At 39.5% G+C, this 72,089-nt stretch overlaps 1 protein-coding gene across 1 annotated transcript; it reads left to right on the forward strand.

The window, feature by feature from the left end:
- The first annotated feature begins 48,855 nt into the window (after window positions 1-48,855).
- Window positions 48,856-53,422, forward strand: LOC122009875 (chloroplast stem-loop binding protein of 41 kDa b, chloroplastic-like). Its single transcript, XM_042566182.1, has 10 exons — window positions 48,856-49,153; window positions 49,233-49,370; window positions 49,464-49,550; window positions 49,834-49,924; window positions 50,096-50,150; window positions 51,049-51,109; window positions 51,194-51,415; window positions 52,467-52,583; window positions 52,689-52,778; window positions 53,003-53,422. The coding sequence occupies exons 1-10, from the start codon at window positions 49,043-49,045 to the stop codon at window positions 53,180-53,182; spliced, it is 1,152 nt and encodes a 383-aa protein (XP_042422116.1). The 5' UTR covers window positions 48,856-49,042; the 3' UTR covers window positions 53,183-53,422.
- Window positions 53,423-72,089: the final 18,667 nt, after the last annotated feature.

Here is a 72,089-nt window from a genome sequence, read left to right on the forward strand (position 1 = left end):
TCTCCCTGTCTGGTTCTAGGCCTGGTAACTCCTCAGGGAAAACTGCTGGGTAGTCACATACAACTCGGACCTCTTCTAGCTTTTGGTCCTCGTCCTGACTGATATTAACTACATGTGCTAGGAATTCCGTACATCCTAAATCAAGTAGTTTCTGTGCTTTCAGAGCTAAGAGAAACTTCTTGGCCTTTCTCTTTGGTTCTCCTATGTACCCAAACTGCACTCCTGCTTCAGGTTGGAATATAACTTTCTGTTTACGACACTCTATGGCAGCACCGTACTTGATCAAAAAGTCCATTCCCAAGATGACATCATAGTCAGTCATATCTAGCACTATTAGATCACCAAAAAGCTCTCTGTCTGCTATAATGACTGGCACTGCTCGAAGCCAGTGCGTGGATGCCATGATTTCTCCTGAAGGTAGTGTTGTCAGAAACTGACCACTAAGTGCTTCTGGAGGTATTGCTAACTTTTCGGCAAATGTCCTGGATATATAAGAATGGGTTGCCCCAGTATCGAATAAGACAGTTGCACTTTGTTGTAAAATACTAATATGACTTGTAACAACTGTCGAGGCATTCACTACGTACTCTCTGGTTAGTGAGTAGATTCTTGCGTTCGTCGTGGTTGAGGGGGCTTCTAGTCTACCCTGGCTGATGCGTGGACCATCTAAAGAATCCTACATCTGGTGCAACTGTGCTAGTTTGCCTCCGTACTGAATCGGTTGTGGTGGGGGAAGACTGGTCTTGTTCGGGCATTGTTTAGCCATATGCCCTTCCTGGCCACATTCAAAGCATCCTCGTGTGCCCTTGCGACAAACTCCGGGGTGAAATTTCCCACAAGTAGAACACTTGGGATAGCTAGGCTGTTTACTAGCTGGTCCTTCTTTTGGGTAACTCCCTGGTTTACGTTTGTTACTGGAGTTCCCTTTCCAGTTAGAGTTGTGGCCCTGGTGTTTCTGAGTACCTGAGTCTCCTTGGCCCTTAGACTCTGAGAGGGCTTGCTTCTGCTGTTTGATGTTGTTCTGGTAATGCTCGGTGGTCAGAGCACTACTTACCAGTTCTTCTGTGGTTTGCGGCCTATGAACGTCGTTGGCCACATTCATTGTTATTTCCGGCCTTAGCATTTTGAGCATTAACCGGACTCGTTCTCTTTCAGTGCTGGCTAGTTCGGGGCATAGACGAGCCAGTCTGTTGAATTTCTTCATGGCCTCCTCAATTGAAAGGTTGCCCTGATGAAATTCAGTGAACTCGTCGTAGTGGCAGTTTGTGACCCGCATGTGAAAGAACTCCTCAAAGAATTCTCTCTCGAAGTCGGCCCATGTCATCTAGTTCACTGGGCACTTAGCTTTAATTCTCTCCCACCACATACGTGCGTCTCCTGTCAGGCAGAAAGAGGCGCATTTCACCTTTTCATGTTCTGGCCAGTCCAGAAGCTCCATCGTACTCTCCAGTATTTTGAACCAGGCTTGGGCATCCCATGGTTCACTGGTGCCTTAGAAATTCTCTGGCTTGATTTTCTGCCACTGGATCAGATAAGCTTCTCTCCTTGCCCCTGCTGCTGGGGCTACTGGTGCTGCAGGTTGGACTAGTGGAACCTCTATCACTACTGGGGTTGCTAAGTTAGGTTCTGGAGTGACAATGGGAGTGTTCTGCTGATTAGCCCTACTACTGTAAGGTCTGGGAGAGGCGCTGAACTGCCTGCCTCATGCTGGGGCTCAGTAGCTGGTGCCTTTCTAGCTGGGCGTCCTCGTACCATTTTCTAAGGAAATAAAGGACATACATAACTAATATAATCATGTTTACATAACTACTATTATCTTGTTAGATGCTATCATATAGGAACATGTTGTAGTTATTTATAAACATGAAAGCAAGAAACATAAATAAAGTGAGAGATAGTCTTACTTGGAAGATGCAGGTTCAATGCTGATGTGTGTGTAGAGGAAGTATGGAACCTGCTATGATACCACTCTGTAACGACCCGCCTTTTACTGACTAAGCTGTAAGGCCGGAGGTTACATTATGCTAAACTATTCTGTGCAGAAAACTGAACTAATTAATAATTCTACTATTTATTATAAAATCTGGAATTCTATGTTCAGAGTACACTCCTAAAGTTGTACTTATGCTAAGAAGGGAACCTAACCTTCCTACTTGATCAAAAACTGAAATTTGACACTTCTGGTTGAAATCAGATTTTCCAATCGATCGGATGATCGATTGGAGTGGTTTGATCGATCCACTGGTCGATCCCACATGCTACTATGCACGGAAGTCCCGTCTGGATCGATCAGCTGATCGATCCAGTCTAGCCAATCGATCCAGAGATCGATTCAGAAGCTCTCTGTTCGCAGGATTTAAATTCCCGATCGATCGGTTGATCGATCCATGGCCGATCGATCATACAATCAACTCATCAACTCTCTGTACGCAGCAGATCACTCCCCAATCGATTGACTGATCGATTGAGGGCTCCTCAATCGATCAGCTGATCGATTCCTTAGTGTTCTGTACGCGGGGACTTCTTCCAATCGATCGGTTGATCGATTGGGTTTCTGATTTCTGCAGAAGTTACACCCAACCTCATACAGGACTTCCAGAAATCAACAAAAACCACAACACTACTACTAGGCATGTCATTACTCATGGTTAGCTATCTATTATCCAAACAACAAGTAATTTAAGCATAACTTTCATAATTCAAGACGCTTAAACATCTAAAGGTGCGGAAAGTAACACTATAAGAAATAATAAGTCTTTAGACTTGCTAGTCTCCAAGGGTCATTATTCCAAGTTCCTTCTCACATACATCTGATCGCATTGCCCTCCAGTCTCCGCTAATCCATCTTCCCTTTGCCTTTATTTGCAGTATAAGGAAAATGAAACTATAAGCTTGGGAGCTTAGTAAGAACCATCTACCTCACAAAAATATGCATTTGAAAAAATCATGCTTTCAAGGATGCTATTTGAAATACATGCTGATGATCATGCTGAACATACTAAAAACATGGCATATGGGCATACAAGTCATAGCAATCAAAACTGAACATGAAGCTACTTGCTATATCAATAAGAATACTAAACTGAATCTGAGCTGTATTCACATATCTAGTTTGTGAAGTTTGAAAACTATTTATATAAATAGATAAACATAGTAATCATGCTGCTGATGGGCCCGGCAACAGTGCTTGCTATGCGCGCATCCCTAACTAGGCCTGAGGTAGCAAGTCCCGAATCTAGTAGGGTTACTAGGTTATCTAAACCTAGGGATAACTATGGGAGCCCAACCCAAGGACAACTGAGAGTCCAGTACAGTGTCACTGATAAAAGTAAAATACTGCTTATAACTTATTTATCTTATCTTGCTTTTAATAGGTTATCTAAACCTAGAGTTAGGTTATCTGAACCTAGAGGCGACTATGGGAGTTCACCCATTGGACCGTAGTCCCATATAAACTGAAGCAAGGCTATGTATGTTATTTAAAATGCATCTATGGCATTTAACTGGGTTATTAAAATGCCTATGGTAGCATATAACTGTACTAGGCATTCTATCGAGCACCTAGCGTGCTCTAATTCTGCATAAGGCTGCACTAAGGGTATAAAAGCGAACTGAGAACATAAAAGCATACAATTAACTACTTATACTACAGGTGAGGAGTTACTTACATCCTGCACTAAGTTTCCTTAAAATCCGATCGCTAATTTTCCGGAGAAGAAGATCTCTTCGACGATCTTCGTACATCTACGTGTTCTTCTCGCGGAGAGGAACGTCCTCGTGCCGGAGTTGTCGTCGGATGGTGCTCCTACGACCCTAGGGATGAAACCCTAGGTTTCCTTGGCCTTGGGCGCCGAGGGTGCGGGAGAGAGAGAGAGAGATCGGCGGGTGAGGGTGAGGGAAAAGTTGTCGTTTAGAAAATAATAACTCCTCTATTAATTCCCTATTTATATTAAGTGATTAATATACCCCAACTAAACCTTAAATATAATTGCTCTCCTTTCCTTTCAGCACACCCCTGCTGGGGCCCCTTGGTTACTAAAATCACCCTATAAGTCGTAGGGTCCATAGGTCTCGGGTTCAATTCCCGCTTAGGCTATTTTACGTTTTTATTTAATTTTGCTACTTCGGCTATTCTAAAAATTCCATAAAAATATCCTAAAATTCCAGAAAAGTAATAGAATATTTCTAAAATAAATTTGAGAATTTTCGGGTGTTATAGAAAAAAAGGTGATCGAGCACGAGAGGAGAAGAGGCTCAGCGCGAGGAGGTTAGGGCATGGGCACGGGTTCGATGGGGGAGAAAAGAAAAAGGAAAAGAAAAATCAAACTTTTCCTCGTTTAAATGGGGTAGCCTAAACAGGCTTTCCCGGGGCCCAATATTTGATCCCCTTAAACTTGTCATACGGGCTCCGGAAAATTCTCAGAAAATTTCTAAAAATTCTAAAAAATTCCCTTATGGTTTTTCGCCCTTTTCGGCATTTTACATTGATTGTGGTATTAGATATTATCAGAGCAACCTTGCGACCGTGAGTGTGCCTGTGGCAGGAGCACCGAGGCACCACCTAGCGAGGGAGATTCTGGGATTTGTCTGCGGCGTGATTCGTGGTTACACAATGAGGTTGTTGTGTTTTTAAGTGGAGGTGATTGTAATACCTCGGTTCTGAGATTCTGGTTAAGTATGGCTTAAAAGGTTAGATGGTACTACCCATATCACCGAGGTGCACCTTCCTTTTCGGAAACCGAAACTTAAGAACTCCAAAGTTAAGCGTGCTTGGCTTGGAGAAATCTGATGATGGGTAACCTCCTGGGAAGTTTTCTAGGGTGCATACGAGTGAGGACAAAGCACGCTTAAAGGACCTCTAGTGGTCTGTGGAGCTAGTCGTCAACCCGATGAACAATTATGGTGGCATTCCCGGTTTGGTCAGGTGGGGCTTGCCCAGTCCGGGGTGTTATAGTCGAGGGGTGTTACGAACCGCAAGTGCACGGATTCATCATCAATAATAAAGATTATCGATCCCACGAGTATTGGTTATAAGCACTAGTGATCGCTCACTTAGGATTAGCTAAACTACTTATGGTTGTAAGTTATCTAAAGAAAAGAGATTTGGAAAGAGGAAATGAGAGCTAGCAAAGAGGAAGTAATTGACTTGATTTATGAAGAGTTCTAGGAGTTCGGTTTCATTATGGTAGTATTGATGTATCACATTCTATCCTTTACTTATTGTCCTTCAGCATGCATTCACCGGAAGCTAAAGCAACTATCCTTAAGTACCAAATAGAGAATAACCTTATGAAATTCTGTTACGGTTAACCCCTGTCACTAGGGCCCCTCGGGAGTACGATCTAAGATGCTCTCTCTACGAGGTTAGCAATTCCTACACAATCAATTAATACGCAACAGACATGCATAATAGTTGAAACAAAGAAAGAAAAATCATTAAATGAATAGAGGCATAAATGTGATTCTTACATCAAAATCAATCCACAACTACTCCCTCATCCTAGAACAAAGAATTTACTCCATAGACGACGGAGAAAAACCTGAAGACATAATGTAATTAAACATATAATTCTCAAAACATGGAGAGAGAAAGAGAAAGGATGCTTATCCAATGACGACGAGTGATCTTTGGATCCAATCCTTTGCTTCTAGAGTCGATGTGGTGATATAGGATCGCTGGACGGATGTCCTGGACGGCGTGGAAAGGCACCAAGGTGATTCTCTCTTTGATGGCTCACTTCCCTCATGCCCCCCCTCCCCCCATGGAGAAGGGTTAAAAACCCTATTTATAGGCTATGGCTCGGCGCCGCGCTGCACGACCGTGCCAATATGGCACGGCCTTGTCTTCTTTTGTCTATGGTCGTGCTGTACGGCCATATGGATCTAGGACTCTGCTTCTGGGACACGGCCGTGCAAGATTGCACTGTCGTGCGTTGCTTGGTTGTTGTCATAGGGGGCACGGTCATGCAAGATTGCATCGCCATGCAAGGATTCATCTCTAGTTGGCCACACGATCGTGCAAGAGTTGCACGACCGTGCACTGCTCCTCTTCTGTTTGGCCACACGGTCGTGCGAGGTTGCACGGTCGTGTTCTCTGGCTCGTTCTAGTGCGTCGACAATCTATGTTTTTGCTCCGAAAGTTATCCCTGTCAACATAAAACCAAACAAAGAGCAGATATCCGAATAAAAGAGTATATATGATGAGTATATGATAAAAGAGACGATAATACAAAGAATATATACGTATAAAGCAAGTGAATGTGCGTTAAAACATGCATAAACGATCATAATATTTACGCACATCACACCCCCAGACTTGAACCTTTGCTTATCCTCAAGCAAAATGCTGCAGACTATGTTCATGAGCTCCTAGTAGTGTTTCATAATCCATGGTGCATTCGCCTAACTCTATCAACTGGTTTCATTGATAAGCACGATTGTAGAGTTACCTAAATATGGCCTAAGCATAAGTTCTTTGTGCTCGGTGCAATAAGTAGCTCAAACTCTTCAAGTTTCAATTCTCTGCCCTAGTTAAGTCGTCATACAATTGAGTTCCTAATATTCCCGGTGATAGGTACTTACCTGCCACACACTTGGTTCGTTTTCCTTAAATTACACAAGGTCTCAAAGGATACTACTCGGAATCAAGAGAAATATAACATTCATTTCCCCAGTAATCTAACTCGGTCTCAAAGGGGTGAATTGTTAGTTTCCACTCATGACAACTATTTTTTATCCCTTATTCAAATATTATATATATATATATATATAATATTTGAATAAGGGATAAAATATATATATATATATATATATGGTGTAGCACTAATTTGGGATTTAGATTTTTCCAAATGAGCTTTCATGATCCGAGGTCATCCAGTAACCAAAATGTAAATAAGAAATCACTATGGGAACAAAAGTACTAAACAATTTGAATGAATCATAACTATTCCAAAAATATTTCTACTATTCAAGCTTAAGTACTTAAGTGTAGTGAAAATAAGATCCTTAAGATTAGGCCAAGACTTATATCAAACTCCATACAATACTTAGCTTATTTCATGCTACTAAAGATAGAGAAAGAAGATATACAAAACATACTAACACTATCTTGACAACACATGAACTAAGAAAATGCTAGTCATTTTGCTATCAGACAAGTAGCAGAAAAAGTAGAAGGTTTGATGTTCTCAAATATGTCTCGAAACTATTTTTTTAAGTAATAAAGTGAAAATGAGATGCAAATAGAAATATGAAACTAATAAAATACGAATAAACAAAATAGACTAATAAGATGTGCAAACATAAAAATAAAATATGAAGAAAGAAAAGAAAACTCGACTCAAAAATATGCAGAAAGAAAAGAAAACTCGACTCGACTCAGGTTGTGCAGACACAACACCCCCCAGACTTACACTTTTTATTGTCCCGATGAAATCAAAATGGTCGATGAGGCTGAAGGTCGGGGAGATCTGGAAGCTCAAGATAAGTCTAACTACCCATCTCAGACCCCTCACTCGTTTATGATATGCAAACAAATCATCAATATCACTCTGAAAGTTCCTCATATACCACCTAAAATCTTCGTTCCAAACCATTCTCTTTCTATGAGCCTCTATAAATTCAAGCATTCATGTGCATAACTCTCTCTCACTCTTAAAACACTCCTGCAAACACTTAAATTGCTCATCCTTCATGCAAATGTTTCTAGCAAACAATCCATTATTTTATTCTAAGTCATGACGAAGAGAGTCAATGATAGGGTGAAATTCTTGGAAATCGAATCGTAAACTATCTCGACTAACCGAAGGCATGTTTCTAGGAAGGGAGGTTAGAGGTAGGTTAATCTGTTGCTTTGCTAAAGTCAAACGTCAATTTTCCTTAACATGGATCGTGGTCAAAGCCGGGTTGGGCAATCTAAGGGGAAAACTATCCTTAATCACAAGACTATACTCATATTCCTCCCGGCGAATCAAACGTTTGGTTACACAAAAAATTTAAATCCATTTGATAAACATCATCAATCATTTCAAGATCACTCAGATCATAACCTAGTATAACCGCAATATGAGTAGGAAATCCTCTTAAAATAATGGGGGCAGAGGAAGAAGTCCTTCCTAATGTTATCAAGTGCCTTAAAAAGAAATATTCATAATTAATAGGCACATTTTCTATCATTGCCCATAAACAATACAAGTCTGAATGTCTTACAATTCCTTCTTTACCACCCCTTCCAAATATCGTGTTCCTCATCATCATATGGACATAGCGAAAAATTGGGTTAATAATGCCACTACCATTAGAAACATGTGGATTAAAGCAAGACTGCCCACTAATTTGCTCCCATAAATTTGAATTTTCAAAAGCAGGTAAGATTATATAAGCTCCATCCCTAGGCAAATCATAGCATATATTAAAATCCTCAAGACTCCATTCATAGTCATCATTAAATAAATAAAATTTTAATTTTCCTCCTCCTTGAACATTATCAACAGTGATGGAGCTTAATATTTCCAAGACGATACGAGGATAAGATGGGTACTTCAGGGCCATCATACTAGTCCAACCTATTCTATCAAGCAACCAATCAATATCATTCCCAAACCCCAATACTTCAAAGGTTTCTCAATCTATAAACCTAGTGCTCAAAATGGAACGTTTAGATAAAGAATGATAATGATTCAATTGTTTGTCATTAGAGAAAATAATGTCGAAGTTGTTCGATATACCTTTGAAGCATGCATTCTCCCCATTTGAGACAACCAACAATTATTTTCCTTTCCTTCGACGAGAGCTCCATTCGACGGAGTTTGACATCACAGATGACAAGAAAGGTAGACTTGAGTGGAATGAATGTGGGGAAGGGGTGGTAGCGCCTTGGGAAGTTGGAGGAAGAAAGGAAAAGGAAGGAGGTATGAGGAAGGGGATGAAGGTGGCGGCACGGGCATGCAAGCCTCCGCACACCCGTGACCTAATATAGAGGGAGTTTGGGCTGGGCCGTGTAGGGTTACACACCCTCTTCTTGGTGATTCTGCACGGCCGTGCCAATTGACACGGCCAACTCTCTTCTCCCCTCGGCTAAAATCGCACGGTCGTGTAGGATTGAAAAGAATTTAGATATCTCCACAATTGCATGATATTGTCCACTTTGGGCCTAAGCCCTCATGGTTTTGCTCTTGGGCTCTCTCCAAAAGGCCTCATGCCAATGGAGATATCTTTTCTCTTATAAACCTATGATCTTTCCCATGTGTTTTCAATATGGGACTATGTTTACAACCTTGCAACCCCAACAATCCCCCCCCCTCAAACAAAGGACCATAGGCTTCCAACGTCTGATCCTCGATCCACCAGGTCTTCCTGCCCCTCGGTCCACCCGACCTACTAGGACTTCCTTGCCTAGTCGCAACTAGGACTTCCTGCCTGGTGTCTAGTCCTCTTGATCCGAACATAGGAGCCCCCACTTTCTTTGTTCGAGGTCAATATTGTACTCACATGGCTCAATCAGACCATAGCTCTTGTGCACAGTCAGCGGTTAAACCTTCTGGCAGTCCGAGCTCTGATACCAATTGTAGTATCGAAAAGAATTTAGATATCTCCACAATGGTATGATATTGTCCACTTTGGGTCTGGGCCCTCATGGTTCTACTCTTGGGCTCTACCTAAAAGGCCTCATGCTAATGGAGATATCTTTTCTCTTATAAACCTATGATCTTTCCCATGTGTTTTCAATATGAGACTATGTTTGCAACCTTGCAACCCCAACAGGTCGTGCCAATTGGCACGGTCGGTGTCTCTTTCTCCACTGGTCCCCTTGCACGGCCGTACCAATTGGCACGACCGGCGTCTTTCTCTTCTCTGCACGGGCCACACGGCCATGCGAGGTTGCACAGCCCGTGCCCCTTTGTCGTTCTGTCGGCTTCACACGGCAGTGTAGGGTCACACGACTGACTCCTTTAAGCGCACGATGACTTGCCTTTCGCCATTTTGGTTCCTCTGATGCCTCTACGCCCATGAAATGCTCACGACCAGCTCGTGGAGGTTCTGCACATCCTGAAAATAAATACCCAAAAATAAAGAAATAAGAAAAGTATTCGTCTTGAACTTACTAGAGAAATGAAACGATAAACGGAATGATGAACTAAAATGAAAAATCCTTGGGTTGCCTCCCAAGAAGCGCTTGTTTTAGGTCTTTAGCTTGACCCCATTTTAACTCATTCAGGTGGGTGTGGATCCGAGAAGTATATCAGCATATCTTCCTCTGCCGGCACATCGTGGAGGTATTTTTGTAAACGCTGCTCATTTACTTTAAATTCTCCATGCTCCTCGCTCCAAATGCCAACAGCTCCGAATGGGTAAACCTTTTTGACTTGGAATGGTCCTGTCCATCTCAATTTTAACTTTCTAAGAAAAAGTTTCAATCTTGAATTAAACAACAACACTGAGTCCCCTTTTTTGAATTATCTTCGCATGATATATTGATCATGCTATCTCTTTGTTCTCTCTCTATAGGATTTGGCATGTTCATAGGCATCCATCCTCAACTCATCAAGCTCATTTAACTAGAGTTTCCTTTTATCTCCTGCTAACTTCAGGTCCTTGTTAAGCTATTTTATCGCCCAGTAAGTCTTGTGTTCTAATTCTACTGGAAGATGACATGGCTTTCCGTACACAAGTCAAAATGGGGGCATACCGATTGGAGTCTTGAAAGCAGTACGGTATATCCATAAAGCATCATCCAATTTCAATGACCAGTTTTTGTGGGAATTGGACACTGTCTTTTCTAATATTGCTTTGATCTCCCGGTTGGAAATCTCAGCTTGTCCATTGGTCTGGGGATGGTAGGGTGTCGCTACTTTGTTGCTCACTCCGTATTTCTTTAGCAAATTTTCGAACTGTCTTTCAATGAAGTGTGAACCCCCCCCCCCCCCCCATCGCTAATAACTGCCCTAGGCACACCGAACCATGGAAAAATCACCTTTTTAAACAGTTTAATTACTGTTTCAGCGTCACTAGTAGGAGAAGCTATGACTTCTATCCATTTCGATACATAGCCCACTGCCACTAAAATATAATTGTTTCCACATGATGAAGGAATGGGCCCCATAAAGTCTACTCCCCATACATCGAACAATTCCACTTCGAGGATGCAATTTAGTGGCATCTCATTTCTCCTAGTGATGTTCCCGGTCTTTTGACATTGATCGTAGGACTGCACAAAATTTTTCGTGTCTTTAAATAGACTTGGCCAAAAAAATCCTGCTTGTAAAATCTTTGCAACTGTTTTTGACACTCCCAAATGTCCGCCGTAAGATGATGAGAGACAGTGAAATAAAACGTCCTTGATCTCGTCTTCCGGCACACACCTTCGATAGATTGTATCTCCACATTTCATAAAAAACAATGGTTCGTGCCATATGTAGTGTTTGACATCTAAGAAAAACATCTTCTTCTGCTGCCAGGTGATTTTTGGGGAAAGTACTCCACTTGCAAGATAGTTAAAAAAATCCGCATACCAATGAACTCTCTCAGAACTTACTACCAACAGATGCTCGTCAGGGAAAATATCATTTATGGGCGGATCAAAATCCAAATCTTTCTGCCCATTTGACCATACTCGGGATAGATGATCTGCCACAACATTTTCAGCCCCTTTCTTGTCTCTAATTTCTAGATTAAATTCTTGAAGAAGCAAGATCCACCTAATCAAATGAGGTTTGACATCTTTCTTATTAAGCAGATATCTTATGGCAACATGATCAGAATACATTATCACTCTTGAGCCCATTAGATAAGACTTGAACTTGTCGATTGCAAACACTATGGCCAATAATTCCTTTTCAATGGTAGAATAATTCATTCGGGTTGCATCTAATGTCTTGCTCGCATAGTGAATTGCATGCAATACTTTATCCTTTCTTTGTCCTAAAACAGCACCCACCGCAAAGTCACTGACATCGCACATGATTTCGAATGGGAGTTCCCAGTATGGAGCTTGAATTACAGGAGCAGAGTGAGAGCACTCTTGATTTTCTTAAACGCCTCATTGCAGTCATCATCAAAATAAAATTCAGCATCTTTGATCAATAGGTTAGTTAGTGGCTTGGAAATTTTTGAGAAATCCTTGATGAAATGCCTGTAAAATCCAGCATGCCCTAGAAAGTTCCTAACCCCTTTTACGTTAAGAGGTGGAGGTAGTTTCTCAATTGTCTCTATTTTGACTTTATCTACCTCAATTCCTCGTTCTGAAATCTTATATCCTAAAACAATTCCCTCTTTGACCATAAAGTGACATTTTCCCAGTTCAGAATTAAGTTTACATCTTCACATCTCTAGAGAAATTTAGAAAGATTCAGAAGACAGGAGTCGAAGTCATTCCCATAGACTAAGAAGTCATCCATGAATACCTCCATAATTTTTTCTGTAAAATCTGAAAATATTGCCATCATACTGTAGGATCGCTGGGCCGGCTAGAAGGGTTGGTAAATAACCTGTCAATTAAAAACAGACAACCCTTCCTCGAACGATTAAGCTAACACTTGTAAAATGAATTAAGCAGATAAATAAGAGCATAAAAGAAAAGACGAGGCACCAGATGTTTACTTGGTTACAACCGATGTGGTTGTTAATCCAAGGAAGATTAAGCTTAAAAACTCCTCAGGCGGAGAAGCCTCTTACAACGTTTAGGCACAGAAAACAGAAGCTTAACTACAACTAAAGCATACAAGTGTTTGGAAATAGAATGATCGTGATTGTTGAAAAGCTTATGGACCAAGGCTATATTTATAGCCTTGGTCGGGGCGCCTAGAAGGGTTTCGGGCGCCCTGGGGGGGATAAAATTTATCCCCCAACGGTTGGATCGAGTCAAAGCTTGATCCTGTGAAAAAGTCTCTTCCGGGCGCCCGAAAGGGTTCCGGGCGCCCCGGACAGCTCCGGGCACCTCGGACAGTTCCGGGCGCCCCGGAGCCAAAAGTCAACCCAGTTGACTTTTGGTCCGTGCTCTCTTCTCCGGTTCAGCTCGCCTTTGGTCCGGGTCTTTCTGCTCCGGCTCCGCTTGCTTGGGTGATCTCTGACATCCGGAATAGGGCTCACCCGAACCTATCTTTCGGTCTTCTCGAGCGTGCTTCCTTCCAGCTTCTCGTCCCTCAGAATTACCGTGTGTCCCTTCTCGTCCACCAGCGTACTCATCCGTAGACTTCGTCCCTCGGTCGCACCCCGTGCTGACCTTCGCGCTAGCTGCGTCTCTTGCTCCCCGAGCAATCTTCCGCTCCGGCTTTCGTACCTCGGAACCACCGCGTGCACTTCCTTCTCGTCCGCCGGTGTACTCTTCCGCAGCACCTCGTCCCTCGGACGCACAGCGTGTCGTCCTTCTCGCTAGTTGCATCTTCCGCTCAAGTACCTGTGCTCCTAAGCTCCTGCACACTTAGACACAAGGTTAGAAACAACGCAGGACCTAACTTAACTTGTTGATCACACCAAAACAACCTTGGGGTTCCAACAATCTCCCCCTTTTTGGTGTGATCAACCCAAGTTAAGCTAGGGTCAAAAATAGATATGAAATTAAACAATTTATTGCAATAATGTGCAACAAGATAGAAAAAATTAAATTTCGAAAATTTTTGATTTTCAATTTGTACCTCCCCCTAGACTTATACTTTCCTTCTCCCCCTTTGATCACAATAAAATGGGGTTTAAAATTCTAAGGGTTTAAAGACTTAGAAAATTTTAAAAAGTTATCTGTAAAAATATTTCTAAGTCAACAATAACTTTTTTTGAAAAGTTTCTAAGAAAAAAAAAACTTCCTAAGCCCAAAAAGACTTTTATGCAAGAAAATTTAAACATTAAAAAAATTTCTATGCATTTATTTATTTATTTAGTTCTCAATTCTATTTATCAGAAAGTTTTAAATTTCCATTTTAACTTATCATAATTTCTTAAATCAAACTTTTTCAGATTTAAAACCGCAAGTATTAAACATGTAAAAATTTGTATCATGTTAATTTCTATTTTTTGAATTTTTACTTCACAAAAATACTTGAATAACATAAATTTTAACTTGATAAAATTTTTGACAATATAAGAAGTTCTTTCGGAAATGTGCAAAATTCGTTCGAAAGACTATTTTGTGATTTGCAAGAATTTGACGACAAAAATTCTAACTTGCAAAAATCTTTTAATAGTCGATCTCTTAATCCGAAAAATTCTTTTGATAACATATTTGGAAATAAATCTTTTGATAAAGTACTTAATTCGCAAGAATCTAGTTTGCAAGATTTGTTATACAAAAGTTTTTCTGAACTGAAAATCTCTTTTGATGAATCAATTTCTAATTCGAAAAAATCTTTAGGCAGCTTTTCGATTGGTTTAACCAATTGATTAGAAGATGGAGACCATACCTGACTTACCTTTTTGGTCGTTGGTTCTCCCCCTGTTGAATTAATTTCTTCCGAAGATTCTCCCCCTTCATCGATCTCGGGATGTACTTCGGCTGTTGGGGTTGTCTTGGTAATTTCTTCCATCTCAGATTCTTCTGATGACGGCTCGATGTCTATTGAGGAAACGACTTCAACCGGTTCTTCATAGAGCATTAAGAACTTTTCCCAAAGTTCTTTCGCGCTTTTGTACTCTCCGACTCTGTCGAAATCTTTAGTTGGTATTGCGCTTAGAATGTGAAACTCTGCCCGAGCATTTGCCATGGACTCTTCACGTTGCTTCTCGTTCCAGAGGCGTTTGCTGATTTTCTCTCCGTTCGTGTCTTTCGGTGCTTCATAACCTGTTTTCACTATTAGAGAAATACCAATATCAGAGTTAAGAAATACCTTCATTTGTTGCTTCCATGAAGAAAGCTCCCCCTCGAATGCTGGTGGGTAGTCGCTAGCTCCGGCCATTGTTGCTTCATACGGCGGTTAGTCCTTCTGAGGCGTCTCGGCTCTGATACCACTTGTAGGACCGCTGGGCCGGATAGAAGGGTTGGTAAATAACCTGTCAATTAAAAACAAGCAACCCTTCCTCGAACGATTAAGCTAACACTTGTAAAATGAATTAAGCAGATAAATAAGAGCATAAAAGAAAAGACGAGGCACCAGTTGTTTACTTGGTTACAACCGATGTGGTTGTTAATCCAAGGAAGATTAAGCTCAAAAACTCCTTCAGGCGGAGAAGCCTCTTACAGCGTTTAGGCACAGAAAACAGAAGCTTAACTACAACTAAAGCATACAAGTGTTTGGAAATAGAATGATCGTGATTGTTGAAAAGCTTCTGGACCAAGGCTATATTTATAGCCTTGGTCGGGGCGCCTGGAAGGGTTCCGGGCGCCCTGGGGGGGATAAAATTTATCCCCCAATGGTTGGATCGAGTCAAAGCTCGATCCTGTGAAAAAGTCACTTCCGGGCGCCCGGAAGGGTTCCGGGCGCCCCGGACAGCTCCGGGCGCCCCGGACAGTTCCGGGCGCCCCGGAGCCAAAAGTCAACCCAGTTGACTTTTGGTCTGTGCTCTCTTCTCCGGTTCAGCTCGCCTCTGGTCCGGGTCTTTCTACTCTGGCTCCGCTTGCTTAGGTGATCTCTGACATCCGGAATAGGGCTCACCCGAACCCATCTTTCGGTCTTCTCGAGCGTGCTTCCTTCCGACTTCTCGTCCCTCGGAATTACCGCGTGTCCCTTCTCGTCCACCAGCGTACTCATCCGCAGACTTCGTCCCTCGATCTCACCCTGTGCCGACCTTCGCGCTAGCTGCATCTCTTGCTCCCCGAGCAATCTTCCGCTCCGGCTTTCGTACCTCGGAACCACCGTGCGCACTTCCTTCTCGTCCGCCGGTGTACTCTTCCGCAGCACCTCGTCCCTCGGACGCACAGCGTGTCATCCTTCTCACTAGCTGCGTCTTCCGCTCGAGTACCTGTGCTCCTAAGCTCCTGCACACTCAGACACAAGGTTAGAAACAACGCAGGACCTAACTTAACTTGTTGATCACACCAAAACAACCTTGGGGTTCCAACACATACATCGCTGAAATGTAGTCGGTGTGTTGCAGAGTCCAAACGTCATTCGTTGATAAGCATAAATGCCAAAAGGGCACGTGAAGGTGGTCTTTTCTTAATCTAGGGGATGTATTGGAATTTGAAAGAAGCCAGAGTATCCATCCAGATAGCAAAAATAGGAATGTTTTGCTAATCTTTCTAGCTTCTCATCAATGAATGGTAAAGGAAAATGATCTTTTCTAGTCTCCTTATTTAGCTTCCTATAATCAATACACATCCGTCATTCTGTGACTGTCCTTGTTGGAATCAATTCGTTGTTTTCATTTCTAACCACCGTCATTCCCCCTCTCTTGGGGACCACATGGACCGGACTTACCCACTCACTATCTGATATAGGATAAATGATTCCGGCATCAAGAAGTTTCAATACTTCTTTCTTCACAACCTCTTTCAAATTTGGATTTAATCTTCTTTGGTGCTCAATCGAATTTTTATATCCTTCTTCGAGCAGAATTCTGTGCATGCATATCGAAGGGCTGATCCCTTTTATGTCATTAATGGTGTATCCGATTGCTTTTCTGTGTGCTCTCAGCTCTTTGATCAATTTCTGTGTCTCCATCTCAGTCAAATTTGCATTAATTATTACTAGGAAGGTGGAATCTGGACCAAGGAATGCATATTTAAGGTTAGGAGGCAAAGGTTTTAACTCCACTTGAGGTGGCACAATCTCATGCAAGGCTGGTTCCTGTTCTAATAACCGTATTTTCTCGTTTACCATGACTTCTTCTGGCGCTCCCTCGATTTCTTGAGCCATTCTTTCAATATCATCATCATCATCCAAGTCCTCCTCCATAAATGATGCTGAGGTAGATATCAAACCTCCCGGCGATTTTAATAAGACCTCTCCACACCAAGGAAATATTTTTTGTTCATCCTTGCAACATACACTGATGGATTCTTCTAATTCTTCCTGGACCTCATTTCCTATGTGTCTTAACTTACTTTCATCCATCGGCACTCCCATATCCTCTCCTTCTTTGATTGGGTGTAGGGATAAGTTTAGCACATCTTGTCCTGACCACTCGTTGAGATTCGATACCACCGTATGAATTATTTCTTGTGCTTCATCCAACTTTCTTTTCATGAGTGCCCCCCTCCCCCCGTCGCTGCGTCCAGAAGGTTCTTGTTCTGAATCAAAAGTCCAATGTAAAATATGTAAAGAATCAGCCAACTCTCGATACCATGATGCGGGCACTGATATAGAATTGATAAGTACCTATCCCAAGCTTGATGCAATGCTTCTTCGTCACGTTGCTTGAAGTTCAGAATCTGATCCCTCAACTGAGCGCTCCTTTTTGGAGGAAAGTATCTATTTAAAAAAATTTCTCTAATTCGTCCCATGTCCTGATGCTTCTCGGTTGCAGAGTGTTGAACCAAACCTTCGTATTACTTCTGAGGCTGAATGGAAAAGCTATGAGTTGTATTGAATCATCCAGAACCCCCTCAACTCTCAATGTATTGCAATAACTGTGGAAATCTAGGAGATGCAAGTAAGGATTCTCTGAATTTAATCCCCCAAACTGATTTTCTTGAACTTTAGAGATGAATAAAGGTTTGAGCATAAAGTTCTTCGCTGGGATTTCTGGAAACACAATGGGCCCTAGTTCTTTAGCAGACCTCGAGGCTCTATAATCCTTTAATGGTCTTAACATCATGTCCTATCTGAATAGACCGGGAGTGTGAAATAGACAGACATGTAGGGTAGTTGAATCTCTTGCAAGGTTAACTCTTCGCATGCAAGAACAAGATATGGTATATTTCGTTTTAATAAAATTACAGAAAATAAAGAAAAACAAAACTAAAAACTATTTATCTCTAAAATACATAATATTAGAAAAAGGAAAGAAAAGGAAAAAAAACTAAGTCTAGTCTAATCTAATATGATTTTCGCTAATGTTATAGACGCAGTCACCGGAAACAGCGCTAAAAACTTGTTACGAACCACAAGTGCACGGATTCATCATTAGTAATAAAGATTATCAATCCCACGAGGACTGGTTATTGTTGGGATCTAGCGCACCCACAGACGCAGAAACACAGCGGAAAAATTACTAGATCCTCTTATCCTGCAGATCCATACGAAGGGAAGAAACATTTTCTTAAACAAAATCTATACTCGACTACATGATAGGATTATACCTTTGTTGTGTGCCCTTCACAATCCCGATAGTAACCTTTTCTTCTAGATCTAGATCTCAGCGCGTTCAAGCGTCCGCACCTCTATGGTATCCACACGAACAAGCCTTGTCTTTGCTTGTCTCACAAACAAAGCAAGATGGAGAAGAAAAACACACAAGGTTGTGCTAGCAACCTTGATGGTGTGTGATAACCATGATTTTACTGCATTATTTTGATTCATTTATGCATGATTTTGATGTTGATTTCATAGTTTAAATCATGGTTACATCACATTTTGTGCATAGTATGTATTTTTGGACTTAATTGCAAATTATATTATTTTTTGGTGTTATTTGATGCTAATATTTGATTCTTATTTTGTGGGCATCATTTGATCTTGGATTTGGATCTATTTGGACCGGAATTGGGCTCGAAACGGAGTTCAAACGAGAAGATCAAGCTTTGAAGTATTATGAGTCATTTATCAAGAATATGACAGATCTGGACCATCCGTTGAAGATCTGTCCGATCCAACCTAATGGGGAGTAGATCTAAGCCATTGATGAAGATCCGGAAGTTTTGATCCAGATCTGAGTTCATCCATCCATTGATCCAGTCGGATTAATCTGGGCCGTTCATTGAAGATCGGCAAATCTGGGCCATCCAGTGATGATCTGATCGATACGACCTACGGGAGGGTAGATCCAGACCCTAGATCAACATCAGTACCTTCAGATCGGAATTTGGATGACTTTTCACCGTTGATTTAGCCCGGAATCATCTCAGTCGTCCGATCAGATCCAGATCTGATTTAAATAGAAGCTACAGTAGCTACAACTTCTTCGTCGATCCCCTTCGCGCAGCTCAGTCCCGGCGCGCGTCTTCCAGCGGATTTCGGCCCCGATTCTTTCTCCAATCGATCTCTCAAGCTTCAACTTCATTGTAGAGCTTCACGGCAGCTCATCCCGATCATCTGGAGCCGCCGGCAGGTGTTCCTCCTAGCGCAATTCTCTTTTCTGTGATTTTCTGTTCCCGCCGAGATTTGGAGGTGGTCCTCCAAATCTACGGTATCTCCGTCCATCAGCAACACTCGGAGGTGGTCTGCCGATGTTCTTGAACTCCATCCGATGCTCATCCGCCATCCACAGCTCCACTCCAGATCCAGAGGTCCAGATTAGCATATTTCCAGCATTTTCGGCAATTCTGGGTTCCGGGATGTTCTTAGCTCGTCGGGGGTGGTCCGTCGGCGTTGTTGAACACTCCTAGAGCTGATAAGCACTGAGATGCTCCATTGAGGTCCATAGTTGGGTGGTCTCGACATTGGCACTCTTGTGTGACGGCAAGAGTGTGAAGCTTTGTTAGATTGGTTAAGGGATTGGATTGGTTAGGGTTTATTTCTTTTTCTTACTGTTTTATAGCTTAGCACAGATTACTTTTGTAACGACCACCCTTCTTACTACTACTACTACTCTCTAAGAGTGACCGTTACTTATCTACTAACTCTACTTAACCGGTTTATTAAAAATCTCTAGGAAAAACCCTACCGAAAAATTTCGGCAAAGTCTCCCCTGTACCGGTGACCATTTCCCATAATACAAACAAATAATAAACCATCAGCCACATGCGGCTGGTATAAATACTTCACAACCACGCAGTAATAATATCACAATAACTAAAAGGAAACTATTCTAGCAATAGTAAACAAATAGAACTCCAACGATAAGACATACCAAACTACAAGTGCGGAATAGACTCAATTACAATCTCAACTTCATCATAGCATTAAAAGAGAACTAAAATAACTAAACAGAAAAGTCTTGGCAATTTGCCAGCTCATTCTGGATCTCTCCATAGTCCAGCCATCACACACCTTCATCACCACCACCTTGTCGCCTTCCTTGCTAAATCTTTTCCTTTCCTTTATCTGCAGTAGGAGGAAGTGCAGTCTATAAGCTAAAATCTTAGTGAGCGCTATCCTACTCACAAAAACTCGATATGCATGTATATAAATAAAAACATGCTAAAACTGAATGCTAACATGTAAAGCTGCTCATGCTCATAAATAGCAAAGAAACTAACTGAAAAGCTAACATGTAAAGATAATCATGCTCATAAATAGCAAAGGAATCTAACTAACTGAAATACTAAACATGTATAGCAAATCATGCTCATAAACCAATAAAGGAATCATACTAACTAAAATACTAAACATGTATAGCTAATCATAGAACTATCATGTGTATCAATAAGAAACTGAATTGATACCTAAGCTAAACTAATTAAGGCTAACCTGAGTCTAACTTGTATTCACATAACTAATTTGTGAAGTTTTGAAAACTATTTACATAATAGATTAAAATAATAATCAACTTCTCTTGGGCCCGGCATTGTACCACTTTGCGCGCATTCTTAATAAGAATCGAGGTAGCTAATCCCGAAACTACTAAGATACTTCTAGGCCTTGTGCCTAGGGGTAACTTGGAGCCCATCCCTTGGACCTTGTGTCCGGTACATGCCCTTTAAAAGTAAAATACTTATTATCTTATTTACTTCTTCTTTAAATGCCTTGGCATTTTAATAAGCACCTCGTGTGCCAAAATCCTTAAAGTCTTGACTTTGGGATCTACTTAAGGCCTTGGCCTTTTTCTTTCCTTTCTTTATCTTTCTTATTCTTTTCTAATATTTCTAAAAGAATACTTCTTTAAAAGGAACTGAAATGTTTAAGCAAATTCTAACTTTGAAAGGCTTAAACCAAAAATCTGCCCACTATGCTAATAAAATTCTGCATATTAAGCTTACTAAAATCTGCACACTTAACAACAATCTGCATTCTATAAGCTTACAAAATCTGCACTTTATACTTATAAAATCTGCACTATACTAAGCTTAATAAAATCTGCACACTTATAAAATCTGCATACTTATAAAAACAATCTCATCCTATAATCATCTCTCACATGGTTCGGTCAGATCCAATGTTAAATGATGGACCACTAGTTAGCCATCCAATGCCAGTTACACTGTCTTCATCTCTATTAAAGAGTAGGCTCGAAAACTACAGCTCTAGCTACAGTCGACACCCCCACTCATTTCTCTATCCCTCTTAACTAATGGAGATAATTTCACTAATTCCTAGCACGTACTTTGAGCCATCTACTTTAGAACTTCTGAACACATATCTGATAACAACAATCCTTTATTTAGTATCACATCACCGGCATCTACTATCAGTGTCATGCTTGCAAGGGCCCTCTCGCACTCATAAAAGACATTGGGTAGGACCATATTGCTTCATCATTATCACTTTCCCCCTATAAACCTGAATTAAACAGTAAGCTCAAAAGATACAATTCGTGCCCCTTTCACAGCACATATCACGGCAAAGAAAGCCTAAACTCAAATACTATACATATATATGTATCAATTCTGCTCAACATAGTAACAAAGAACCTAAATCCCTTCAAGCTTCTGATTATTTAATCATGCTACTATAGATGAAGACTAGCAACTCAATCCTGCTCACAGCAGTAACATGGAACATGGAATCCAAAAATGGTATGCTAACTATAAGTTATATTCCTAGCAACTCAATTCTGTACCCTATGTTCCGATTCTGTGAACACAAATTCCACTTCAAGGAAACCATGAGAACATCAAGATCGAAACCTTTCATCCAATTCAAGAATTTCTCACGGCAGCAACTCAAGAAAAACAAACCACATGCTAAGCAAACAAAACTATCTCCTTTCTTTGAGATTCTCGGAAGCAACTTCAACAGAAGGCAAAACTTCGGGAACAAAGAAAGGAATCAAGGAATAAACCTCGGAGCTCCGGAATCAAAGAAGGAAACAAGAATCCGAAAGCAAAGCAAAGAAGAAAAACGAAATCGCGGAACTACTCCTACTGCAGGTGAGTAGCAACTCACCTCGCTGTTCTTGGACTTACAACCGAAAAGGAAGAAGAAAAGCCCTAGGGTTTCGGTCAACTCAAGTCTTCCGGTTCCTCTTCGTGCGCCTTCGTGTGTTCCTCGTCGAGAGGAGCTCGGCGGTGTGAAGACCGGCCGGAAAAAAAAAACCTTCGCCGGCGCCGGAGATCAAGCCCTAGGTCCTCCTTTGTTTCCGCCCGTGAGTCGGCGCCGTCGCGCACCAGAGAAGAGAAGGAGAAGATTTTGAGAGAAAATGTTGATTTTCCGAAAAGAAACCTAAATTCCTTTTCTTATACTAGGGTTTCAAATCGAACTATACCTTAAATCAATTTGTTCCCATATTTAATTAACAAATCGAGCGCAGCTCGGTTGGTTGGCTGGGTTTTAACCGAGTCCAGGGTCTCGGCTTCAATCCCTCAGCCGCGCACTTTTTCCCAATTTATTCCCTAATCATTAACTATGCTATAAACTTAGTTCTCACCATATAAGGTTAACAAAACCGTTTAGCTCAGCTGGTTGGGGCCGGTTTTGCTTGGGTCAGTGCAACCCGAGATCGTGGGTTCGAATCTCACCTTCAACATTTTTTTTAAAAACTTCTTTCTTTTTATAACCCTACTAAACGACCTCCAAAAATTACGTAAAAATACTCTAAAAATTCCTAAAAATCTCTAGAATATTTTAAAAGTATTTCCAAATATTTTTATGGACTTTTAGAACTTGAAATTGGAAAAATTGGGTCGTTACAATTCCCCATACCTTATAAAAAGTTCGTCCTCGAACTTATAACAATTCTGGATACTTCTGTCTCATACTGTCCTCACGCTCCCAAGTGATTTCCTCGTGCTTCTGGTTCTGCCAGACGACCTTCACTAGTGGCACTTCTTTGTTCCTTAGTCTCTTGACTGCTCTGTCCACTATCTGTATACTAAGATCCTCTTGGATCTGCACTGACTGAGGCTGAATCACTTGGCTCGGGTCGTGAAAACACTTCTTTAGCATGGAGACATGAAATACATCATGTATTGCTGACATGTCTTGTGGTAAGTCCAGCTTGTAAGCTACTTTCCCAATCCTTTCTGTGATCAGGTAAGGTCCTACATAACGAGGACTTAATTTGTCCTTCTTACCAAATCTCATCACTCCCTTCATAGGAGCGACCTTGAGAAAAACTGAATCCCCTACTTGAAATTCAAGTGGCCTACGACGTGTGTCAGCATAACTCTTCTGTCTACTCTGGGCAGTCTCAATCCTCTGTCTGATCTTCTGGATAGCCTGAGTAGTCTCATCTATCAGCTCTGTCTGAATGCCCAGTTCCACTTCCATCTCTCTTCTTTCACCTACTTCTTGCCAGCAAATGGGTGATCTGCACTTCCTGCCATACAATGCCTCATAAGGAGCCATCTTGATGGTGGCCTGATAGCTATTGTTGTAGGCAAACTCAGCTAAACACAGATACTTGCACCAACTGCCTTTAAAATCTAGTACACAAGCCCTGAGCATATCTTCTAGGATCTGATTTACTCGCTCTGTCTGTCCATCAGTCTGACGATGGGAGGCTGTGCTAAACTTAAGTTTGGTGCCTAGTGCATTCTGAACGCACTCCCAAAAGTGTGAAGTGAAGCGCCCATCTTTATCAGAAATAATAGTTTTAGGAACTCCGTGAAGTCTGATCACCTCTTTAACATACAGCTGTGCCAACTGCTCTATAGAGTGAGACACCCTGATGGCTAGAAAATGAGCAGACTTGGTCAATCAGTCCACTATCACCCATATCGCATCATATCCATTTATGGTTCTTGGGAGACCTACTATAAAGTCCATGGATATGTCTTCCCACTTCCACTCTGGTATCGAAAGAGGTTGTAGAACTCCTCCTGGTCTCTGGTGTTCTGCTTTGACCCTCTGACATATCAGGCAGGTACTGACATATTTAGCCACATCTCTTTTGAGTCCAGACCACCAGAACTTCTGCTTCACGTCTTGGTACATCTTGGTAGAACCAGGATGCATGGAGTATGGTGTACTATGGGCTTCTTCTAAAATTTTCTTTCTCAGCTCTTCATCATTTGGAACACAAAGGCGATTCCCCTGATAAAGAATTCCACTGTCTGATACTCGAAACTCCGAATTTCCTTCTTTCTGTATCCCTTGCTTGATCTTTTGGATATCAGGATCTTCACTTTGCTTCTTCTGTATATCCTCAAGCAGGGTTGACTCTTGAGTCAATACAGAGAGTTGCCCATAAATAATCTTCAAGTCCAAAATCTGACAACTCCTTCTACAGTGGCAGGGCTAATGATAACAAAGACATCAGGAATGCACTGGATTTTCTGCTTAGTGCATCTGCTACTTTATTAGCTTTGCTTGGAAGCATAAGCTATAATTTTTCCTTCTTGCATGAGTACAGCTCCTAGACTCATCTTGGAAGCATCACTGTAGATGTCAAAACTCTTGTCACTTTCTGGGACTGTCAGAATGGGAGCACTGGTCAGTCTCTTCTTAAGTTCTTGAAAACTCTGCTCACATTTGTCTGACCATTCAAACTTCTTGTTCTTCCTGGTGAGGGCTGTAAGTGGAGAGGCTATCCTGGAAAAATCTTCCACGAATTTCCTGTAATACCCAGCTAAACCAAGGAAGCTTCTGATCTCCCTGGCATTCTTGGGTCTCTTCCACTTGCTGACCGCTTCTACTTTGGCTGGATCCACTTGAATGCCTTCTCTAGAAACGATGTGACCTAGAAACGCCACCTGCTCTAACCAGAATTCGCACTTTGAGAATTTAGCATAAAGCTACTTTTGCTGAAGGGTTTGCAATACTATTCTCAAGTGCGTGTCATGCTCCTCTGGGGTTCTGGAATAGATTAGAATGTCGTCGATGAACACAATGACAAATTTGTCAAGATATTCTCTGAACACTCTGTTCATCAGGTCCATGAAAACTGCAGGTACATTAGTCACACCAAAAGGCATGACTACGAATTCGTAGTGTCCGTATCTGGTCCTGAAAGCCGTTCTGGGTATGTCTCTTTCTTTCACTTTTAGCTGATGGTACCCAAAGCGCAGGTCTATCTTGGAGAACACTGTTGCCCTTTTTAGCTGATCATATAGATCATCTATTCTGGAATGAGGGTACTTGTCCCTAACTGCTACTTTGCTCAGCGCTCTAAAATCTATGCACATTAGCATGGATCCGTCTTTCTTCTTAACGAACAACACAGGAGCTCCCCAAAGTGAATGACTAGGGCGGATGTTACCCTTGCCAAGTAGCTCCTGAAATTGTTCTTGTAACTCGTTTAGCTCTGCTTGAGAAATTCGGTACGGAGCTTTTGAAATTGGCTCCACTTCTCTGTTGGGAGATAGTCCAAGTAGCTCTTCTGGGAATACCTCTGGATACTCACAAACTACCCGAACATCTTCCTGCTTGGGTCTTTCTTGTTATCTTCATCCTTCAGTTCTGATTACTTGACTGGGGTCTCTATTTCCCCACTGTCTTGTCTTTGATCTTGACTGACTTGTGTTGCGTTTGTTGTGCCTTGATGCTGTTCAGATAGTGCTCACTAATGCCTTGCTGACCAGCTCTTCACCAATCTATGGTCGGTGAGTTTCACTACTCACAATAGGTGTTATTTCTGGTCTCAGCATTAGGAGCATCAGTCTGACTCGTTCTTTCACTGTACTTACTAACTCTAAGCAAAGGTGAGCTAGCCTGTTAAATCTTTTAACCGCTTCTTCTACTGGTAGGTCACCTTGTCTCGAAGTCAACCCAGCTCATCTGGTTGACTGCTCACTTACTCTTAACTCGCTCCCACTACATACAAGCATCTCCAGATAGGCAGAAAGAGGCACACTTAATGGTATCAACCTTCTCGACTTCTGGTCAGTCAAGAAGCTCCATTGTGCTCTCAAATGTCTTGAACCAAGCCTGGGCATCCCAGGGCTCAGTCGTTCCTGAGAAGCTTTCTGGTTTCAGCTTCAGCCACTGGATGAGATATGCTTCTTGTCTTCTAGGTGTTGTGGCGACTTCCAGGGCAACTGATAGGACTTCAGTCACCACTGGAGTCTCCACATTAATGGTTGGGGGAGTGGGAGGAGCTGGCTTCTGATTGGCCATTAGATTGACAATCACTTGCTGCTGCTCGCTACTTGTCTCTGAAGTTGAGTAACAACTTCAAAGAGAATAGGCCCAGGGATTCTGGGCTCTTCGTTCTCCTGAACTTGGTTCTCAGTATGAACAGTACGGGGATGTTCTCTTCTTGCCATCTAATTATGCAAAGAAAGAGACTTGTTATCTTCTCTATCCTTCCTAACCAAACTTAGGTATATGAATAAAAGAGAAACAAACTTCTATCTTACTTAAGCACTTAAAACAAATACTCTATACTGCAGTTAATAATAAGGAAAGCAGAATAAAGAAAGAATTTAAATACTTTCTTACTTGGAGACGGCAAGGATGATGCTGATGTGTGTGTGATGCTGGAGAATGGAACACTGCTCTGATACCAACTGTAACGACCACCCTTCTTACTACTACTACTACTCTCTAAGAGTGACCGTTACTTATCTACTAACTCTACTTAACCGGTTTATTAAAAATCTCTAAAAAAACCCTACCGAAAAATTTCGGCAGAATCTCCCCTGTACCGGTGACCATTTCCCATAATACAAACAAATAATAAACCATCAGCCACATGCGGCTGGTATAAATACTTCACAACCACGCAGTAATAATATCACAATAACTAAAAGGAAACTATTCTAGCAATAGTAAACAAATAGAACTCCAACGATAAGACATACCAAACTACAAGTGCGGAATAGACTCAATTACAATCTCAACTTCATCATAGCATTAAAAGAGAACTAAAATAACTAAACAGAAAAGTCTTGGCAATTTGCCAGCTCATTCTGGATCTCTCCATAGTCCAGCCATCACACACCTTCATCACCACCACCTTGTCGCCTTCCTTGCTAAATCTTTTCCTTTCCTTTATCTGCAGTAGGAGGAAGTGCAGTCTATAAGCTAAAAGCTTAGTGAGCGCTATCCTACTCACAAAAACTCGATATGCATGTATATAAATAAAAACATGCTAAAACTGAATGCTAACATGTAAAGCTGCTCATGCTCATAAATAGCAAAGAAACTAACTGAAAAGCTAACATGTAAAGATAATCATGCTCATAAATAGCAAAGGAATCTAACTAACTGAAATACTAAACATGTATAGCAAATCATGCTCATAAACCAATAAAGGAATCATACTAACTAAAATACTAAACATGTATAGCTAATCATAGAACTATCATGTATATCAATAAGAAACTGAATTGATACCTAAGCTAAACTAATTAAGGCTAACCTGAGTCTAACTTGTATTCACATAACTAATTTGTGAAGTTTTGAAAACTATTTACATAATAGATTAAAATAATAATCAACTTCTCTTGGGCCCGGCATTGTACCACTTTGCGCGCATTCTTAATAAGAATCGAGGTAGCTAATCCCGAAACTACTAAGATACTTCTAGGCCTTGTGCCTAGGGGTAACTTGGAGCCCATCCCTTGGACCTTGTGTCCGGTACATGCCCTTTAAAAGTAAAATACTTATTATCTTATTTACTTCTTCTTTAAATGCCTTGGCATTTTAATAAGCACCTCGTGTGCCAAAATCCTTAAAGTCTTGACTTTGGGATCTACTTAAGGCCTTGGCCTTTTTCTTTCCTTTCTTTATCTTTCTTATTCTTTTCTAATATTTCTAAAAGAATACTTCTTTAAAAGGAACTGAAATGTTTAAGCAAATTCTAACTTTGAAAGGCTTAAACCAAAAATCTGCCCACTATGCTAATAAAATTCTGCATATTAAGCTTACTAAAATCTGCACACTTAACAACAATCTGCATTCTATAAGCTTACAAAATCTGCACTTTATACTTATAAAATCTGCACTATACTAAGCTTAATAAAATCTGCACACTTATAAAATCTGCATACTTATAAAAACAATCTCATCCTATAATCATCTCTCACATGGTTCGGTCAGATCCAATGTTAAATGATGGACCACTAGTTAGCCATCCAATGCCAGTTACACTGTCTTCATCTCTATTAAAGAGTAGGCTCGAAAACTACAGCTCTAGCTACAGTCGACACCCCCACTCATTTCTCTATCCCTCTTAACTAATGGAGATAATTTCACTAATTCCTAGCACGTACTTTGAGCCATCTACTTTAGAACTTCTGAACACATATCTGATAACAACAATCCTTTATTTAGTATCACATCACCGGCATCTACTATCAGTGTCATGCTTGCAAGGGCCCTCTCGCACTCATAAAAGACATTGGGTAGGACCATATTGCTTCATCATTATCACTTTCCCCCTATAAACCTGAATTAAACAGTAAGCTCAAAAGATACAATTCGTGCCCCTTTCACAGCACATATCACGGCAAAGAAAGCCTAAACTCAAATACTATACATATATATGTATCAATTCTGCTCAACATAGTAACAAAGAACCTAAATCCCTTCAAGCTTCTGATTATTTAATCATGCTACTATAGATGAAGACTAGCAACTCAATCCTGCTCACAGCAGTAACATGGAACATGGAATCCAAAAATGGTATGCTAACTATAAGTTATATTCCTAGCAACTCAATTCTGTACCCTATGTTCCGATTCTGTGAACACAAATTCCACTTCAAGGAAACCATGAGAACATCAAGATCGAAACCTTTCATCCAATTCAAGAATTTCTCACGGCAGCAACTCAAGAAAAACAAACCACATGCTAAGCAAACAAAACTATCTCCTTTCTTTGAGATTCTCGGCAGCAACTTCAACAGAAGGCAAAACTTCGGGAACAAAGAAAGGAATCAAGGAATAAACCTCGGAGCTCCGGAATCAAAGAAGGAAACAAGAATCCGAAAGCAAAGCAAAGAAGAAAAACGAAATCACGGAACTACTCCTACTGCAGGTGAGTAGCAACTCACCTCGCTGTTCTTGGACTTACAACCGAAAAGGAAGAAGAAAAGCCCTAGGGTTTCGGTCAACTCAAGTCTTCCGGTTCCTCTTCGTGCGCCTTCGTGTGTTCCTCGTCGAGAGGAGCTCGGCGGTGTGAAGACCGGCCGGAAAAAAAACCCTTCGCCGGCGCCGGAGATCAAGCCCTAGGTCCTCCTTTGTTTCCGCCCGTGAGTCGGCGCCGTCGCGCACCAGAGAAGAGAAGGAGAAGATTTTGAGAGAAAATGTTGATTTTCCGAAAAGAAACCTAAATTCCTTTTCTTATACTAGGGTTTCAAATCGAACTATACCTTAAATCAATTTGTTCCCATATTTAATTAACAAATCGAGCGCAGCTCGGTTGGTTGGTTGGGTTTTAACCGAGTCCAGGGTCTCGGCTTCAATCCCTCAGCCGCGCACTTTTTCCCAATTTATTCCCTAATCATTAACTATGCTATAAACTTAGTTCTCACCATATAAGGTTAACAAAATCGTTTAGCTCAGCTGGTTGGGGCCGGTTTTGCTTGGGTCAGTGCAACCCGAGATCGTGGGTTCGAATCTCACCTTCAACATTTTTTTTAAAAACTTCTTTCTTTTTATAACCCTACTAAACGACCTCCAAAAATTACGTAAAAATACTCTAAAAATTCCTAAAAATCTCTAGAATATTTTAAAAGTATTTCCAAATATTTTTATGGACTTTTAGAACTTGAAATTGGAAAAATTGTGTCGTTACAACTTTTATGTTTTGTTATCTTTTTATGCAAGTAGTTAGCATTTCTTTCCTTGTTGAAGCTTAGTTTAATTTTAATTTGTTGCTTGGTTAAGTGTTTAGAGTTTAAATTCAAGCTAGGGTTTTAATTGGTGTTGAAGATCAGATTTATTTGCATCTTGTATTTCATTCCTTAGTTTAAGAGTGTGTCAATGATTTAATCTCAATGTAGGAGTGACAATGCGTTAAGGTGTGATTGTTGGCACATAGGTAGGTTTTAGTTATGCTTTAGATTAATTTCTTTACTGCTGTGTTTTCCTTTATAGATTTATATTCAAAGTTTTAAAACCCCCAACTCCATTTTTATATCGAGAACCCCAAAAATAGGAATAAAAAGACAATCCTAAATTACATTCTACCGTTGGTTCCTCGGATCGATCCTGGGCTCGTTACTACAACGTTATTGTGAAATTAAGGGGTTCAGTGAAATATTAAATTGTGAATTTGATAAGCTTGTTTGTGACATTTAATATAGATTCGCTTATCAAATTTTGGCGCTGTTGCCGGGGAAATTGTAATATGCAATGTTTAATAATTTTAGGATTGTTCTTTATTTTGAAAAACTTTAAAAATATTGTTGTTAGATTGCTTTCATGTCATATATCCATGTGTTGATTTTATTTGTTCCTGAGTCTTCTAATTTTATTTGCTAGTGCTTCAGTGTAAGAACAGGAAATTTATTTGACCATGGATCCATATCAGCATTTTGGAGATTGGAGGGAGAGCTATTATTATCAGCCTCAGTACTACCTACCTATGGAGCAACGGAATAGGTACGAGGATGTACAAGAAAAATTTACAGAGTCAGTTTGGAAATTCAATGAAGTTATGCATCAAATGAGTGTGCATCAAGAGCAACAATTTACAAGGATACAGAATATACAGAGTTAGTTAGATCAGATAGCATCATCTATTAATCAGTTACAAGCACAAAGAGCTAGTGAAGAGGTGGATTGTGGAGATCTTGTCAGGCCTGACACTACTTCTATTTCTTCACAATAATTTTCTAGTTTTATTTGTGATGATAATGTAGTTGTTAAAATTTCTGATTCTACTGATGTTGTTGCTTTAGATGATGTGAATGATGCAGGTATTGTTGCAGAAGATGATTTAAGTGTAGGGGAATGCTTACTGGAAGCATTACCTCAAGAATCACCAAGAGTTAAAGATGTAAGTGTAGGGACTTGTGCTATAGAGCCAAGCACCCAAGAATCACTGCATGAAGATGTACATACACCAGAATAAGAGTCTGAGCAATTACTTGATGAGAAAGAGATAACAAACACTACTCCAGGTACCTCTCAAGATAACAAGGTGAGTATTTTGTGTAATTTTTCAGAGAATTTCATAGAGGTACCAATTATTGATTTTATTAGATGTGATGCATTTCTTGATATATCTTTTACCCACACTAATATTCTCCTATTTTCTTTTTGCTCCACATGTGTGTGGGAGGTGTTTTCTTTGATTGATGTTGTAGGAGAACCTAAGCTTCCGGAGTGGGTGCTTAAACTGAACCGATTAAGACCTCCAGAAAGACTGGTGAAAGGAAAAAGGATTAATAAGAAGAATTTAAGTGGAACCATGATTACTCCACTTTCGGGGTGGATTCTTCTTCTAAACCTTCTCTAACCACCGAGAAATGAAAGGGGAGTTGGTTCTAATTTTACTTACTCTTGCATTTAAATTCATGCTTTGTGTTTAGTTTTTCTTTAATAAATTCTTTATATGTGTCTTTAGTTTTATACTTTGCACTTTGCATTTTACTTTCATACATTGCATTTAGTTTGGTATACATAGCATGTCATTTGAATAAAAGTCTCCATGAATTGTTTAGTGATATTTTTAAGATGGTAAAAGTTGTTTTAAATTTGATCATCAATTTTAGGTCATTTAACATAATTGGATGCTTTTCTTGCATTATATTGGTTAATTTAGTGGTGGATTCCATTTTGATTAATTAAGCTTGATTGTATAAAAAAATACCTAGAGAGGACCACTTTAAGCCTATACACGATTATATTCTTTTGTGTGGCATGCACTTACAACAATTGAACTCTAGAACTTGCTTAATTTCTTTTCAAAGTCACATTAGCATTTGTGTGCATGGAAATTGAGGATTTTGTCAATTTTGTTTCCCTTCATACTTTCCAATTTCTTCCTCCACAATTTTCTTGAAACATTCTTATCTAGCATTCTAAATCTTGATCATTTTTGCTTGTCATTCTTCTTTTGTTGAGAGTTTTGGATTAATTGCTTGATGAGTTAGATTGCTAAGATGGACAAGGTTTTATGTGTTGGGGGAGGGGTTTAATTGAAATTGAGTTCTTTTATGTTGGGAAGTGAGTGAATGCACTGAAAAGAGGAAGCATAGTGGATTTTATTGGCTGGTGTTTTTTGCTAATAAGTGATACATTTAATGTGTGAGTAGAAGTGTTATCAATAGCTTGGAATTCCGGAAGCTGTGGAAATCTGCAGAATTGAAGTACAGAGACTTTTACAAAGCTGGAAATTTAAGTGCAGAGCTGAAAAATGAGGTGCATTTTGTATCAGATTTGTATCAAGAATCAAGAGTAGCAATTTAATCAGAAAAAGGCCCAAGTGAAGCTCTTTTGGGTGCAGAAACAAATGGAATGAAAAGCTGAAGAAATTGCGGAAATAGAAAAGAAAACAAATGCAGCTAGTGTGGAAGTAATGGTGTATCAAGAATTCAGAAGCAGTATCAAGAAAAGAAGGCAAAATTCAGAAATGCAGAATTATACAGCATAAGTGATATTGCAGATTTGTGCCAAATTGGGACATGAATTGAAGTTATTTGGAGATGCTGATTCTGGATTCTGTAATTTTATTGAAGCTGATCCAGTGAAGATTTCTGACTTGCTGGGAGTTAATTGATGGGTGGACTAATTGAGATATACATATCAAAATTAAGATGAAGTTTGAAGTATAGATGGTATTAGAAATCTGTTTTATCTCTGGAATGAAGAAAGTCTGATTTTGTGAAGTTACTTATTACTGAATCAGAAATCTAATTCTGTATTTGTTGAACTGATATTAAGATGAGCTGAAATTCTTAGCTGCTGATTGATGTTAATATTCCCTGATTTCCAAAACTGAAGTTGTAGAAGTTACTGAATTCAGTTAATTGTCTAACGAGTTGTAGATGGCTGCATCAATCTCGACTCATACAATAGGAATGCATTACTTCCACATTTCTAAGTTGATTAGTAGGGGAAAGTGCAGGAATGCAATGGTGCAAGAAATCAGATTTCTGACACTTAACCTGGAAAACACCTTGCTGGAATCAAATTTCTGGAATTGTGTAATATCTGTGCAATGGTTCCTGAGATTACTAGTGTTGTTTCTAAATCTGAATTTGATTTTGGAATCTGGATTGGAGATTTAGGATACTTGAACTACTCTTATAGTCTCAAATCTGTTGGAATGCAGTAAAAGTGCATAAATAGGACAACTGCAGGATATGAGAAATTCTAAACTTCGTATCAAAGGTGTATCAAAAGATTAGGAGCAACATCTAAACAAGGAAGAAATCAGAGTTAAGTCCTGGATGATGCAGAACAAATGGTATTTCAGCCTTCTATGACCTCTACAAATTCAACTTCAGACTTCAATTCCAGAAACAATGCATTCACTGAATATTTAGCTTAAGTCCTAATTAGCTTCTAGTACTGCAATGGATAGAAACTTCAGATGGAAAAATTTGTTGATCATAAACTGTATTAAAATTTGGCACACAGTTGCTTCATCAATTCCGAATTCTGAAATCAGCAGCAGATTTCATAACAGAGTTTCAAAAACCCCTTCTGGAATTGCAGCACAAAAAGACTTGAGATGAAGAATTGCCAATTAAAGATCTAAAGACAGCTTCCTCCAGTAGATTTCTGAAATTAGAATCCTAGCAATTTCTAGCTTAAGTCATAGAAATTTGCAAATGCAGAAAAAAGAAATCTGCAGAATTCTGAAAAACTGCAGAAACATAGAAATGATGAGTTTAGTATCAACGTTGTGCCGGAAATCAGGAATAGCCTTAAAACCAATGTGAAACTCATGTTAAGTTCTGTTTTGTGCTGAAAGAAATGGTATTATACCTTCCATGGCATCAACAAAATAAAAAAAAATGGAAGCCAGAAATTTTTTCTGGACACAGAAATGCAGAAACAGGAGGTTTTTGTAGTTACTGAAATTTGACTTAAATGGACCATAATTCGGAATTCAATTGGTGGGTAACCTTTCATCAATGAAGCACTTAAGCATTGCATCCTTTACTCTGGAAAGTTGAAGTGATTTCAGTAAAGCTTGAAGTGATATATGCAATAGTGTGATTTCTGTTATTATTGAAATTGCTGAATCAATTTTGATTCTATTATTGAAGCTGTGATCTCAGGAGCTATATTAATAGCCAATCGGATGGTGTTATTATTATGTAGGAGTGATGAGTTAAATTGAATGATTAACAAAGTGTGATAATTGTTTGTGATATGGTTGCAGTTATGTAAAAGCTGTAGGAAGGAGAGCTGAATTCTTGTGCTATTGCAAGGGAAGTTTATACAGATTGCTGAAACTTGTGAAGACTCGATTTGAAGTCTTCATACTTCTAGTTCATGGAGTGCTATTTTAATTGTTAAGTCCTGTTAAGTCCTTAAATTGAAGTTACTTTCGGAACTTGATTCTGAAAATGAGAATTCAATTTACAAACAATTCTGAAAATGTTGTGTGGATGGTGAATTTTGTCCGGGAACCATAAAAAAATTTAGGAAGACCTTATTGATTGATTAACTCAGTAACATGAGAATTTCAGAAAAAAAAGTTTCAAAAGTGAAGAGTTTGCAATTTCTTTAAGCCTGTCACCTGAACCAGAATGTAATAACTGCTGATTTCTGGAAATGCCAGCTGCACTTCAGTGGAGTTCATTTGAATCAGAATAGCTGCTTATTTCCAATTTCTTTGTCCAGATTTCTGAAATGCTGAAAACACAGAATATAATATTTGAGCAGTTGAAATTCATATCAAGTTTGTGATTGGAACCTGAAGTGAATTCTATGAGCAAGATTTGCTGTGCTGATTGATTTCCGGAAGTGTAATTGGTGAAGATTTTCATAAGATCTCTCTGCTGGACACAAAAGGATTAAGAAAGATGTTTTGCTGGAAATAAATTATAAATGCTGAATCTAACTATTAGAGGGCAGTTGGAATTCATTGAAACTTCATTGATTCTGATTTCTGAATTGTTTAGAGGCAGAATTCTGTTGTGAAAACTAAATCTGCTCTTTGGAAATTTATTGGAACTGAAGTCTATTATTAGTTGGAGCAGTAATTCCTTAAGGTCTTTTGTAGTGCCAAGCTCATTTGCTGATTTTGAAGAACAGGAAGTGAAACTCAATTTTGTATGGGTACCCCTGCTGGAATTGGATTGCTGAAGTTGAATGCTAGATGTAAGGGCAGAAATGAAGGCTAACAATGATGCTAAAAAAATTCTGCATTTAAAGATCAGATAGAAGGGATATATCAGGGTTACAAGTGTGCCATTTTGTGAGTTGTTTGTGCCAAGTTTTCTAACAACCCTTAGGGCAGTTAGAGATCAAGTGAGCAGAATTCTGAAATTCTGAAATGTAATTGTATTCAGTGCCAAATCTGATTCTTCAAATCTGTTTTGTTTTCTAAACTAGATATGAAATTGATACCTGAAATTGTTGTGGAAAGAGTAGGCAGCTGTAGATGATCAATGAAGCTATTGTTTGGAAATCATGAATGTGTTTTATTGCCCGAGACGGACAAGATTTTAAGTGTGGGGGAGGGAGCTATTTTCCATTAGCTAATGTGAGTTTGTTTTTGTTTCAAAATGCTAGAATTGAAGTGGAAGAACAGTGATAAAAAAAACAGTGAAGAAGAGAAGAGAAAAATGGCACATCCAAAGAGTGTATCAAAAGAGTATCAAGATTCTTTGTTTGTCATCAAATTGAAGGGGAGGTTAGCTTGATATGTTGAATTGTTAAAAACAAATGGTATTCATCTCTTTTCACATCAAAATGGTCAACTCATCAAGTATATTCCTCCAATACTCTCATCTTCTAAATTTTTCATTAAATTCTTTTCCTTTGCCACTTCATTCACTTAAATTGTTCTTATTGATCCATTTTAAATTTTTGATGATAAAATCCTTTTGATTCATGTATGCTATGCTTATGGTGATGGAGAAGTAGAAAATAAGCAAGCTTATGGTAGTGAAATGTTGTGAGTTGCATTGAGTGAGTTCCACATATATGCAATTTTGAGTGTGAGAGCTAGAATAGGTAAAAACCTTGTGAGCTTGCAACTTGCTTAATTTTTCAATTGGATTGAAACTACCATACCTACTGATTATTGTTTGGATTGTATTCATGATTGTTTGTAATTTTTAGATGGTCTTAGTTAAACTCTTTTTACTATTTCTAGGTATTGCTAGGGAATTTTCTATGGAGATGATTTTTAGTTTTCTTTACTTGCATGGGACGTTCAAGACTAAGTGTGGGGGATTTGATAACCATAATTTTACTACATTATTTTGATTCATTTATGCATGGTTTTGATGTTGATTTCATAGTTTAAATCATAGTTACATCACATTTTGTGCATAGTATGTATTTTTGGACTTAATTACAAATTATATTATTTTTTGGTGTTATTTGATGCTAATATTTGATTCTTATTTTGTAGGCATCAAAGGATCTTGGATTTGGATCTATTTGGACCAGAATTGGGCTCGAAATGGAGTTCAAACGAGAAGATCAAGCTTTGAAGTATTATGAGTCATTTATCAAGAATAGGACAGATCTGGACCATCCGTTGAAGATCTGGCCGATCCAACCTAATGGGGAGCAGATCCAAGCCATTGATGAAGATCCGGAAGTTTTGATCCAGATCTGAGTTCATCCATCCATTGATCCAGTCGGATTAATCTGGGCCATTCATTGAAGATCGGCAGATCTGGGCCATCCAGTGATGATCTGATCGATCCGACCTACGGGAGGGTAGATCTAGACCCTAGATCAACATCAGTACCTTCAGATCAGAATTTGGATGAATTTTCACCATTGATTTAGCCCGGAATCATCTCAGTCGTCCGATCTGATCCAGATCTGATTTAAATAGAAGCTACAGTAGCTACAGCTTCTTCGTCGATCCCCTTCGCGCAGCTCAGTCCCGGCGCGCGTCTTCCAGCGGATTTCGGCCCCGATTCTTTCTCCAATCGATCTCTCAAGCTTCAACTTCATTGTAGAGCTTCACGGCAGCTCATCCCGATCATCTGGAGCCGCCGGCAGGTGTTCCTCCCAGCGCAATTCTCTTTTCTGTGATTTTCTGTTCCCGCCGAGATTTGGAGGTGGTCCTCCAAATCTACGGTATCTCCGTCCATCAGCAACACTCGGAGGTGGTCCGCAGGTGTTCCTGAACTCCATCCGATGCTCATCCGCCATCCACAGCTCCACTCCAGATCCAGAGGTCCAGATTAGCAGATTTCCAGCATTTTCGGCAATTCTGGGTTCCGGGATGTTCTTAGCTCATCGGGGGTGGTCCGTCGGCGTTGTTGAACACTCCTAGAGCTGATAAGCACTGAGATGCTCCATTGAGGTCCATAGTTGGGTGGTCTCGACATTGGCACTCTTGTGTGACGGCAAGAGTGTGAAGCTTTGTTAGATTGGTTAAGGGATTGGATTGGTTAGGGTTTATTTCTTTTTCTTACTGTTTTATAGCTTAGCACAGATTACTTTTATGTTTTGTTATCTTTTTATGCAAGTAGTTAGCATTTCTTGCCTTGTTGAAGCTTAGTTTAATTTTAATTTGTTGCTTGGTTAAGTGTTTAGAGTTTAAATTCAAGCTAGGGTTTTAATTGGTGTTGAAGATCAGATTTATTTGCATCTTGTATTTCATTCCTTAGTTTAAGAGTGTGTCAATGATTTAATCTCAATGTAGGAGTGACAATGCGTTAAGGTTTGATTGTTGGCACATAGGTAGGTTTTAGTTATGCTTTAGATTAATTTCTTTACTGCTGTGTTTTCCTTTATAGATTTATATTCAAAGCTTTAAAACCCCCAACTCCATTTTTATATCGAGAACCCCAAAAATAGGAATAAAAAGACAATCCTAAATTACATTCTACCGTTGGTTCCTCGGATCGATCCTGGGCTCGTTACTACAACGTTATTGTGAAATTAAGGGGTTCAGTGAAAAATATACATTTGTACAATTTGATTAGCGGATGTGACAGATTCGCACTACATCAGTGTGTTCGGCCAAGAAAAGAAAGGAGGAAGAAGAAGAATGCTAAGGGTCTCTTCACATTCACAACTAATGAAAATCACTTTCAAAATGATTTATATAACCATCCCATGGTATACCAAGAGTCTTCACCCTTTCATCTTCTAATCCAATAGCTCAAAATCAACCATTCAATCCAATGGTTGAATTTTGACCATTTAACTTCCTTTGTGAACTCAAGTTCACCCAATGAGTCTAACCCATTGATTCCCATGCAATTAAACTTAATCCAACAATTGGATCCCTTTGAGTCTAACTCAATGAGTCAAATTCAGATTACACTTAATCCAATGATTCATCACATGAACCTATCTCCATATCAACTTGTTCTTTGTGTGTGACCCTATAGGCTCTCGTAACATTGGTAATGTACCTAAATCAACATTTGCGATACATAAATAATGAGTGGCATCTAGCAAGGTATCATTGCTACCCAAGTGACGAGAAAATCGAGATCTGACCTAACCTGTCCGTGGCTATCATTATGTATGACTTGGTCCCTCTATCCTTGATATCTAGATTGATCAATGAGGCATAGACCGTGTCATCCTCTTATCAATCTTTGTGTTTCTTGATCTCCAAGTAGACACACTTAAACAAATGAACTCAATATCTCATATTGATTCATTTACGCATGGTCATGCTTTCTTGTGTCCTACTAATTAAGGGGCCCACAGATATCGCTTCCGTCATATGGAAGGGATAGATCTCATCTACATCACTCACATCCCTCCGCATAATTCATTGCATACCCAGTGATCGACTTTATAGTCCACCTTGTTACGGGTGACATTTGACGATACCAAAGTATACAACTCCTTATGTAGGGAACCGTAGTGACTTCAGGTCTAAGGACTATTCATACCAATAGTCACATGAGAATGTTTATGACACTCATACGACGATCCATGAAATATTCTCATGGCGGGTCATTCAGTATATATTCTCTAATATATACTCATGTGTCAACCTGATTTCTTATATCCATGACTTGTAAGATCAAGTCATCCGTTGACCTACATGCTAGTCTCAACGCATTAATATTGTCTTTGTATATTAATGCTCGACTAGGAATAGTTAAGAGTAGTGTTCTCTACAATATCTCACTATCAATTCAACCAATTAATATACTGTAGATAAGAACCTACTACCCAAGGACATTATCATATTTATTCAATTGGCACTAAACTGAAATAAATATAATAACCACCTTTTGCCTTTTATTAATAATGATATATGATACAATATGAGCCCTTTACAATCATCTCATAATTGGTACTAAGGCTAATACTAACAGTTATAAGCACTAGCGATGACTCACTTAGGATTAGCTAAACTACTGATGGTTGTAAGTTATCTAAAGAAAAGAGATTTAGAAAGCAGAAACGAGAGCTAGCAAAGAGGAAGTAATTGACTTGGTTTATGAAGAGTTCTAGGAGTTCGGTTTAATTGTGGTGGTATTGATGTATCACATTCTATCCTTTACTCATTGTCCTTCAGCATGCATTCACTGGAAGCTAAAGCAACTATCCTTAAGTATCAAATAGAGAAGATCCTTATGAAATCCTATTACGGTTAACCCCTGTCACTAGGGCGCCTCAGTATATCACAAGAACGCAACTCTAATTGGTGTCCTTAAGGATAGAAATAAGGAGCTTAGCTTGGTCTCTTACTTCCTTGTGGAGAAGTTGTCTCTCCTTTCAAGGAAGTACCCTAGATGTCCGTGAACGAGTTACCCTTGTCACTAGAGCCCCTCGGGAATACGATCTAAGATACTCTCTCTATGAGGTTAGCAATTCCTACACAATCAATTAATACGCAATAGACATACATAATAGTTGAAACAAAGCAAGCGAAATCATTCAATGAATAGAGGCATAATGTGATTCTTACATCAAAATCAATCCACAACTACTCCCTCATCCTAGAACAAGGAATATACTCCATAGACGCTGGAGAAAAACCCGAAGATATAATGTAATTAAACATACAATTCTCAAAACACAGAGAGAGAAAGAGAAATGATGCTTATCCAATGACGATGAGTGATCTTCGGATCCAATCCTCTAGAGTCGATGTGGTGATGAAGGATGTCCTGGATGGTGTGGAACGACACCAAGACGATTCTCTCTTTGATGGCTCACTTCTCTCACGGCCCCCCCTGGAGAAGGGTTTAAAACCCTATTTATAGGCTAGGGTTCAGCGTCGCATTACACGATCATGCCAATATGGCACGGCCGTGTCTTCTTTTATCTCTGGTCGTGCTTCACGACCGTGCCAATTGGCACAACCGTGTGGATCTGGGACTCAGCTTCTGGGACACGACCGTGCAGGATTGCACGATCATGCGTTGCTTGATTGCGGCCATGGGGGGCACGGCCGTGCAGGATATATTGCATGGCTATGCAAGCATTCGTCTCTAGTTGACCACACGACCGTGCAAGAGTTGCACGGTCGTGCACTACTCCTCTTCTGTTTGGCCACACGACCGTGCAAGGTTGCACGACCATGTTCTCTGGCTCATTCCGATGCATCGACAATCGATGTTTTTGCTTCGAAAGTTGCCCCTGTCAACACAAAACTAAACAAAGAGCAGATATCCAAACAAAATAGTATATATGATGAGTATATGATAAAAGAGAAGATCATGCAAAGAATATATACGTATAACGCAAGTGAATGTGCGTCAAAACATGCATAAACGATCATAATATTTACGCACATCAAGGGACGACTTTAAACCCTTGCCTTCATCAATGGTCGAGCAGTGACCTTAAACCCATGTCTTCATCAGCGGTCGAGCGGCGACCTTACGCCCATGTCTTCATCAGCGATCGAGCAATAACCTTAAACCTATGTCTTCATTAGTGATCGAGCGATAACCTTAAACCCATGTCTCCACCGACAGTCAAGCGACAACCTTAAACTCATGTCATCATCAGCGGTCGAGCAGCGACTGTAAACCCATGTCTTCATCAGCGGTCGAGCGGCGACCTTAAACTCTTGTCTTCATCAGCAATTGAGCGACGACCTTAAACCCATGTTTTCATCAATGGTCAAGTGGCGACCTTAAACCCATGTCTACATCATTAGACGGTCGAGCGACAACCTTAAATCCGAAAATGATCGGTCAGCTACACAGATGACTCGTTGTCGACCATATAGGCTACACTTGAGTTTGTGCGACAACACTTGAACTAAAATTTGAAAAAATTAAAATGCCCAACAGTGAGAAAACATATAAGGGTTAGCCAGATGGACAAGTCTTCATTAATACTTCAAAAAAATTTTACATAGGTGAAACTCTCAATAGGCTCACTCTAAATAATCCAAAACATCGTCGGGCAACGACTCGGTCAGCTTGTCCTAACTGATGACCTTGCTTGTCAAGGCAAAGAGGAGGTAGCCACCTTCTTTCAGTTGATCAAGCGTCCTGTCGATAGTCAGGTCGAATAGACGGAGTGCCCAATCGGTGACCTTATCATTAAAAGCATTAAAGCGAATGTAGGCTTGTTTCATAAGATCAAACCTGCTCGACTCGGTTCCCTGGTAAGTCTCTAAGGTCGTGTGGGAAGCCTTCAGCTCTTCCTTTAACTTGGCAAGCTCTTAATCTTTTGCCATGAGTTGGGTCTTCGCTGCGGTTTGGTCTGTCAATCACCCATCCCGCTCGGGCTTCAAAGTGGCCTCAGCCTCCTTCAGGTTCTAAGCCAACACACGAAACTCTTTGTTTTTTATCTTTAGATCTTCAATGGCTCGAAGTTTCCTAGTGTTGGCTGAGTGGATTTTGGACTCAAAGAAGGTGGCCTGTTTATTTTACCTCTTGCTCAGTGCTCTTGCCTTTCTCCGCTTCGAGCTGCTCAGAGCTTTTATTTATATCGACCCTTAACTAAGCCATCTCGACATTCATCTGCTCTACTTGTGCGTGAGAAGCAGGTGACTGGCCACTCGAAGCATGAAGCTGTTGGACTTCATGCTCCAAGTAACTAAGCTTATGGCATATGGCCAGGCTTTCCACCTAATACTACAAAGAACGTTAAGCATTATACAAACTGAGAGGACGAAAGAAAGGGGAAAGATATATATATACCCCAGTAGACATCTTGGTGTGGCTATTCGCCAGTTCCCCCAGAGCTACCACCGCCGCACGGGCTTGTGCATCAACCCATATCTATGTGAGCGACCCTTGTATTCTATTTGATGTTCATGGGTGAGGGATACTAGGTCATTCGGATGACGATACTCGTCAGTCAGCAAGTGGATGATTGTTGTTATCGATCTCTGGCCGCTCAAGCTAGAAGGTGCAGAAGTCGTCCAGCCGGTTGGCTGTGAGGAGACTGATCCGATGCGGGACACCTACGCCACCAGTAGAGATGGGGGCATGAAGGCGGTCGATGGTGTGCAAATCATCCCTTGAAGCAGCCCGAACAATGAAGGTGTCCAATTGGAGGACAGAGACATAGAGAATTCGCCAAGGCCCTACTCAGGAGGTGGAAGGGAAGTCTCACCCCGCTCGAATGGGGGTGGAAAAGAGGTCTCACCCCACTCGGATGGGGGTCGAGAGATGGTCACGGTGGGGGTCTGTAGGGCTGAAGTTGCAGTTCGGGAGGAACCTTTCGCTTGATGCATTTTACTATGTTACAGGGGCTCGTCGGAAGTTGTCGACTCCGAAGCGACATCTATCGGGACCATGGATGGTAGTTCAGGAAGAAGGTCCATTGTGGCAGCCGCCGCATCACTCACGGTTGTCCGACTTCCTCCAGTGCCGCTTCCCAACACTTGAGTTCCTTCTTGTTCACCGAGCGGATCCTCGTGTGAACCGACTGGCGACAAACCGCGACTCTCCAATTCCACCACAGCCATAGCATTGATTTCTGCGTCTGCGAGTTTGGCTTTACCGCCCAGACGTGCATGCAACATAACTTGGGCTGCAAAAGAAAAGGAGAAATCAGTTAGATTCAAAAGTTAGACCAAGAAGGAGTGTATCTAGGCTGGACGGAAGCCTTGTGCAGATCGGGCTCAGGCCAAACACGTAGAGGACACCCCCCAGCAGCAACTTGTGTATATGGTATTTCTGCCCGGCCAAGCTGGAAGATGCATGAAGATAGTCCGAGTAGCTCTTGTATTTCTTGAGCTCTAGAGAGTTCGACACCTCTAATTGCCATCTGGTTGGAAAGTCTAGTTACTCGAGAAAGTGAACGAAAAAGTAGTAGTCCCTCCAATACTTGTTGGAGGATGACATCTTATCAAAAAAGACTAGGCCCACTCGAGCTTGAAAGAAAAAAGTCCCTGACTCGGACAGTTTGGGATAATAGAAATAGTGAAAGAGCCGCGAAGTGAGGGGAATGTCGCGCATGTGAAACAGAACGACGACCCCGCATAGTAGTCGAAAGGAGTTCGACACTAGTTGATGAAGAGGAATACAAAAATATTTATAAACGGCAGAGAAGAAAGGGTGGATTGGGAACCACCGACCGGTGGTAAATTGGTCCCTAAAGAAGCATACAAATTCCATAGGCGGATAGTGTAGGATCGAAAAGAATTTAGATATCTTCACAATAGCATGATATTGTCCACTTTGTGCCTAGACCCTCATGGCTTTGCTCTTGGGCTCTCCCCAAAAGGCCTCATGCCAATGGAGATATCATTTTCTTATAAACCCATGATCTTTTCCATGTGTTTTCAATATAGGACTATGTTTGTAACCTTGCAACCCCAACAATCCCCCCCTCAAACAAAGGACCATGGGCTTCCCACGTCCGATCCTCGACCCACCAGGTCTTCCTGCCCCTCGGTCTACTCGACCTACTAGGACTTCCTGCCTCTCGGTCTACCCGACCTACTAGGACTTCCTTGCCTAGCCGCAACTAGGACTTCCTGCCCCTCGGTCCACCCGACCTACTAGGACTTCCTGCCTGGTGTCTGGTCCTCTTGATCCAAACATAGGAGCCCCCACTTTCTTTATTCGAGGTTAATATTGTACTCACATGGTTCAATCAGACCATAGCTCTTGTGCACAGTCGGCGGTTAAACCTTCTGGCAGTCTGGGCTCTGATACCAATTGTAGGATCGAAAAGAATTTAGATATCTCCACAATAGCATGATATTGTCCACTTTGGGCCTAGACCCTCATGGCTTTGCTCTTGGGCTCTCCCCAAAAGGCCTCATGCCAATGGAGATATCATTTTCTTATAAACCCATGATCTTTTCCATGTGTTTTCAATATGGGACTATGTTTGCAACCTTGCAACCCCAACAGATAGTTCGGGTGGTCAAAAGCCGAAGGAAGACCAATTTGATAATCGGATGGATTTTCAAAGGCAGCTCTCAAACTCTCAGCATTGTCTCCGTCGAACCTGGACTCAATGGAGGTATACCAGAGCCCAGGGACGGAGACAAGAGATTGAGAGGAGCTTGCCTTTGGAAATAAAAAATGACGGAAAACAACGAAGAAACTCAACTGAAAGAGAGGACACTAAGAAAGGACAAAAGACAGATTCGATTGAAAGGAGAAGAGAGCTTACTAGAGAAATCACTGAGATTGATGGAAACGGTGGAGGACGCAGTATCACTGAGATGCTCACCGACAAAGACGAAGACGCAAAAGTGAGGAAGATAGTGAAGCACGCGAGGCTTATAAACCTCACGGCCGATCGATCTCAGCCGTCCGATCCAAGTTTACGTAAACCTAAAAGTAGATCCAACCGTTGATTTTGAAAAGGTGCATATCTCATCACAAGCGAATGTTCGCCTATCACATCAAGTATGAGGCGGTAGTAAGGGACACGTGTCCTGTGGTCACCGGATAGCATTTAATGCACTTAATTAAAAAGGAATGTCCATATGTTCAACTATAATTAACAGGGATTTACACTGTCTTCAAGAAATATGAATGATGTCAGCCACAACCAGACTCGCCCTAGGACACACATAACAGAAAACAATTTATGAAGTGTTGTTGCTCATATTTCCGATCGATGCAAGGAATGAGCCACAGGACTGAATCCGACAACGGCGAAATAAAGCCGAGTGACGTCAGCTTGTGGTGCAACCAACGATTGCAGATCGAGCACAGTCCGATCGGACACTATAGCATTCGGGCTGAACGAGCTTCAATGTCACCAACGATATCTTGTCCAGTCAGTCAAACTTGCAACCTTCTTTGACTAGACTTGAAGGGGAGGCTTGTGATGCGGTGGTAAGGAAGAGCCTACCTGACATGAGTCAATTGTCACGGTATAGGCCAAATTCAAGGTGATCCACACCAATGAAGTGGATCATTGGCCGATCGGGGAGGCCCTTGTCCGATCGGCCATTTGAGTAAACAATTATAGTTAGTCCTGTCGGTAGGAGAACAAGCAATGCGGGCGGGGAGCCTGAGCCGAGCGGACCACTTGTATGGCTCGAAGAATGGCGTTGGCATTATACATTTAATGAAGCAATAAAATGGTAAAAGAGGAAAAGACAAATAATTAATAAAGAGAAATCAAAATAGAATACGTCATCTATCATTAAATGAGAAGAAGTCAAGACAAAGATATCCTCTGCCGATAATCATTATCATTAAATAGGGATGATGAAGGATCACCAAAAAAGGTATAAAAAGGGCACGCTAGGTATGAAGAAGGGAAGAAAAATCTTTATCCTTGGTACACACTTTTTTCTTCTCCTGTTTCTAACTTGAGCGTCGGAGGGCCAACGCCAGAGACCCCTTCCCTAGTTTTGATTTTATTTTGCAAAGAGCGACGTCTTCATCCAGTCAGCGGAACTACCACCTCCCTAGCTTTCTAGCTTCATGTCTTTAGACATGATCAGTTGACATGACAAGAAGAAGAAGGGACTTATGCATAGCTAACTCAAATCGAAATATATGATTCATGCACACTATTAAGAACAACATGAACCCAACTGACCGATCTCTACTTGTAAATATGTATGTGAAGCTATCATGATGGTAAGGTGGAAACTTGGTTATAAACCCCAAAAAATAGTGAATAAACTAATTTCTACTAATCTGAAATATACACATTATACAATAATTTGGAGCATAAGAAAATTTCTAACTTCTAGGGGGGAACAAGTAGACAACATGCGTACAATTGTAATGCAAGAACATGATGAATAAAAATCTCTAAAACAATGATTAAATCTACCCTTATAGAATCCGAAATTTGAAAGTTTTACAATACAGTTTGAGCATACGAAGTTCTCTAATTTCTAATGGAAAATAAATAGAAAACATGAAAAAGTTCTCTAATTTCTAATGGAAAATAAATAGAAAACATGAAGGAATTGTAGAGTAATCATCAACATGAATAACCTCTAAAATCAGTGATTATAACTAAGATGTATGCATTCCATAAACAAAATTTAGACTAAGATGTTTGTACTTAAGAGAACATAATTAAAACTATGATGATTGCACTTAAAAAAAACGGAATTAAAACTAAGATCCATGAAAAAAATGGATTTAAAACCACACCCTATAATATCCAAAATTTATATCAAATTATAAACCTAATTAAAAATGTAGATCCGTTACATTAACGACATCTTTACTGTCGGTCCCATGGATATAGAGGGAGGTACATGTAGGTACATAGGTGTCAGACGCATGGTGGGGTAAACCCTAGGTCGTCAGTTCCTGAAAATTGACCCCTGATTATTACGCGAAAAATATCATGCGCCCACAATCACAAGTAAATAACATGTCTTCCGAATTCTTGCTACCAATCTCCTTCCTCTCCTTCATTTAGAGCTTAATTAAAGCAATCACAAGTAGAGAACCTGTCTTCCGAATTCTTGCTACCGATCTCCTTCCTCTCCTCCTTCATTTAGAGCTTAGGACCGACGATGCTTTGAGGTGAGGGTCGAGGCTTAGGGCCAGCAGAATTTTTTTGAAAAGACGAGGGATTTGGAAGTTGACAATTTTATTGAGGTGGGATTTAAAGTTTGGTCTCTTTCAGCCCCAATCCTAACAATCAGGAGGCCCGGGGCGAAACAATCAAAATAGACCCTTAATTTTTTTTCATAAAGTAAAAATTATTTATAATGATTTCTTTTAGTTTTTCTAGATGCAAAATCATCTATAATATTATTAATTTCAAGATTTTCTAAAATATCTTTTTCAATAGATAAAATTATTAATCCATGCAATCTCTTTGTGATATTATTGATCTCATGTATATTCTTAACAATTTTAATTTCGAGAAACTCCTTTCAGTTGATCTTACGGTAACAGACATAGTTAACAATATTTTCTAAGCAATTGCAACATTTGGATAACAATCTATATTTTTCATAAAATTAAAAATATCAATTGCTGACATTATCTCATTTGGTAAAGTTACTTGTAATATTTTTAATTCCGTAAACAAATCATCTAATTCAACATCTAATAAATTTTCATGCGTAAAAGTGGATGTTAATACAATATTTTCTCAACTCATTATTATGTAATGATTTTAATATTTTCGAATCAAACAAAAAATCAAATATATTTTCAAATATTATCATTTCACCAAATGTTTTCATTACAATAATTGTAAAGCTATAATTTAAATAAACTGAATAAAACTATAATTTAAATCAATTTAAATAATTATATCTGGATGAAAAAGATGAGTAGATCTGTAGATGACAGTCTGCAACCGTCGCAACTCGCAAACCTCCGCACCGTAAGCTCAAAACCTCCAGGAGCAACATGTCGGAGGTGGTGATGCAGCTGTGTAAAGAAGTGGCAAAGTCACAGCTTCACTGTAATGCCGTCGCGGTCTCATGGAGTCGCTAGTAGAAAAGAGAGCAAACAAAAATAGACAACAGTTTACCAAACCTAATTCTTAAAACAATTAATATATATATAATCATTTAAAAGTTAAAAGTTGTGGGCCCTTCCAAGAAGTTGAGGTTGTGCGGCGCGAAAGACAAGGTGCAACAGTGAAAAGTTATAAAACTTAATTTTTAAAATAATTAATATATATATATATATATATTATATAAATATTTAATATTTGTGGGCCCTCCCAAAGTTGGGGCCCTGGGCAATCGCCCAGGATGGCCCTGCCTCTAGGCCGGGCCTGGTCTCTTTTTTATTTCCTCTCATCCATGAATCTCCTCCAGACGATTAATTACTAAAATATATAGCTTTGTATAATTTTTTTTAACAAGAATATTGTCCTAGCTTTTATGCTAGTATTTTCTATAAAAGGGACACAATTAGAATTTTTTTAAAAAAATCATCTAATATTTTTTACAAAGAAAATTTTGACTTAGTTCTTAAATTCGAATTATCTTAAGTAGCAATTACCCTCTCTTTCAATCTCAATTTAGACAATTTATTAACCATGATTTATCTCTTTTAAATATCTGTAGGGCCGGATCCAGGAAACTGTTAAGGTGACCGTTCCATTTTTTATAATTTAAATAATTTATTTAAATTAGATATTTTATCTTATTATAATCATATGTATAGAGTTAACGTGGGTGGATGTAGGACCGTTTAGAAGATATGAATCCTTTATCACTCTTTTCGACAGGGAGGCGGGATCTGTGTTCATCCTAGAGGTACCGCCGTTTTACTTTTACTGCTGCTAAAGGAGGGAAATGTACTACCCTTGGAGGAAAAAACGGAGACGTCCCTTCAATTAAAAAAAAAATGGAGACGTCAAGTAGCCCGCGTCTGAGCCTCGATCGACGAGGAGTCCGCACCTCTCGGTTGCGACGCACCCACCAGAATGGCGAAGCAAAACAAAGCCGTCTGGTCTGTGGATAGAATTTGAGGCGCTATCCTGCAATCAAATATGTGACGACGAAGAGGAGCTCGATCGAGCCCCTCTCCGACCTCTTTAACCACCCTTCCTCACTGCTCTTGCTCTCCACTAGCAGCAGCGGTCATGGCCAGATTGGTGGCGGCTCAACCGAAGCAGGCCTCCCCATGGGCTACCCCACTTGCCCCCTCTTCTCTTTCAGAGTTCCATGCAGCCGCTCTCGACCTCTCCAACATAGTAAGAATCACTCTTCCTTTTAAAGTTGGGATCTTGCGATGGCAGAGAATAGAGATGAGATGCTATTGGTGTCTCCTAGAGGAAGAAGAGAGTATGGCAGAAGAAGGGGGCGCTTCGGGTCGCTGCTGGCTTGAGTGCGAGGAAGATCCTCATCATGGGCGGCACCAGATTCATTGGGGTTTTCTTGTCGAGGATTCTTGTCAAGGACGGTCACCAGGTGTTTGTTCTATTTCCTCAATGGCGTTGACTCTTTGCTAATTAGTTGTATCGTGGTTGGCTATTGTGGAATCAATGTCGATTTGGTTTCCAGGTGACTTTGTTCACCAGGGGGAAGGCACCCATCACCCAGCAATTGCCAGGGGAGTCAGATCAGGACTATGCAGATTTCAAGTCCAAGGAAAGTTTCTAATTTGTCGGAGTCAGCATGGAACAAAAATATTTGGTTCTCGTTATTCTTGTATGCATTCGATGAATATGTCATAGAAAGCAGCCAAATGATCCTTTATACTGTTTCTTCCAACTAAATTAACAAAACTATGTTCTTGAAGTCAGCTATTTTCAACTTCTTGAAATGTCTAGTTAAGCTCATTTTTTGAATACTCAGAGTCAACTTATACACATGGTGTTTACATATGTAACTTACGTCATGATGTCTCAAGTTCTAACTCTGTTGCCTGCAGATATTGCATCTGAAGGGAGACAGAAAAGACTTTGAATTTGTCAAGACGAGCCTTGCTGCTGAGGGTTTTGATGTTGTTTATGATATCAATGGTGAAATGATCATTTGTTTTCTTGAATTTTTGGTTTATGATATTATAGATCATGACCTGATGAAAATTTATTGTATATTTCAGTCATTTATGTTTCTCGATTGTTATTGTATAAAGATTTTGTTTTGGCAAACAGATGAAAATATTCTTTCACCTTCAATTGTTCTTTCAGGTCGTGAAGCTGATGAGGTCAAGCCCATATTGGATGCATTGCCAAAACTAGAGCAGTAAGTTTCTTTTCCTTTTGGGGAAATTGAAACCCAAGATTCTTATTGAACTCTTAACATGGGTCTAAGATTAAATGACTATGCAACTTAACATACTATCTTCAGGCATTTTGGGGGGTTTATTCTAAGCCTCTAAATGCTGAAATTAAAATATTCATAATCCCAGAACAAAATATGATAATAACGTTGATATATAGATCTGGCTATTACTATGCTAGTGATGATGGATGGATTATATTTATGTACCCGGCCCCAAATTATTGAAATAAATATGGCGAGCTGTTGTCTTTGTCATTTTTGTTAATTGTATATCATCCATTATCATGAAGCAACTATATGTCCAACAAGCTTTATAATGTTCTTAGACCTCCACCAACTGTTCATTACAATATTAGGGCAACAGTGGGTAGGATCATGTTGGGTTTCAAAGAAAACCAAAAACCTGGGAGTATGTTCCGTAGTTGGTTTGAGTAGGTTCAAGTTCAAAGGCTTCTTTTCTAGAGTCATTTTTTTCCCTTCTGGAAGTATGTTTTTGATGATTTTTTTCTCTCTTTGCAGATGAAAGTTGGATTTGATGAGATTAGGTTGTGAATTTTTTGTAAAAAATGTTTATTGTTATATATAAAATTGAATATATAATATTCTTTCTCTTCATATATGAAATTGAATATATAGTATGCTTGAAGTGTTGGATTGGATTGTAATCTTAACTTAAAAACAAACCCTATCCATGACTAAAAATTGGATGGAAAAAAAAGAAAAGTCAACAAGTTATTAATATTATCTTAGTCAATTCAATCTTTAGTTATTATCTGGTGGATTTTGATTTTACTTCAAATCTGTATGTACTCTAACATAATCTTAGTCCATTCAGTCTTTGACATGGATTGTCTCACAGGTTTATCTACTGTTCATCCGCTGGAGTATACCTCAAATCTGAACTCTTGCCGCACTTTGAGGTGATTCTTTGAGATGATATATCTATAATTTATTTTGTTTTCTTGTTTTGTTTGTGTGCACTAATTTATTGAAGTTACTAACAGACAGATGCAGTTGACCCAAAGAGCAGACACAAAGGCAAGCTTGAAACTGAAAGTTCGCTAGATTCCCGAGGAGTAAACTGGACGTCTTTGCGGCCAGTCTATATATATGGGCCCTTGAACTACAATCCTGTTGAAGAATGGTTCTTCCATCGCTTGAAAGCTGGAAGGCCAATTCCAATTCCCAATTCTGGCATTCAAATCACCCAGCTTGGACATGTTAAGGTTGGTTTTCTATTATGACTATGTCTATGGGAAAAATTAGCCTAATAATTAGAACTTTGAAGGAAGTTGTTGTATCTTTTGTTGGAGGATCACCTAGGTGGAGGGGGTGAATAGCAAACGACACCTGCAAATTTGATTTTACACAAACTCTTGCTCTCGATAGCTAGATTACAAGCTCAATCATGCTAACACAAGGCTCTTTATATGGTTCTCAGTCCGCCATCGATTACTACACCTACGATCTGTTAGTAGATCACTCCCGGAAAGCCCACTAACTTTCTCCTCTTTGATTAGCTACTAGAGATGAAGAAACTTCTTACAATCACAAGGATTATAAAAGATTACAAGGAGAATTAGCTTCTAATGGTGTTTGACCAACTCAATTTTGTGAGCCTTCAAACCTCCAACCGAGCCTTCTTTTATAGCCTTTAAATCCTTTGCTATAAGTGTTGTCTGTCGCCTAGTAGTCGAATGGTCTGTCGCCATTAGTCAACTGCTCTATCATCATTAGGTGATTGGTTTGTTGCCATTAGTGGATTGGTATGTCACCATCAGTCACTGCTCCATTGTGATTCGACCTTTTGTCATGCAGAACAACTCCTGATTGTTTTCCACGTTGGCATCTTTCCAGCAGTCGACTCAACCACAAACAAAACCATTTTATTCACTAGCTTCTTGGATGCACTAGTCGACAGCTCCACCAATCAACTGAAAAACACATTCCAGCCGATTGGAAAACACATTCCAATCGATTGCTAAACCCTAGACTTGGAGTATTGAATTTCTCAGCCACCATTTGACTGTTAAACCTTTTGCTCCATGTGTCTTGCTGTAGTGCCTACACACTTAAAGATACACATCAAATACAACAAGCAAAGCCTAATTTGGTCCAAAATTTCAAAAGTCAAGGTCACACCGAATCACTTGGAGCACTATTGCACCATCATCTTTGACGTCAAGACAAAATAGCATGCATATAAATTAAGGAATATAGCCTCGAGGCTTCTTTCATTGTGGACATCCTTTTGATTAAATACTGTTTTCATTGTAGGATCTAGCACGGGCTTTTGTTACGGTTCTTGGTAATCCAAAAGCAAGCAAGCAAGTATACAATATCTCTGGATCCAAGTATGTGACCTTTGATGGATTAGCAAGGGCATGTGCCAAGGTAATATATCTGTAACTAAGAAAATATTATCAATGAACTTGTATACTTTGATTCACTTGTTGAAGGAATAAATCTACTTTTATTGGATTGTTTATACATTTACAGGCAGCTGGCTTTCCTGAACCAGAGATTGTTCACTATAATCCCAAGGAATTTGACTTTGGGAAGAAAAAAGCCTTCCCATTCAGAGACCAGGTATATTTGGATCATTGCGTCATAATGATCTAACTTCACTATTCAGATTACATTTAAGAACAAAGTGCTTTTTTCTCGAAGCAATCAGTCGCATAAAACTGATGAATATATGAGCAATTCTAGGTGCAACTTCTGATGAGGGCCTTTTTCTTTGCTTTGCAACTGAGTTGCATAAGCATATACTATATATCTTAGGAATGACAAACCTCTTTGCCATGTTGCAGCATTTCTTTGCGTCAATCGAAAAGGCACAGAGAGAGCTCGGTTGGACTCCAGAGTTTGGCTTGGTTGATGGCCTTGCTGATTCATACAACCTAGACTTTGGTCGGGGCACTTTCAGAAAAGCTGCAGACTTTTCAACTGATGACATAATTCTTGGCAAATCATTTGTCCTTCAAACCTGAAGTAACTTGAAAGTCAATGAACCAAACAACCTTAAAGAGAGTTCGACTGAAACCCAAGTTATTTCTTAAAACTGTGTAACTTCAAGTAAGATCCTTTGTTTCTCGTGCTTCCACTTGGGGCATTATATTACTTCATTATCCAACAGGAAGATGGATGGCTGCTAATATAGTCAAACCGCAAGTGCAAAATTTTATTAAGTAATAAAATATTGATCTATAAGAACTATTGATTAAGCATTACCTGAGTTTGCAATACAAGTTACCTAGATGATTAAGATTGTGTGGGGTCACAAGAACAAGAGAGGGAGTTGAGAGAGCAAGAGAGAGATTTGAGAGAGGGTTGAGAGCAGAGAAAGTGAAGGGAAGGCAAGCAATCAAACGAAGAAGTTGGATTGGGGGATGATTTTTAGATTTTGATTTTGTCACAATGATTGTAAGCACCTAATTTATGTTTGATTTTCTTTCCTCAATGGTTATTTTTAGAGGTAAATTATCCTATGATTTTCGTTGTGAATTTCTGGAACTACACTAGCGTATCCGTTCTAATTCGTCGTCTATTTTTAAAGTGATAGATATGAGAGATTGTTTTCTCAAGGAGATCATTTTCACATGATTCCACAATCCCCGGGTTACCTTCTCATACTGTGTGACGACGAATTGGAACTAATCCATTAAGATCTATATGATAGTCGATAGCTCCTTGTGGTATATCGATTTACTTTCGTAAACGACATTCTGCATCTCGAGTTTTTACTAGTCAGAGGATTGAATTCTCCTTTTGGTTTATCCCCGCACCTCATAAGATTGGAATATTGTGTTTTTTGTATCAAAATTGTGTATATATAGTAGGTCCGGACCATAAACACACATGTCATTGAATAAGAAACATGTAATTAAATAATTCAACAAATAGTGTTTACATATCAGAGAGGCTAATCTCTAACCCTATAATCTCGAGATATACTCCATGGAGAAGAAAATACAACCCAGAGATAAAGAAAATAACAATCTATAACTTAATACACAAGATAGAGAAAAGAGAATGATTATCATCAATACATTGCCGGTCTTCTCAGATGAAATCCTTACTTCAGAGGTGAATAAATCGTCGAGATGGATGAAGATGGTTGCTCTAGAGTTTCCCCAAGAGGGGAAAATCGTCTCCCAAGGAATCTGCCCTTGGTTGCTGCCCCCTATTCTCCCCTTCACATCAACTTTTATACTATTTTTTCAAGCGCCTGACACAACCTTGTGGCGACTGACACGAGCGGTCATGGCGAGCACTGTGACCTTCGTCGGGTGGCAACACGACCTTATTGGCGAGCATGATCGCCCATGTCTAGCATTGTGAATAATCTTGAAATCTCGGTATGGCCCGTGCAGACTGGCATAGCTACTTGTGGTAGAGATTGTGGTTCTGAAATTTGAGGCATAACCCCTCCAAATTAACCATGACCATGACCACGACCATGGCAGCTGGGATTGCCTCGGAAGTTGGTCTTTAAGCTCCGTCTTCACTTATTTTTGTGCCCTATCGAAAGAAATAAACGAGAATAGTTTTCCAAACTAGGAAAGTATCAAAATGAAGAATAAATAGATGAAACATGAAATATATGTATATAAAATGAGACAAGATGTGCGTCAAACTATGATGACAATCCTATATGAAATGGATACATCAAAAATTCTCTAAACTTAAACCTTTTCTTGTCTTCAAGCAAACCTACAATCTAAATTTATATGTGTAAATGGTGTATCATAATCCCTTGTGAATTAGTCTAATTATATTATGTAGTTTCATTGATGAGCATAATATAAAATTATTTGAGTGTGTCTTAAGTAGAAGTTCTCTGTGCTCAATGCAATGAGTAACCTAACTTTTTCAAATGTCAATCTCCAAGCTTAGTGAAGTCGTCATTTAACCATGTTCCTTATGCCTCCGGCGATGGGTACTTACCTGCCACACACATAGTTTATCTCTCTCAAGTTTACACAAGGTCTTAAAGAAATACTCAGTATCAAGAGAAATATAACAATTATTTTTCTAGTAACCTAACTTGATTTCAAAGGGGTAACTTGTAAGTTTCCATTCACGACAATTATTTTTTATCTCTTATTCTTTTTTTTTTTTGCTAAGTGATTGTAAAGTGTAACACTTGAACAAACTCTTTTCTGTTTCTCTCTCTCTTTTTCCTCTATGATTATGATTTTTTCTAATGAGTTGACGTTATTCGAGTTTATCCAGTAATCAAAACGTAGTTGAGATGTCACTAAGAAAACAAGAGTACTAATCCAGTTCTATGAATCATAACTATTTTCATAAATATCTATCATCAAAATCAAGTATAGTATGATAAGATCGTAAACTCAGTCAACACTCAAATTTCTCTTGTAAAAACAATGCTCACTTCATGCTGTAAGTACCCCGTGATAATTTTGATGTGATCAACCAAGTCAAGTTAGATTCTGTTATTGTTTAACCCCTATGTCTAAGTGTGCAGGAACTTAGGAGCACAGGAAATCGAGCGAAAAATGTAGCTAGTAAGAAGGACGGCATGAGAGAGAGTCTATGGGCTCGGTGCGTCCAAGGGATGAGGGGTTGCGCAAGAGTACACTGGCGGATGAGAAGAAAGCACACGAAATTTTCGAGGGACGAGAAGCTAGAGCGGAAGCTTGCTCGAAGAGAAAAGAAGTTGAACTGCCTTATGGAAGGCGCCTTTCATGGCGTGGAAGACGCCTTCTATGAACAGTGCGAGGCACTTTTAATGACTTGAAGGTGCCTTTAATGGCTTGAAGGTGCCTTTAATGGTTTGGAGGCGCCTTTAATGGCTTGAAGGTGTTGGATCGAGACACGTTAGAGGGGGGGGGGGGGTGAATAGCGCTCACGGCTATTTCGTTCAATTCGTAAAACACTCGAGTAAAAATGCAGCGGAATAAAGATAACAAGCACACAGAGACAGGAGGATTTACTTCATTCGGAGCCTTGATCGACTCCTACTCAAAGGCCCGCGATCCTTGATCGCTTTCCGTGGGCAACAACTATAAGCTCGTAAAAACTATTACAAACTAATTACAATTCAAAGCAGTAAAAAGATTATACCAACAACAAAAGACTAAATCTGAAGCTCCGGGTTGTCGGGGTGTCGTTGCAGCACTTCGGGATCGTCTCGTAGGCAGCTTGTAGCAGAAAGTTCGCTTGGAATAACTTGTTATGAGCTGCTGGTCGAGATCCCTTATAAAGGGTGTTCAAGGCGCCTTCTACTGTTCACCAAGGCGCCTTGAACGAGCCGAGTCAGCCGCGGAGATAAATTCTGAACTGGTCGAACCTTATCAGGTTCAAGGCGCCTTCAGTCTTTCCAAGGTGCCTTCATCAAGCTGTCCAAGGCGCCTTGGCTTCCTTCAAGGCGCCTCCAAGCTTGCTTCGTAGCCAGCTCAGGTTTTGCACCCGAGGCGCCTCCAAGCTCCATGGAGGCGCCTCGGTACTGTTCATCCGAGGCCAATTTTGTACTTTGGTCCCTGCAAGATATGTTAAACACAAAAATACCCTGCAGCACAAAGTTAACTCATAACACATAAGTGATAGTATAAAAGTGAAAGTTTGACAGTCTCCAGACTGTCCGAGTCTGACTTCGGGTTTCCTACCGGAAACCCTAGGTCGACCCGACGCCAACTGTTCCCTCTGCGGGGAACGCGCCCTCACCTACTCCACTCAGGAGATTTACCTACTGCTAGTGCGATCCTCCAGATCGGCTGGACTTTTGCTCAGCACTTGAAGCTTCTGAACTTTCTGCTAGACATCCGCTTCCCGACTAGTCCAGTCTTTCACCTGGTTCGCGACACCAGGACTTTCCACCTAGGGTTACCACCCCCTAGGACTTTTGCCTGAAGCCTTCGACCTGCCAAAACTTTCCGCATAGGGTTACCACCCCCTAGGGTTTTTACCTTGCCTAACCACAGTTAGGTCTTTTCCTGAAACGCTCAACAGATTTGTTAGATCACTAAACATCTTAACTTTGAATCCTTTGCCATTATCAAAATATGAGTTCGATCGTCGGATGCTTCCCGCACCAACAGAAGGTGCCTTTATTGGCTTGAAGACACCTTTAATGGCTTGAAGGCGCCTTCCATGAACAGAGTGAAGACTTCTTCAATGGCCTGAAGGCGCCTTCCCAGTGATCGTTGGCGAAGATAAAACTTTATCTTTGCATGGATAAAATTGCCACATCGGAGGCACCTTCCACCCTATGGAAGGCGCCTTTCAACCTCAGATAGAATTTTTCAGGAGATATAAAAAGTATTAGTTAGAGCCCTAGATCCAATCATATGATGATTGTTGTATGGATTCATTGTATCATATTCCTATGTATATAAAGGTATTTTGTTTTGGTTATTATACTTACTTGTATTGGTGTCAAATAACTAAGTATAATAGCGTTCTTGAGTAGAAGGTTCTTATCTATATCAATCGATTGGTTGAATCGATATTGAGATGATATAGAGAACACTACTCTTAATCATTCCTAGTCAAGTATTAATATTCAGGGACAATGTTAATGCGACGAGACTAGCATGTAGGTCAACTCGATGACCTGATCTCACAAGTCATGGATATAGAGATATCAAGTTGACACATGGATATGCATTGAAGAATGTATACTGAATGACTCGCCATGAGAAAGTATCATGGATCGTTATATGAGTGTCATATACTTTCTCATGTGGCTATTAGTATGACTATTAGTCCTTGGACCTGAAGTCACCATGGTTCCCTACATAAGGAGTTGCATACTTTAGCTTCGTCAAACATCACCCATAACTGGGTGGACTATAAAGACGATTACTGGGTATGTAACAAATTATGCGGAGGGATGTGAGTGATGTAGATGAGATCTATCTCTCCTATATAACGGGAATGACATCATTATTCTTGATAGAGTGAGATCACTAAGTACATGGCCATTCCCAAATGAGTCAATATGAGATATTGAGCTCATTCGATTATAGTGAGTCTACTTGGAGTTTTAGATTTAGATTGATCAGAGGATGACACCGTCTATGCCTCAAATTGATCAACGTAGATGTCAAGGATAGAAGGATACTTGTTAGATATTGTGAAAAGTCACAATTGGTAGTCACAAGGTGATGTTGGATCTCAACATTCTTGTAACTTGGGAAATAATGATGTATTGCTAGATGCCGCTCATTGTTTATGTTTCTAAATAAGATTTAAAAATATTGCCAACGTTACAAGAACCTATTGGGTTACACACAAAGAACAAGTGGATGGAGATTAGGTTCATATGATGAACCAATTGGATTAGGTTTATGTGATGAATCAAAATTGGATTAAGAGTAATCCAAAATAAACTTATTGAGTTAGACTCAATTAGATTCAATTGTTGAATGAGTCTAATTTAAAGTTGATTCATTGAGTCAATTTATATTAATGAATTGAGATTCATTAAATTGAAATTGACTTGAATCAAAGGTTGAATTTAACTCACCTAAGAAGAAAAGTGGTCAAGTTTGACTTGACCAAAATAGGAAGTTGAAACATCAAGTTTGACTTGACCAAATGTCACATCATGAAGGTTGACTCTTCCTACATGGCATGATTAGCCTTGCCACATCATCTCCACATCATCAAAGGAGATCAAGAGGCATGGAATGCCAAGAGTCAAAGACCCTTGGCATTCCATGTGTGGCCGACCACATAAAGAAATATGAGTTTCATTTGTGGCATGGATTTGGTGATTGAATGCTTCTTCCTCCTTAGCTCTCATCTTGCTCCTTCTCCTCTCTTGGCCGAGAGCTCCAAGCAAGGCAAGAAGGTTAGTGAGTTTTAGTTCCAAGAAGAAAGATAGAGTGATAGTCACATATAAGAATAAGAAGAGTGTTTGAGATTCATTCTATCTTTTTCTTTTCTCTATCTTCTTCTTCCAATCCCATCCGAGAGCCCTAGGAGTGCTTGCACACTTGTGGTGTTCTCTTCTCCATCTAGAGTGGTTTGAGAATCACTTCTTGTTTGTGTGGATACTACTAGAGGTGTGTACATTTCAACACACTCGAGATCCGACAACACTTGGACGAGCGGAATTCGCGAAGGGCTTTGCTACAAGGATAATCTCTTAACCATGTAGATCTAATGTAGATCTAGGGTAGAAAAACTTGTACATGTAAAATTTTATCTTCGCACGGATCCGGTGGCATGGGATTTTGGGGTTTCTGCAACGCAAAAAGCGATTTTTGCGGCTCGAAAATCCCAACAGTGGTATCAGAGCCACGTGCGAACATGTACAAGTTTTTATTTTAATTTTTATGAAAAATTAAAGTTCTGTAAGTTTCTGTGATTTTATGATTTTTATGGTTTTTATGAGTATTTTTCTCGTAGAAGCGAAGCAACGAGTGCTAGGACACTTGTAATCTTCCGCTACCGAGAAAAATTTTCTGAAACGGCAAGTTCTTGCCCAAAATGTTTTGGGACAGTGACTTAGGGCATTGTAAGATCGTCGTAGGACACTCATGAGATTCATTTCACGAGAAGGGGTGCTGTCCCTAACCCCGCAAGGGGCATTTTCCCGCGATCGCGCCCGAAAATCGCTAAACGGGATCATCGAGAAATTGTTACTCATAAAACTGTAAAAATAGCTGTAAAATCACAGAAATTTATATAAAATACATAATTTAGAATTATGTATGATATTGTGATGGTCATGGCCCAAAGAACCCAATTTGATTGGAAATATGTGTTATAATTCATAATATGGCCTGCGTGCCATTTTTGTGTGATTGCGCGTGTTGTATATGATCGCGACCTGCGCGTCGTGCCTTTCTTTATTTTATATTCTTGTTGTAAATAGTTTAGGCTCGAATGTAACTTGAGTTTCAAATTTGTAATGTACAAAATTGGAGCGGTGGAAGGTCCACTCGAGGAGGAGTTACGAGGAGGGTGCGAGCAACACATGACAGTCAAAGGAAGAAGCTTGGAGAAGCTGTTGACCCTAGGTTGACCATCCGATCTTCTCATTGTCTTGAGAAGATCGTAGTAGGGCCATGACTAATCACAATTTAATTAATTACTTGTGTGTGTGTATGTGATGCATGCTAGAGTAGAGTAATTAATTAGTGCTTTAACGATTAGATTAGATCTAAATTGCGTATATGATGCACCACGATTAGATTAGATCTAAATCGAGTATATGATACACATCAACAATTAGATTAGATCTAAATCGTGTCAACTCAAAATGCCTACCGTGTCGTGATACCCATCACTACCTCGATCACATGTTTTTGTTGAATCTGCCAAAGCAGAGAAACGTATATTATCTTGGTAGGGTGCGGAGGGACAATCTGGAGCCTATTAACGCATGGATGAGTACAAACTCAATTAGATTGAGTAAAACTAGTTAAACTCAATTGGATCGGGTTTAACTATAGACATTTTCCAATGGTTGGTAAATAGGTCAAAATCACATTTATATTAACTCTTGGGTGATTTAGCCAAAGCTAACTCAAGTTTTAATATACATGAGGATTTTGCTCCTATAAACCAGAGTTACATAGAGATGTAATTGATAATTAGTTACCTACCGATCATACTAAGTCTTAGGCGATTTAGCCAAAGCTAACTCAAGGCATAGTATGATGTGGATCTTGTCCCGCAAGAATTATAGCTAGTTGGTTAGAATCTAGTAGGTGTGGTTTGACCACATCCATGACTTGATTCTATAAAATTTCTATAATTCAGTGGGAGCATCATTTAGTTAAAGGCCTAATTAAATGATTAGTGGAATATGATTATTTATTTTCTGCATTTTCTGTTGTAGATTATCATGTCGTCAAACACGAACACCTTCTCCCTGCGTTCTGTCCTTGATAAAGACAAGCTCAATGGAGCTAATTTCCTAGACTGGTACAGGAATCTGAGAATAGTTCTCACTCAAGAAAGAAAACTGTACGTCCTGGAGCAGCTCATTCCTGAGGCACCTCCTGCCACTGCCACGCGAGCTGATAGAGATGCTTATAAGAAGCATCAAGATGACGCATTAGATATATCATGCCTCATGCTCGTAACCATGAACTCTGAGCTTCAGAAGCAACACGAGTTGATGACTGCTTATGATATGGTTGAATATCATCGTCAACTATATCAAGGACAAGCAGGGCGCTGGAAGAGGAATTGCAAAGGATACCTGGAAGATCTTAAGAGGGAAATAAGATTTCTACTTCAGGTATACATGTTATAGAAGTCAATCTCTCTATTTCTTCATCGTGGGTATTAGATATCGGATGTGCTTCTCACATTTGTACCAATGCACAGGCGCTGAGAAATAGCAGGGCATTAACGAAGGGCGAGATAGACCTACGAGTAGGCAATGGAGCACGGGTTGTTGCTGTTGCTGTAGGAACTTACTTTCTATCTCTGCCCTCTGGGCTTGTACTAGAATTAGATGAATGTTGTTATGTGCCTGCTCTTACTAAGAACATAATTTCAGTTTCTTGTTTGGACAAGAAAGGTTTTTCATTTATAATAAAGAACAAATGTTATTCAGTTTATTTAAATGATATATTCTATTGTATCACACCTCTGATGAACGGACTCTACATTCTAGACTTAGAGAACCCCATCTATAACATAAATACCAAGAGGTTCAAATCAAATGAAATGAACCAAACCTATCTTTGGCACTGTCGCTTAGGTTATATAAATGACAAATGCTTATCCCAGCTCCATAAAGATGGTTTGCTGGACTCATTTGATTTTGAATCATATGAGACATGCGAGTCATGCCTACTGGGCAAGATGACCAAGACTTCCTTTAGTGGACACAGCGAGAGAGCGACTGACTTGTTAGGACTTATATATAGTGATGTATGTGGACCTTTCAATGTCGCTGCTAGAGGTGGTTATAGGTATTTCATTACATTTACTGATGACTTCAGTAGATATAGTTATGTGTATTTGATGACACATAAGTCAGAATCCTTTTAAAAGTTCAAAGAATTCAAGAATGAAGTACAAAACCAGCTTGGCAAGAGTATTAAGATACTTCGATCAGATCGAGGTGGAGAATACCTTAGCCATGAGTTTCGTGACTATCTAGCTAAGTGTGAGATTCTATCCCAGCTCACTCCTCCTGGAACACCACAGTGGAATGGTGTATCCGAAAGGAGGAATCGTACTCTATTAGATATGGTACGGTCTATAATGAGTCATCTCTTTGGGGTTATGCTTTGGACACAGCAGCCTTCATACTCAACCGTGTTCCATCCAAGGCTGTAATAAAGACACCATATAGGATATGAACTGGGAGAGATGCCTAGGTGTCTTTTATGAGGATTTGGAGTTGTGAGGCTTACGTTCGACGTCAAGTCTCAGATAAATTGGGACCCAAATCCGATAAGTGCTATTTTACAGGATATCCAAAGGAAACGAAAGGATATTACTTCTATATTCCCAGTCAACACAAAGTAGTTGTAGCTAAGACTGAGGTTTTCTAGAAAGGGACTTTGTTTCTAGAAAAACTAGTGGGAGTACGTTCAATCTTGAAGAAGTTCAAGATATGGACCATAGCACTGAAGCCTTGATGGAAGTTGAACTGGAACCACAAAGTGTTGTGGATGATGAGATTGTTCCACAAGGAGTTGAGGAACAACAACCAATTCAAGTAGACATACCTCTTCGCAGGTCTGATAGGGTATGTTGTCAGCTTGAGAGATACTCATTTCTCTTGTCTGACCATGATGATGCTATGCTCATTGAGAATGAGCCTACCTCTTATCAGGAAGCTGTGATGAGACCAGATTCTAAGAAATAGCTAGAGGCCATGAGATCCGAAATGGAATCTATGTACACCAACCAAGTATGGACTTTGATTGATCCACCTGAAGGGGTTAAACTCATTGGGTGTAAGTGGGTCTTTAAGAGAAAGACTGACATGGATGGACTTATATATAAGGGTCGTCTGGTAGCTAAAGGTTACAAGCAAATTCGTATTGACTATGATGAAACCTTTTCTCCAGTAGCGATGTTTAAGTCCATTCGGATCATGCTTGCTATTGCAGCATACCACGATTATGAGATCTGGCAGATGGATGTCAAAACCGCGTTTCTGAATGGAAACCTCCTCAAGGATGTGTACATGACACAACCTGAGGGTTTTGTAGATCCACATCATACTGGTAGAGTATGCAAGCTGCATAAGTCCATTTATGGACTAAAGAAAGCTTCTCGGAGCTGGAATCTTCGATTCGATGATGCAATCAAACAGTTTGGTTTCATTAAGAATGAAGATGAACCCTGTGTCTACAAGAAGGTTGTAGGGAACACAGTTGTCTTCCTTGTATTATATGTGGATGACATACTACTCATTGGGAATGACATCCCTTTGCTGCAGTCTGTAAAGACTTGACTAGAGAATTGTTTCTCAATGAAGGACTTAGGTGAAGCAATCCGTATTCTAGGAATACAGATCTATAGAGATAGATCTAAGAGATTGCTTGCCTAAGTCAGAGTACATATATTGACAAGGTATTACTACGGTTTGCCATGCAGAACTCCAAGAAGGGATTTCTGCCGATGTCACATGGTGTGAGTCTTTCGAAGACTCAAAGTCCCTCTTCTAGAGAGGAGAGAGACCGCATGTCTCAGATCTCTTATGCTTCAGCCATAGGATCTATCATGTACGCCATGCTATGTACTCGTCCTGATGTCTCGTATGCTTTGAGCATGACAAGCAGATACCAGTCAGATCCAGGTGAAAGTCACTGGATAGCAGTCAAGAATATTCTTAAGTACTTGAGAAGGACTCAAGAATATTTCTTGATATATGGAGGCGTTGACGAGCTAGCTGTAAAGGGTTACAGTGATGCCAGCTTCCAAACTGACCAGGATGATTATAGATCGCAGTCTGGGTTCGTGTTTTGTTTGAATGGTGGTGCTGTGAGCCGTAAGAGTTCATAGAAGCTAACGTCGCTGATCCCTTGACCAAGGCTTTGGCATAGAGAAAGCATGATGGTCACACTAGGTCATTGGGCCTTAGAGCCTACACTGATTGGCACTAGTGCTTAGTCAGAGCTCTAGAGCCAATCATATGATGATTGTTGTATGGACTCATTGTATCATATTCCTATGTATATAAAGGCCTTTTGTTTTGGTTATTATACTTATTTGTATCAAAAATTTCTAACTTTCTTAAAAAATTCTAAGTTAGAGAATTTACAAAAACTATTTTTGAAAAAAAAAAATTCTAACCAAAAAATTTTTTTGAAACAATTTATAATTTTCAGAAGAATTTTTTAACTTAGGCAAAAAATATTCTAAGTTAAATAATTTCTAAGTAAAATTTTTTAGGTAAGAAAAGTTTCTAAGAAAAAAAATTTCTAAGTAAAGCTTTAAGTAAGAGAATTTTAAAAAATTCTTACTTAAAAAATTTTTGAAAATTTTTCTTAGTAAAGATTTTAAGCAGAAATTTTAGAAAAAGCTTTTAACTTTTATTTAAAAGTTTTATGCAAAAAAAAAAATTCTAAGTAAAAAAAATTTGAAAATAAAAAAAATATAAAAAAAATATAAAAAAAACTTTTTAACACATTATTAAATTTCCACCTTAATGCTTTTATCAGAAAGTTAATTAAACATTTTATTTCAATATTTTGGCTTCCAGGTCGTGGCGAGGCACTAGGCCTTCTTGGTTATTGGAGCAACAACCACTTCCTTAGACAAAGCCTCATAAAGAAATTTTAATGTCTAATTTTCTCGCTGAAAGTTCTAAATCTGATTAATTCAAGTTCAAGTCAGACAGGACTTTGGAACCCAATATAGGTTCCAGCCTACTGGATTGACTAAAAATTTCTTAGGGACATATTTCTTTGAAATATTTCTAATATGTCCCTTATGATATCGAAAATACCAATTTAAATTATTAAATCTTCTAAAATTTGTTTAGATAGCATGCACGATTTTTCAAGTAATCTACTTGAATTTTCATATTTTCATTTTCTGATTTTAATTTTTCATTTTCTAATTTTGATTTGTCTAAATCTTCTAGAGGGCAAGATTTAGCTAGTATTATTTTTAAACTTTTTTTTTCTAATTTGTAGTAATCTTTTGTTAACAATTTAACAAATTTAAAGAGTTTATCGGGAGGAAGAGATCGTACCTGACTTACCTTGTCGATCTCGTTGTCCGTGTCTCCCCTGAAGTGCTGCTTTCTTTTGACGTAGCTCCCCCTTCATTGATGCTCTCGATACTCATTTCAGAAGAGCTTGAATCACAGTCATCGTCTTGATGACTCGCCATTAGTGCAAGCCCAGAGAACGCTTCGACTTCTGATTCGGATGACGCATCGTCCAACGTTGCCTTTAGGGCCTTGCGCTTTTGGACATGCTTCTTACCTTTATCCTTGTCCTTGTTCTTTAGCTTGGGGTAGTTGTCCTTGACGTTCCTGTTGGAATGTATACTGAAAGCCTAAGCTTTGTAAACATTTATTATGAATAAAGAATCACATTTGGTCTAATTGTCTACATTTGTTTGTAGTTGTTCATTTAATTTATATTGTAGATAACATAGTATGTGGTGTCACATACAGAAGATGATGTTATCAGTACCTTATAAATTATAAACAGTAGCTCACGACCAAAATGGAAAAGGAACAAACCATTAGAAGGTCGTAGTGTAATTAGATATTAGTTTATCTTGACTATATAATTACACTAGTACACTCCGAGTATATTGAGTAGGACCATTTGAGGTCGTTTCTTTTATACTGACTTTATAAAGGAACAAAGACCTCAGTTATTATGGAAGTGTGTGCTCTTAATCCTAATATAATAACAAGCACATATATTTGATATTTATTTCTTTAATTTATCAATGGGTGAGATTTAGTTCGTTGAATCAATAAACCCGATAAGTTGGGAAATGGTATTACTTATAGTGTGTTGTTGATTATAGAAGGAAACTGTGTCCTAGAGATACTAGGTTGATAATGTCCTCAAGAGGAGCTCATAAAGATTGTCATGTTAAACCCTGCAGGTGGACTTAGTCCGACATGACAATAAGGTTGAGTGGTACTACTCTTGGACTTAGATATTAATTAAATGAGTTGTCAGTAACTCACTTAATTAGTGGACATTCGATATCTTAAACACAGGGAGACTAACACACTCAAAATAAGAAGGAGCCCAAAAATGTAATTTGGGATTGGTGCGGTAGTTCAATGATAGTTCTCTAGTGGAATGAATTATCATTGATAAAATTAAGTTGTGTGTTCGGGGCGAACACGTAATTTTATCGGAGACCAAACCAATTCCTCCTCTCGGTCCCTATCGTAGCCTCTTATTTATAGAGTTCTATACCCACCTATACCCACCTTCTATACCCACCAATAAGGGACCGGCCAAGCTAGCTTGGGAACCAAGCTAGGGCCGGCCTAGGTATATTATTGGGTGGCCGGCCCTAGCTTGAACCCAAGCTAGTAGGGCCGGCCAAATAAAATTAAAAAGAAATTTAATTTTAATTTTTATTATTATGTGGAAGATATATTTTAAAGAGAATTAAAATTAAAATATCTCTCTTGTAAAAGATCTACAAAAGATTAAAGAAAGAGATTAGATCTCTTTCCTTATTTGTAGATTGGAGAGATGTTTTATTTTTTCTTTAAAAATTATTCACATGTTGATAAAATTAAAATTATAGAAATTTCCTTTTATCAACCATGAAGAGATTTTAAAGAGAAATTTTATTTTTTAAAATTTCCGGAAACAAATTAGGAAGTTTTAATTGTTGATTAAAACTTGTCCTCTTTTGTTTCCAATGATGTGGCCGGCCATCTCAAGTTAATTGGGAAATTTTGTTTTATTTTTCTCAATTAATTCATGTCAAGAAAAATTAAGGAAATTTTATTGTAATTAAATTTCCTAATTTGCCTAGGCCAAGGAATATAAAAGAAGGGGTAGGGGTGCCTTCATGAGATACAACCTCTATTGTTTTCTCTCCCTTTTTCCTTGGTGTTGTGGCCGGCCATTACCCTCTCCCTCTCTTCCTCTTGTGGTGGCCGAATACTCCATCTCTCTTGGAGTTCTTGTGGTGGCCGGATACTACTTGGAGAAGAAGAAGAAGAAGGAGAGAAAGCTAGCATCTCTTGGAGCTTGGTTAGTATTTTGATTTTCTTCTTTGGTAAAGTTCTTCCTTTGTGGCGAACCTTGCTTGGAGGAGAAGAAGGTGGTTGGTGGTTTCTCATCTCGGTGGACCGCTGCCCACACAACGTCCGAGGTTAGAAGAGGAATACGGTAGAAGATCAAGAGGTTTTTCTACAAGGTATAACTAGTAATTTCTATTTCCGCATCATGCTAGTTATTTATGGAAATAATACCAAATACAAGAGGCTTACGTTCTAGAATTTCGAATATGTTTTTTCGAAGTTGTGTTCTTTTGTTTTTTCTTTTCCTTGTGATTTGATTGTTCTCTTTGGTTAACCTAAAGTTATTTTAGGAAATTAAATATTAGCTTTCTATTAAAGGTTTTGTCTAGTCGGTGGTGGTTGCTCCCATATCCAAGAAGGCCATGTGCCTCGCCACGCCATTGGGAACCTTTTATGGAAATTAATATTTAATGAAATTAATAACTTAAGGAGACTTGGGTCGAACGTGTTAAGTTCCGCAGAGATCCAAGTCAAAACCTAAAGAACAAATAGATTAAGTTTTGGATCAAACGTGTTAAGTTCCGCAGCGATCCAAAATTTAATTTAAAAGAACACATGGTAGCTAGGAAAGGTTCGGACCTTTGTACAAAATTTTGCAGTGGAACCTATAGGTTTTCCGAGTAGCAACCAACAATTGGTATCGAGCTAGGGTTTTGCCTCTGTATTTGGTATTTAGTTTAATTATGCACATGTCATACATAATTTAGGCGAATAATAGTAGGATGTGCTAACTTTGTGGATCAGGATCCAACTATTTTGGCTTTTAGTTATTATGTGTGTGATTGGACCCTTGGACATGTCAAGGGCATTTAATGTGTGCATGATTGTATTAAAATACAGAGGTGTATTTAGTTTTATTAGGATTTTATTTTTGATCTAGATACATGTACATTCCTTTTATGGAATATAGGATCAAAATGTAAAATTCTATTTATGTCATGGATCGAATCTTGCAAAGCGTGGAACCTTCTAAGGACCGAGGCGCACGGAACTAGGAGCAAGATGGATGCGACAGACCCGATGGCGGTGGCCAAATATGGCAGCAGCTTGGGATGACAACACACGGAGGACAATTATAGATAAAAGCCATAATAGTTGAAAATTAAAGTTTCTATTTATTGCTTTTATATTGTTTGGTGTGTGCATGTTAGTGTACAAGTGTAAGGATGCGAGCATAGTTAAAATTCCTCATTTATAAATAACTAAGTGGGAGAGGGATTTTAAATAAATCCCATGGTCTCCATTTTTGTAAGTGATGCAAACAAGCTTGCGCGTTGGCTCTGAGTGCCTTCCTCCATAACGGATGAGCTTGTTTGCGGATCACTAGAACAGACTTCTATTTTTGGATGACTATAGGAAGTTAATTAAGAGCGTGTGATCTTCCCCAACGGAAGGGGCATAATCTTATTAATGGACTTAGTGTCAAGTAATGGTATACACTTAGACACATCTAATAGTATCCTCCCCAACGGAGTCACTGCTATTATTTGTGTGACCAAATGATACCAACTATTATTATTTGTCAAAAAGTTAGGTTGACAAGATAATAAAATTAATGGGTTAAAACCCTCCTTTTACAAATGTTGAATTTGTATACGTCCACACTAACGTGGCATACAAAATTCACGGTGTTATGAGGTGTTGGTTAATTTAAAATAGTATTGTTTGAGGAATCAATATTATTCTAAATTTAGAGTTCTGACCAAAAGTTATTTGTGATTCTTAGGATGTCTTTCAACCCACTGTCCATCATACTTCAACAGAATAGACTTACTGGACCAAACTACATAGATTGGAAAAGAAACCTGGACATTGTTCTTACTGCTGAAAGCTATAAATATGTACTGACTGAGCAGTGCCCTGATGCACCTACTGGTGAATCTACCCAAGAGGAGATTGAATATCATAGGAAATGGGTAAAAGCGGATGAGATGGCGCGGTGTTACATTTTGGCTTCAATGTCAAATGTATTGCAACATCAACATCAAGATTTACCAACGACTATGATATTATGAACAATCTCAAGGAACTCTTTGGTCATCGGATAGGGCTTCTAGGCAAGAAGCCATGAGAAAGATAATGACAGCCACCATGCAAGAGGGTACTTCTGTAAGGGATCATATCCTAAAGATGATGGCTTATCCGAACGAGATACGGATCCTTGGAGGAGAAATTGATGGGGAAACCAGATTGATATGATCCTCCAAACGCTACCTAGAAGTTTTGAGCGAACTATAATATGAATAAGAGGGTTTATTCATTAGCGGAACTACTGACAACTTCAAGCAGCAGAAGGATTATTTCGTCACAATGCTCAAATTCACTATGCTGAAAATGATTCTACTTCTAAACCGAAAGGAAAGAAGAAGAAGAAACAAGTTGGTTCAGAAAGAAAGTGAATAAATCTCGAGTACGGATTTAAAGTGGAATGAAGAAGCCAAGGGCAAGTGCTTCATCTGTAAGCAGGCGGGACATTGGAAGGCGGACTGTCCTCGTAGGAACCAAAACAAAGGTATATCTCATACTCTAGTTGTTGAAACATGTTTAGCGGTGTTATCTACCAGCACCTGGTGTGTAGATACGGGAGCCACTGATCATGTCTGTAATTCCTTGCAGGGGTTCCAGGAAACCCGACGACTATCTGAAGGAGAAATTACCGTCTACATGGGCAATGCTACTAAGGTGGCAGCTGTTGCAGTGGGAGACGTCTACTTATCTTTTAGTAGAAATAGGAATTTGGTTTTAAGAAATTGTCTTTATGTACCCAGTTTTAGAAAGAATTTAATTTCAGTTTCTAAACTGTTTATAGATGGATATTCAGTTTCCTTTAGTAACGATGTAGTTATTAAAAGAAATAAAGTGATTATCTGTTCTGGTGCATTAGTTGGCAATTTGTATACTTTAAATCCAATTTCTTCCACAAAGCAAAACATGGAAATTTATAACTCATCTTCTAATTCTAATAAGAGAAAAGAACCTTCAGAAATGAACCAAGCATATCTTTGGCATCTAAGACTTGGTCATATTAATTTAAGTAGGATTCAGAGGCTTATAGCCGATGGACTTTTGAGTTCATTAGAGTTGGAAAATTTTTCAACTTGTGAATCCTGCTTAGAAGGAAAAATGACCAAGAGGCCGTTCAAGGCCAAGGGGTATAGAGCTAAAGAAGTGTTAGAATTGGTTCACTCTGATTTGTGTGGTCCTATGTCTGTCCAAGCAAGAGGAGGTTTTGAATATTTTATCTCCTTCATAGATGATTATTCAAGATATGGATACATTTATCTAATGCGCCGCAAGTCCGAGTGCTTTGATAAGTTCAAAGAATACAAGGCTGATGTGGAGAAACGATTAGGTAAAAGTATCAAGACACTACGATCTGATCGTGGTGGCGAATACCTCTTAGGAGAGTTTAGGAATTACTTATCAGAGGCTGGGATTCAATCCCAATTTTTTGCACCTGGAACACCCCAACAGAATGGTGTAGCAGAACGAAGGAATAGGACTCTTATGGAAATGGTTAGATCGATGATGAGTTATTAATTACCAAATTCATTTTGGGGATATGCTCTGGAAACAGCAGTATACGTTTTGAACTTAGTACCTTCTAAATCAGTTTCTTCTACTCCCATAGAATTGTGGAATGGGCGAAAACCCAGTCTAAGACATATTCGGATTTGGGGTAGTCCAGCACATGTGCTGAAACCAGATGCTGATAAGTTAGAATCTCGTACAGAAGTTCGCGTGTTTGTAGGATATCCCAAAGGAACGAAAGGTGGTTTATTTTATAGTCCTAAAGACCAGAAGGTCATTGTTAGCACCAATGCCCAGTTTTTAGAAGAAGACTATATAATGGATCACAAGCCCAGTAGTAAAGTTGTTTTAGAAGAACTTAGAGAGGACATGTCTACTTCAGTACCAACAGTACAAGATGAAGTACTACAAGAGACTGCAATACGTGTCACACATGATACACAACCACAGACAGTGCCTCGTCGTAGTGGGAGGGTTGTGAGGCAGCCTGAAAGATTCATGTTTTTGGGAGAGTCTTCGGACTTGATCCCGGGTAAACATGAACCTGATCCCCGGTCATATGACGAAGCACTCCAAGATATAGATGCAGCATCTTGGCAAAAGGCAATGAATTCTGAAGTAGAGTCCATGTACTCTAATAAGGTTTGGGAGCTTGTAGAACCACTTGATGGTGTAAAAGCCGTTGGATGCAAGTGGATCTACAAAAGAAAAAGAGGAACAGACGGGAAGGTAGAAACCTTCAAAGCTAGGCTTGTTGCAAAAGGGTACACTCAAAAAGAGGGAATCGATTATGAGGAGACCTTTTCACCGGTAGCCATGCTTAAGTCTATCCGGATACTCTTATCCATTGCTGCTCATATGGATTATGAGATTTGGCAAATGGATGTCAAGACAGCTTTCCTTAATGGAAGTCTTGAAGAGAACATCCATATGAAGCAATCAGAAGGGTTCATTGAAAAAGGCAAAGAGCATCTAGTGTGCAAGCTCAATCGGTCCATTTATGGACTGAAGCAATCTTCAAGGTCTTGGAACATCCGGTTTTAATGAAGTAATCCAGTCATATGGATTTATTCAAAGTCCGGATGAGTCTTGTGTATATAAGAAGTGTAACGGAAACGTGGTGGTATTTCTTGTACTATACGTAGATGATGTTTTGTTAATTGGCAACAATG

This window comes from Zingiber officinale, chromosome 8A (genome assembly GCF_018446385.1).
Source record: "Zingiber officinale cultivar Zhangliang chromosome 8A, Zo_v1.1, whole genome shotgun sequence".
NCBI classification, from domain to species: domain Eukaryota; kingdom Viridiplantae; phylum Streptophyta; class Magnoliopsida; order Zingiberales; family Zingiberaceae; genus Zingiber; species Zingiber officinale.

What these genes read in the sequence shown, in the direction of transcription:
- LOC122009875 (XM_042566182.1), top strand. Translation starts at nt 49,043, where the DNA reads ATGGCCAGATTGGTGGCGGCTCAACCGAAGCAGGCCTCCCCATGGGCT. An exon ending in CTCTCGACCTCTCCAACATA is followed by an intron (nt 49,154 to 49,232) that starts GTAAGAATCACT and finishes GGTGTCTCCTAG; the next exon opens with AGGAAGAAGAGAGTATGGCA. An exon ending in CCTTCCCATTCAGAGACCAG is followed by an intron (nt 52,779 to 53,002) that starts GTATATTTGGAT and finishes GCCATGTTGCAG; the next exon opens with CATTTCTTTGCGTCAATCGA.